This window comes from Helianthus annuus, chromosome 15 (assembly GCF_002127325.2).
Source record: "Helianthus annuus cultivar XRQ/B chromosome 15, HanXRQr2.0-SUNRISE, whole genome shotgun sequence".
Taxonomy (NCBI): Eukaryota; Viridiplantae; Streptophyta; class Magnoliopsida; order Asterales; family Asteraceae; genus Helianthus; species Helianthus annuus.
This window is the reverse complement of record NC_035447.2, coordinates 29234527-29306615: the sequence shown is the minus strand read 5'-3', so window position 1 is coordinate 29306615 and position 72089 is coordinate 29234527. Positions and strand designations below refer to the sequence as shown.

The 72089-nt window shown below is 39.2% G+C and overlaps 1 protein-coding gene and 1 long non-coding RNA gene across 2 annotated transcripts; both read left to right on the top strand.

Moving 5' to 3' along the window:
- Positions 1-21605: 21605 nt before the first annotated feature.
- Positions 21606-24860, top strand: LOC110913496 (putative F-box/kelch-repeat protein At1g15680). Its single transcript, XM_022158321.1, has 2 exons — positions 21606-21752; positions 23574-24860. Exons 1-2 carry the CDS (start codon positions 21606-21608, stop codon positions 24858-24860), a joined length of 1434 nt encoding a protein of 477 aa, XP_022014013.1.
- Positions 24861-29781: 4921 nt separating this feature from the next.
- Positions 29782-30570, top strand: LOC110911166. Its single transcript, XR_002576865.2, has 2 exons — positions 29782-30160; positions 30266-30570. It is a non-coding gene; the product is annotated as an uncharacterized LOC110911166 (long non-coding RNA).
- Positions 30571-72089: the final 41519 nt, after the last annotated feature.

Below are 72089 nucleotides of genomic sequence, written 5' to 3'. Positions count from 1 at the left end.
TCTGCAAGGTGTCAGGAATAATTCCTCATGTTTTGGCACTTTATTAATTAGCTAGAAGCTAGTATATTGGTAAAAGTGCTGTGTTTCGTGCTTAAGGTTCGTTTTAGGCACATCCAAATCTCTTTATCTTATCCCTAGAGACGTAATCATACAACCCTTGTATCCCTACACACACTATGGGTGTAGTAAAATAATTCTGGCTCATTCAGGCCTTTAGAGGCAGTGTTTGCCTGATGCTGGCTATACCAGCAAGTTCACTGTGTATCCGTTTAGTGCTACTGTGCTTTTGTGCATCATGTTTGTCACTAAGGTTTAAACAAATAAGTAGTGTAGTGACAGGAATATCAAAGTATGATGCAGATATGTACAAGTACCAACAATCAAGTAGCAGTTTATCAGCAAACTCAGTAAAGCACAGTAATTAGGCAACAATTAATAATTAATTAAGTCGTACGGATACCTGGTTTTGAGAGGGTTGTCACATTCTCCCCCCGTTAAATAAATTTCGTCCCGAAATTTAGGTTCTGCTTGAAGAAGCAGGGTTCTTAGGAAACAGGTGGGGGTATTTCTCTTTCATTCGGTCTTCACGCTCCCAGGTGAATTCAGGACCATGTCTAGCATTCCAGCGAACTTTGACGAGCTTGACACTGCTCCGGCGGGTCTTGTTAACTTTCCAATCCGTGACCTCAACAGGTTCTTCAACGAAGTGGAGCGTGTCATCAATATGAATCTCGTCGGTAGGAATGGCAACGTTAACTTGAGTTGGACTCCTCTTAAGATTGGATACATGAAATGTATCGTGAACGTTATTCAGCTCGGCAGGCAGATCCAACTTGTATGCTACTGTTCCAATTTTCTTCAAAACCTTAAAAGGACCAATGTAGCGTGGATTCAACTTCCCACGCTTCCCAAAGCGTGCTACACCCTTCCAGGGTGATACCTTCAACAAAACCATATCCCCAACCTCAAACTCTTGAGGTTTCCTTTTCAGATCTGCATAGGTCTTCTGGCGATCACGAGCCGCGCTAATGCGATCTCGGATTTGCGCGATCTTATCTGTAGTTTCCTGAACTACATCGGGACCTACCAATTGTCTATCACCTGCGTCAGACCAACAGAGCGGCGACCTGCACTTGCGTCCGTATAAAGCTTCGAATGGCGCGGCACCAATACTGGTGTGGTAGCTGTTGTTGTATGAAAACTCAACCAGGGGTAAATGCTTATCCCAGCTACCGCCTAAATCCATCACACATGCTCTCAGCATGTCTTCCAATGTCTGAATCGTCCGCTCACTTTGGCCGTCGGTCTGCGGGTGAAACGCGGTGCTCATATTCAGCTTCGAACCAAAAGCTTCCTGGAAGGATTGCCATATCCTCGATACGAACCTTCCATCTCTATCAGAAATAATCGAGAGGGGTACTCCATGGCGAGTGACAATCTCTCTCATGTAAATTTCAGCCAATTTGCTTGTATGATCCTTTTCACGGATGGGCAAGAAGTGTGCTGACTTCGTCAATCGATCCACTATCACCCAGATAGTGTCATGGCCCTTAGGCGTTCTTGGCAGCTTTGTAACAAAATCCATGGATATTTCTTCCCACTTCCACTGGGGAATTTTCGGTTGCTGCAGAAGTCCCGAAGGCTTCTGGTATTCTGCCTTAACCTTAGCGCAAGTCAAACATTGGCTCACATAAATAGCAACATCGCCTTTCATCCTAGGCCACCAATAATAATCCTTAAGATCTTGGTACATCTTATCCGCTCCCGGGTGGATAGAGTACCGTGACTTGTGAGCTTCATCAAAAATAACTTCTCTTAAATCACCAAACAAAGGAACCCAAATCCTTTTCTCAAAACATAACGTTCCTTCCTTGTTTGGAACCAATATCTTCTCCATCCCACGGAGATATTCTTTCTCAAGGTTCTCCTCCTTGAGAGCTTCTTTTTGCGCTGCTCGAATGCGTGAGGAAAGATCGGTTTGGATAATCATTTCCATAGCCCTAACCCTTATGGGCTTGATTCTCTCCTTGCGACTTAGGGCATCGGCGACCACATTCGCCTTCCCTGGATGATACTTGATCTCGCAGTCGTAATCGTTCAGCAACTCAACCCATCGCCTTTGCCTCATATTCAACTCCTTCTGGTTGAATATATGCTGGAGGCTTTTGTGATCTGTAAAGATCGTACACTTCGTACCGTAAAGGTAGTGTCTCCAAATCTTCAAAGCAAAAACCACTGCGCCTAGCTCCAAATCATGCGTGGTATAGTTCTTCTCATGCACTTTTAGTTGGCGTGATGCGTAGGCGATAACCTTTTGACGTTGCATCAACACACAACCCAATCCTTGACGCGAAGCGTCGCAGTATACCACAAAATCGTCGGTACCTTCCGGTAGAGCTAAGATTGGCGCGTTGCAAAGCTTATCCTTCAACAACTGAAATGCTTCATCCTGTTTGATTCCCCAATCAAACTTTTTATCCTTTTGCGTGAGGAGCGTCAATGGCTGAGCGATCTTTGAAAAATCCTCAATAAATCTTCGATAATAACCAGCCAAACCCAAGAATTGCCGGATCTCGGTTGGCGTCTTTGGCGCTTCCCAATTCTTGATCGCCTCGATCTTGGTTGGATCCACATGAATTCCACTTTCATTTACCACGTGCCCAAGGAATTGCACGTCTCTCAGCCAAAACTCACACTTAGAGAATTTGGCATACAACTGCTCCTTCTTCAGTAGCTCTAAGATAGCTCTGAGGTGTTGCTCGTGTTCTGCCTTCGTCTTTGAGTAGATCAAGATGTCGTCGATGAACACAATCACAAACTTATCCAGGTACGGCTTACAAACTCGGTTCATCAAATCCATGAACACTGCAGGTGCGTTTGTTAAACCAAACGGCATGACAAGGAACTCGTAGTGCCCATATCGAGTTCTGAAGGCTGTCTTCGGAATACTTTCTTCCTGTATCCGAAGCTGATGATATCCAGATCGAAGATCGATCTTTGAGTAGAAACTTGAACCTTGAAGTTGGTCGAACAGATCATCAATCCTTGGCAAAGGATACCTATTCTTGATCGTCAGCTTGTTCAATTCTCTGTAGTCAATGCACATACGGAAACTACCATCCTTCTTCTTGACAAACAAAACTGGAGCTCCCCAAGGCGAGAAGCTTGGTCGAATAAAACCCTTATCTAACAACTCTTGAAGTTGTGTTGATAGCTCTTGCATCTCAGACGGGGCAAGTCTATAAGGTGCCTTAGCCACAGGCGCGGCGCCTGGAACTAAGTCGATGCGAAATTCCACTTGCCTCTGAGGCGGCAAGCCAGGCAAGTCTTCTGGAAAGACTTCCGGATACTCCCTTACGACAGGGATGTCTTCGATCTTCGGCTCAGCAGCCTTTTTATCCACGATGTGTGCTAGAAAAGCAACACATCCTTTCTTCAGACACTTACTTGCTTTCAGACAGCTGATAATTCGCAACGGCGTCTCCCGCTTCTCTCCATGAACAACAATGGTCTCACCATCGTCGGTCGGAATACGGATAATCTTCTCGCGACAAACAATCTCCGCCTTGTTACTTGCTAACCAATCCATCCCTACTACCACGTCGAAGCTTCCTAACTGGACTGGTAGTAGATCGAGAGCAAACTCACGCTCTCCTAACTCGATTACGCAACCTCTAATCACTTCATTGGCTTCTACTAACTTCCCATTAGCTAGCTCGATCGAATAAGGAATATCTAACTTACTAGCGGCTAAACCAAGCATGTTCTTAAATTCTAGCGATACGAAGCTATAATCGGCACCAGTATCAAACAAAACAGACGCATAGCGTTGGTTTACAGGGAACGTACCAGTAACGACATTGGGATCCTGGCGCGCTTCCCTGGCCTCCATGTTGAAAACTCTTCCACGAGCTTGGGTCAATTCCGGGCAGTTCCTCTTGAAGTGCCCTTGATCTCCACAATTAAAACACCCGGGCCTCTGCCCGTTTCCACCATTGTTCCCAGCCTGGTGGTTTCCCTGGTTTCGGTTCACGGTGCCTGCTTGGTTAGCACGGTTTCCATTTCCTCCTTGATTTCCTTGTGGGCGGTTCCCATTACCACCACGGGTATTTCTATTTCCATTTCCTCCCTGACCTTCCCGGCCAGCATTTGCCCAACAAGTCTCTTTCAGGTGGCCAACCTTTCCACATGCTTCACAAACTTTCAACCCACAACGACCGGAGTGATGTTTTTGACATGAGTTGCACTTGGGCTGTGCACCCATGTATCCCCTGCTCTTCTTTCCACCACCAACTGAATCTTGAACTGGTGCATTCGCTTCTCCCTTCTTGACCACCGTCCCGGTGCTTTGCTTGAAACTTGAAAACTTCCGCTTATTACCACTAGATGACTCCACATGAGTCTCCTTTTTCTTGGGTTCAATCTCATCGAACTTGTTTAACCGAATCGCTTCTTCAGTTAAAGCCACACTCAGATCGATGGCTTCTGTGATGGTTGCGGGTTTGGAAGAAGTCACCATACTGATTATCTGAGGAGCCAATCCCCAGATGAAGCGCTCAACCCTCTTAAACTCGGGTGTTACCATATAAGGAACCACGTGAGACAGATCGTGGAATCTCTGAACATATTCCGCTATCTTCGACCCTTCCATCTTTTAAGTGCCAAAACTCAGTTTCAAGCTTTTGAATCTCCGCGCGAGAGCAGTACTTCTTCCGCATAAGCTCTTTCAATTCGGCCCAAGACAGGGCGTAAGCGGCAGCTTCGCCTAGAGTTTGCACTTGAAGGTTCCACCAAGATAGGGCTCCATCTAGAAACAGCCCTGAAATGTAAGTGACCTGCTGGTCGATCGCACATTTGCTCATACGAATGGTGGAATCAGTCTTTTCTGCCCAACGAACGAAGGCAACAGCACCGCCCGTGCCGTCGAAGTTTGTGGGCTTACAGTCCAGAAACTGCTTGAAGGTGCACCCATGAGTGGGATTCTGGTTGCCATTGCCATTGGAGCTACTCCAGCTGGGTCCTCCCTGCGATGCAGCATACTGAGCAATCGCGGCAGCAATGATTCCTTGCAGTTCTTCTTGAGTCGTGGGCATCGGCTGCGGTTGACGTCTTGGTGCCATTTTCTAAAGTTGCGTACGTCGATTAGGCCATAGAAATCATACGTATATAGTAATAGTAATAGCATATAACTTCTCATGTTATCAATATATCACACACAACATCCCATGTCCAACATCCCATGTCCAAATATAAAAATAATCAATCAAGTAAATCAGATATGATGAGAATGCGGCGATTGCATATATATCAAGACCATAAGCATAGTAAGTGTGTTAGTACATCCATCAATCACATAGGGGTTACATCACCCCTGTACAAAATACATCATATCAGTGTTACATACAAACAATACATCACATGTATCAACAAAAATCTGTGTGGTCAAATGGTCTTCAAAAGCTGTGCATAACAATCGCGGCTGTCTCACCGGTGTCTACCCTGGTAATGTCGATGATCTCTAGAATGGTGGTGGTGGTGGAGGATAATGTAGGCGGCGAAAGAGAAGCCAATCCTCCTCCAAGGCCTGCTGGGTGCGGATCACGGATGCAATCTGCTGCTCTAGGATCGAAAGTCGAGCAACAATGTCAGGAGGAAAAGACCGAAATGGCTGAGCAGATGAGGATGACGGACCAAGATATGGACCAAAAGACAACTGAGCTCTCTCGAGCTCCTGCAAACGCTGAGAATGGGAATCATGCTGGTGTACAAATGACATCAATAGGTCCTCTAGGGTATGCCCCATATGAGGTGGATCAATGGGTGGCATAACGGGTAGCGAAGACCAGAAAGAAGGCTCGCTGGCAGTGCCAAAAGGCATAACAGGAAAAGATGAAGTGGATGCTGAAACAGGAGATATCTGAGGCATGACAGGCATGGGCATCGATACATGGCCAAATGGATGGGCGGAAGAGCCCTCTCCAGGCCCCGCTGGAGGTATGACAGAAGGAATCTGAAACGAGAACTCAGGATGGTGAGCATCAGTGCGGTGAGGAGGAAGCGGCGGAACATCCTCGTCAGCCGGTATCCAACCGTGCTGAGCCTCCTCGTCAGGGGGATCCATGTGCTCTGCAAACAGAGCATGCTCGGGCTCAATAGGCAAGGGATCAACAGGAGCTAAAACAGGATCAACGTGAGCAACAACAGGATCAACGTGAGCAACAACAGGATCAACGTGAGCAACAACAGGATCAATATGATCGACATGAGGGTCAACTGGAACGTCAGCGATCGGAGGGTCAACAAGAGGATCAACAACATGGTCAGCATCTAACAAAGGAATATCATCAACAGGAACATCGCCAAGTGGCTGACCCGCCATAATAGGATCATCAGGAACATCAGCATGTGCCAAACCATGCTCATGTGCGGGATCGAAAGCAGCGGCCTGCTCTGGAGCTACTGCAGGCTCGGGATCGTCAAACGCCATATCGAAGTCAAAGTCCGGATCGATAGGATCAAAAGGGTCGGCAGGGTCAACGGGGTCCTCTACAGGCTGGTCCATATGAACGAACTCAATATCACGGTCTGGATCGAATCCAGGAGGAAATACAGGGTCAGAATCCTCGATATCGTCATGCTCAAAAACAAAGCTCGGCATAGGGGCGGCAGATGACGCCTGGTCAGGATCCGAGTCATGAACGAAAAGCTGCGTGCTCGCCACATGTGATGGAGCAGATGCCACAGACTCAAAGGAGTCTGGAGCTGGAGAATGAACAGGCGAGTCTCCGGCAGGAGCACCGGCGATCATCAAAAGACCGCCAGCGGGCAAAAGAGCTGGGTCAGGATCCTCGTCCTCGTATAGCTCATCATCGAAAAGATCAATATCGTCACCAGCCTCGGCATCAAGCATAAGCTCATAAGCTGGGTAGGATGCAAGAGGAATCGGGGCGGGAATCACAGCGAGAGGAAGATCCGCAGCAGGACCACCAACGATGGGCTCATCGACGCCGTCAGGTAGTGCGAACGGCTGGAAGTCGTCGTCGTCTGTACTGGTATAATCCGAGGTGTGCACCTCGTGCTCTGATGACATACTCTCGTCTGACTCCATGGGTCGGGGTCCAGTAGTGTCCGAATCTCCTGTATCTGAGGTATCCATGAGTCTGTAATACAATCACAAGTATGTACAAATATCAGCAAATCAGGTAATCACACAAGTTACCACATAATAATCTCATATTCCTCCTAGTCCCACTAGCCTCCCAGCCTCCCAGACTGTCCTTCCTAGTCCCACTAGCCAATTTCTCCCAGCCTCCCAGACTGACTCCCTAGTCCCACTAGCAAACATTTCCCAGCCTCCCAGACTGACTCCCTAGTCCCACTAGACATCTACCTCGATCGATTGGATCGAGCCTCGACCTCCCAGACCGAGCCTCAGCCTCCCAGACTGAGCCTAATATAAAAATATGCTCAACATTTGTTTATAAAAAGTTTTGGATCTGGACTTAAGTGGTATGCAGAAAAACATTTTCGTGAGAGCCCTAGTGATCATAGTCTAGACTCAAAATGAACCCTAGTTCGCTATGATCAGAGCTCTGATACCAAGCTGTCACACCCTGGCTTTGCGGAAGCGTGGTTAATTTGGTGTGACTTCTTAATACCATAGCTTAACCATAACAAGCTATATGAATTTAAAATCATGCAAAGTCATCCATTGAAAATAAAATTGTCAAACATTGTCTAAATGGGTAAACCCCCAACAACCATTACTTGTCTTAAACAGTACAACTACTACCATAATGCAAACAAAATAAACACGGTTCAGGGGCCATGGCTTGTCCAGGAAAGAGCCATGAGCCTTGAACCCCGGATGACTCTGAATCTAAATGCAGCGGGAAATCCTGCTAAACCGTGCCAGATCCTTAATTCCCTGAAATACATGTAAGTTGAAAAATCAACAATAATGTTGAGCGAGTTCATGCGAAAATGAGTAAATAAACCTTTATCTTTATCAAAAACCCTGGTATGTAGCAAATAAGGAAAAAGAGATCACCAATGGTTTGCAAGGCCATTGATATGTGTAAATGCAAGTAGGAAGGCTCAAACCTAGCAAATTTATGCGTCGGGAACAAAGTCATCCCAAGGTCCGTTCTGCTGGACCTGGGACTGGGCTCGCTACACCCAAATAGATCTACCGCTCCTGCCCCTCGGTCCCCACCCTGAGGATTAATGACCTCAAGTTTCCGCCTACCCATTCACATGATCTAAAAGTAACTCTCCTTACGCTAATCATACCATGTATAACATATCCATAATCATTGTAACATGTATTTCACCCCCGCAGTTTATAAAACTGAAAACAGTTAAGAGAAAAGGGGGACATGAACTCACAGTGAAGGCGTCACTAAATCAGTAATCCGAATATCCGTGTGCTGCGCAACGACCTACATGTACTAATTCTATTAGACGGATGGCCGTGCTTTAGCTTCATAGTTGATATTTTTGGGAAACGGTTAGACAACCGCTTCGTGTGTATACTTGGTATTTTACTTTCCTTCCCAAGGATGGGGGATTTAAATACATGTGTATTCATATTATCTCATTAAGTCCCACTTAATAAATTTTATTTCTTATTCCAAAATATAATTATTTTTCTCAAAAATAATATATTTTCTTTACATAATTCTTTTCCAAAATAATACGTTGACAACATACGTGTCGATGAATATTTCTGCGTAAAGCGTAAGTTACGTTTTAATGATTAGGTGGTAATAGAAATTACCGTTGTAACTTTTATGCTTGTCGTATAAGCGTTTGTATTATTTTGAGTTCGACAAAGTTGTAAATATTATTTTTACTCTAAAAATAATATTTATACATTTTCACAAAATAATCATAAACAGTGTTGTGAAAAATATATTTATTGATTAAATATTTATCACGTTTATTTTTGTGAAAATCCCACCTCCGAATATTTAATAAAGTCATGGCGAAATATATTTTGTAAATACTTCAAAAATAATTCCAACACTTGTAAATATTCTAAGTGTTAGATTTTTAGAAAATTTCGCCAGAGTTTCCCCTGTAACTGGAGGTGGCCACGCTTTCAAGCGTATCATTTTCTTTTACAAAAACATCTCAACAATTTATCAAATCAACCGAAACAATTTTCCAACATGCTAAACAAGTTTTAACACTTCAAATTGTAGATTATTTTGCGAGGTCGTATTACCACATGAACTTGTAATTTTTCCAAGAGTCGTTTTGTAGATCACTTTATATTAGTGGATCTATTCATATAATAACTTAGTCTTGTAAAAACCCCGTTTTTAGAAACAATCACTCTTCACAACTTCCCGACAACTTTTGTAAAAACTCAATATTTTGTCGGATCTTTTATGTACAAGTGTTTCTACACTTGTAGTTTATAGAAAATCATACTTATTCATATCTTACCCATTTTTATAAAAACGTGATTTTCTCGACACCCGGTCCTACGAATATACCACTTGTACATCCGTAGATCGGCTTGTTTTAGATACTATTTTTCATGTCAAAACATTTTTACACAAGTTCATGTTTCCCGTGTGGTGGAGTTTCACCTTTTAACCCTTGTACACAAGAAACAAGTGTATGTCAAGATACGCGATCCGGACAAAGTCGGGTTAAACGATGATGAGAGCCACCACATCGTAGATCGGGCCATATTAATCAACATATTCAAGTACTACGACTTTTACACGCGTTATGTGCTTTTATCCAACGAAATACACGTTTTTGAAGACTTTAAAGTTTCATTTAGCGGGTTACCGACATTCAACCATCAAAAATCCTTTTAACCACTTTAGACACGATTAATAATGAGTTTTAAACGTTATACCTCTAGCTCGGGGCTAGGGAAGATCTATGGCGAAAACTGAGTGGATAATAGCAAACGGTAGAGGTCCTTCGCGTTCCGTTTGTTCCGAGCTCCGTTGTACGTAACCACCGACACTTGTATACCCTTGGAATGTCAAGACTTGAACCGAAAAACGGATGTGGGGGTGGTGGTGATCTCGGCCGAGAGGAGGGAGAGGGAGAGGGAGAGAGAGTTTCTTGATTAGTGTGTGTAAATGTGAGAGAGAGTGGGGCTTTTTATAGAGATTTCGTCCTCGATCAACGTGCAATCTAATTAAATATTCAAATGTGTACCCTCCCCGGTCCCACTAGTTGGCCGATTTCCTTAGGATGTAATGACATCCGGTTCGTTTTCAATCGTTCAGTTACGGCTCAGTTACGTTAAGTGCATTAAGTGTGAGGTCTAACCCCGTTAGTTGTTTAATGCATTAGGAAGCGGGTGTTAGGGTAATCAGGGACCCTAACTGGCTCAGAAAAATACCAATATTAATTTTGGCAATATTTTTATGTTCCGGGTATTGTCCGGTTGTTCGGTTGGATAGTAATCCGTTAAAGTGCTTAAGTTATCCGTTAAGCGTCACAAATAATATTTTTAGCGACACAATTTATTCTGCAAGGTGTCAGGAATAATTCCTCATGTTTTGGCACTTTATTAATTAGCTAGAAGCTAGTATATTGGTAAAAGTGCTGTGTTTCGTGCTTAAGGTTCGTTTTAGGCACATCCAAATCTCTTTATCTTATCCCTAGAGACGTAATCATACAACCCTTGTATCCCTACACACACTATGGGTGTAGTAAAATAATTCTGGCTCATTCAGGCCTTTAGAGGCAGTGTTTGCCTGATGCTGGCTATACCAGCAAGTTCACTGTGTATCCGTTTAGTGCTACTGTGCTTTTGTGCATCATGTTTGTCACTAAGGTTTAAACAAATAAGTAGTGTAGTGACAGGAATATCAAAGTATGATGCAGATATGTACAAGTACCAACAATCAAGTAGCAGTTTATCAGCAAACTCAGTAAAGCACAGTAATTAGGCAACAATTAATAATTAATTAAGTCGTACGGATACCTGGTTTTGAGAGGGTTGTCACATCTCGAGCTTGAGTTGGCAACACAAAAGATAGAAACTGAGAAAGTTAAGAAATTATTAGACAGTTACTCATGTTCTACTTTTGTTGTTGACAGGATTTATCTGGTGGTGAAAGATTTGAAGACGTTCAAAGAAGAGCAGACATCGGATGAAGAAAAGTGTGTGACAAATGAAGAAGAAAAATTGAAAGCTTCTGGTAAGAAACCGAGTGTATCCTACAATAGATGTCCGCCCCCGGTCGAAAATGGATATTCACCTCGAAATCCAAATTCAGAAAGAGTCAATAAAGCGATCAATTTGAAATGGGAGTCTGGGTCGTCGGATAACTTACCAGAAAGTATTGATGTCACATATACGTCATCAGACACTGATCATGAGTCAAATTTGATAAAAAGTATGGTCGATCAGGTGTTAGACAGCGATGACAATGAGAAGTCAAAACCGGAGTCCAAACCCAAGTCAAAGTCTGGGTCAAATACGTCAAAGCCGACAAATAAAAAGGACAAACGGGTTTTTGATAAAGAGTTTTTACTTTCGAAATCTAATTTGAATGATGAATCAGTCAAAGTAGCATATACTTTGAAAGGTTCTGACAAGTTATATTCTGACGAGAGTTTTCCAATAAGAAGTGTCAAACTTGAAATGATTCAAAAGGTTTTCAAAATAACAGAAATTAATATTTCTGAAATAAAAGATTTCAATCTTAATGGAAAACCTAAACAATACACTTCAAGAGATCAACAGAGAATCAACAAGAAAATGGGTTACAATTGTGGTTATAGTTTCCGACAGAAACCAAACCATAATCGTAATTTCAAAAAGAAAGGTCTTGGTTTTACTCCACAGAAAAACTATAAAAATGAAAAAGTTTATAAACCAAAAACAATGTTTGTTGCAGGAAAAACTACAGAAGCTGAAAAAGAAAAATTTTCCAGAAATCAAACGAATCAAGAATTCCTTGCTAAGAAGCAAGAGGACATGAAGAAGAAGGAAGATCCGAAGAAGGTTGAAAAGAGATCTTGTTTTCAGTGTAAAGCTGTGGGTCATGTTGCGAAAGATTGTCCAAAGACATTTCGACCAAAACAAGAAGTCTCAAGAAAAATGAAAGAAAAAGTTGTTGAAAATACTGAACTGTCAACCCGGAAGTTTACTGGCTTTGAAAATTCAACTTTCGAAAAAGGAGAAATGTTCAAAGAGTGCTTCAAAAAGGAAAGAAAATGTGCCAAATCAGAAATGGGTTGTGAAAGGTTCAGGTAATTGTTCTGGTGATGAATCTGATTCCATAAAATCAGAGGAGCCACGTGTTGAGAAAAAGATTGAAAAGAAAGTTCCGAAAGTGGACGATGTGAATTTTCCGCCACTAAATGCTAAAAATTACAAATCTAAAATCGGAAAAGTTGAAATTTCAAATCAATTTTATTCTGATAAGAAGAAAATTGGTGTTGAAAAAAACTTTTAACGGAAATGTAAAACGCATCTTTGGAAAAATGGTCAGTGGTAAGGCCCAGAGCATTAAAGATTTTTATGTTTCCAAAGGATGGGTTTACAGGTCGGTTGAAAGAAACAATGAAAACGATGAGGTTACACCCAAGGAAGGTCAGGCTTGGGTGGATATATTTTTTCAAGAATAAAATCCTGACTTGCCGGAGATCCCAAGATGGTATTGTGGATCATGAATCGGCATCTTTCTAAATTTGTGTTTGAGAAGTTGCAGGACTTGCCGGAACTCCCAGGTTTGTAAGCGAGGAGTAGGAATCGGCACCTTGAGAATTCAACCAAAAGATGGTAATTGGTTGAAAAACAGGTTTGATAAGCTTAATTGCTAAATCTACAAGTGGTTGTATGGTAGTGATTGGTGTAAATCTTACAAGTGGTTAAATCAAGGTCATTAAATTGAACTTGACTTAACTATCATTCATGAAATTGGTAAACAATGTGATAATTTTGCCCCAATTTTACAAAAGATAAAAACAACTAAACTTATTTTCCGGAAAAAACCATTCTGATTAATACAAACTTGAGTGTTTTGAAATCATTATGGGAAAATAGTTTGTTGTGAAGGGGAGTTCTGATTGTTTAAGCCAAACGGATGGAGAATTGAAGTATTTCGATATTAGTTGTCATGTTCTGTACAGTTTGTTTTTAATTTTCTTTAGATGTATTTGAATTTTAGGGGGAGTAAGAATTTTTAGAAAATCCAAAAACATCAGAAAATTTGAAAAAGACAAAAACATGATAAAATTGAAATATGAGTTTTTGTTGCATAAAAGAGGAAATGATAGTACATCAGTGGACTATCACAGCACGCTAAAGAATTGTAAAGTCAAAATGTGATAAACAATCTTACTGTGGGTGTGTCAGTAGATTTTCGCACATTTAGTAAATTGAAACGAGATATAAACCTAAATCAAACTTACTTAATTAGTGGGTAACTATTCTTGGATATATGGGTAACCCCCGAAATCTTGTTTGAAAGGTACCGTATTCTGAGATACTAGGTCTTTATGCTCAGTGATATCTGGGGTATTATTTCGGGACTTCTGCTGTATGGAAATACTGACCTAGTCCCCGAATAATACTTTCTGCAAAAAGCTTTGAAACATAAGCGCCGCCCTCAGCAAATTGGTTAAACAATAAAATTGGTAATCTTTGTTGTTGTAAAAAAGATCCTCTAAAGGGGACCCACCAAAAGTCGAGCCGTCATCTCTCTGCTGAACGGAAGTTCTGACCTGAGCTCTCACGGTTTCGCATCTACCCCTTTACAGATATCATCTGTGGTATACTCACCTGTAAGACTGAATATTTGGGATCTGGATACGGGAGTATATTCAAGTGGAGTGATACACAATTAAGTTTAAGTCTCTAAAACATTAATATCGTATCTCGAATCAATTGAAATCTGTGTGAAAATTTAAGTGGACAAACATACTGACAATCTAAGTAAATTGTTTAGAACTTAATATGTAATCAAGCTTAACGGTGTTTGTGATATGTTTTATAACTGATATGATCCTCTTGCACAAACTCACAAAAATATTGTTTGTAAATATTTCATTTCTGCATTTATTTTCATTCAGAAATTTCAAAAAGATTTTTGGTATGTTTTAGCATAAATTTTGAAAAATCAAAAAGATTTTCGACAACTGGTGTTGAGATGCTGATTTTCGAAATTCAAAGAGCTAAACTTGAAGAACTGGTTTGGGGAATGTTTGTGTGTAGATGGTAAAGTTGTTTTGATAAGAACCAGTAATAATTCCTTGAATGCAAAATCATTATTATTTTGGTTCAACATAGTTTCTAAATTGTTGAAAAGTTTTAATCTTTATAGAAACTTATGGTTCGGTAGAGATTGTGCAGGACTTGAGCCAGATATTGATCCTGAGAGAGAATGGAGCCAGGTATTGATCTGGAACCTGATGGGAGCCTGTTAACGATCTTAGAACCAGTGAAAGTTTGAATTCCAGACTACGATCCCAGCTGTGTGAGAGGGGGAGTCTGAAGACACCGTGTCAACATTTAAGAGAGAAGAGTTTGTTGATAATGAAGATAGAGCACGAGGATTCTTGGAATGATAGATATTTCAGAGGCAGATTGTCGACTGATGAAGATTGTAGATAGTCATGTGCGAAGACTCTATGAAGACTCCGTCAACATCCGAGGGGGAGTCTGTTAGTGCACCTACGTCTGCTGACTACGTCTTCCATCAAGTCTTGAAGATTGAACAGATCGGAAATGACACGGATACCTAGAAATGCAAGTTGTATATGGATCGCTTATTAGTCACTAGTCTAGGACCGCTTATGTGTCAGTAATGGTTTGGATCGCTCTTAGGGTCATGTAGTTGGACCGCTTTTATGTCACAATGTAGGACCGCTCATACGTACATGTACGTATGAGCGGACCAGCTTATCTATAAATAGGGGAGCGATCCTAGCACATAGTTAACGGTGTAATCTTCTGGTTGAGCCACAAGTGCTGCCGAAGTGCTGTCAGATCGTGTAATCTTGCAAGATATCAATAAAACAACAATATTAAAGTGAATATAGCTTCAATAGCACCAAATTATTAGTTTCCGCCTCTTAATTCGGATACGAACTACTCTAAACGACTCAAACAGGTCGGAGAACGATCCTACATAAACTGATCAAAGATACCGGTCCCTCTGTTGCCAAGGAAATCTGTCTGCTAAAAAACCAAGTAAATGACACAAACTTTCTGAGAGAAAAGATTAAGGATCAGCGAAAGAAAAATAAAGAGATGAAGGCCTACATGGCTAAGCAATCCAAGTTTATCAGATTTCAGCAGATAGGGTTAGAGAAAATTACAGAATGATGAAAAATGTGTGCGAGCAGTTGAAAATAAAGCCCATGTTCTCCTTTGATGAAATCTTCGACTTTGAAGCCTTTATACAGGAAGAAACTGCCAGAAAAGAGAAAGAAGCTGAGGGTAAGAAAAGACGCCTGGAATCAGTTGAAAAGGCAACTGAGGGAGATGAAAGTGATGAAGAGGAAGTGAACCGAGATGATATGCCGGCTAGATTCATCGAATGGGGTCTGGAAGAGGAAGTCTTTATGAGCAAGAAAATGGAAAAACTTTCTCTCTTCAGCATCCAGAATGGTTCAAGAAAGAAAGAGAAAGACTCCCTGATTTTTATCAGGTGATAACTGTCGAAAAGAGTGAAGCTACTAACAGAATCATTAGCTGGATGTACGACAACCTGAGAGGAATGTTTGTGGTTAAAAGACGTGGTGGCGTGATTCAGTACTTTCAGACCGGATTTGATCTCTTTACACTTCCCAGGTGGGATTTGCGTGAGCTTGGTCGCCTGGACATTCTAAATCCAGAAGAAAGAGGCATCGGCAGAGACTTTGAGCGGATAATCGCTAAAGAAAGCAACAAGGGTTTCCCTAATCATACTCCACAGCGTCCAAGACGTAGAGTGTCGAAAACAACCATTGATCCAGTAATAGGGAAGGGAAAGGTGACGTGGGTGATCAACCCTGCCAAAGTGGTCACGAGAATCAAACTCCCTGAAGAAATTCCTGTTGCCCTCAACAACTTCAAAAAATGGTTCTATGATAGCAAAATAGGTGAAGCTGTGATCAGATCCAACGAAAATGTGGATATTCATATCTTGGATCCTATGGATGTTTTTATGTTTGGGCTCTCAGATCTAACATTGTTGAATGCTAGCCGCATAAACGTGGGAGCTGGTAATGCAAATCTAGAGGAGGCTGCACTATTTCAGAGAGCGGTAGAGAGAGCTTGGAAGTTAAAGAGGGAAATGCTGGATCTGGTAGACAAGATTGAGAAATGAAAATAAACCGAAGAAAAGAAAAAGGAAGCGAGCAAGAAAAAGAAACATGAACATAAGAAAGAAAGAACCTCTGCTTCAACAACTGAACCCACCACAACATCACCACCTCCGGCCTCATCCACATATGAGGCCACTATGGAGGATCAACCAAATAGTGAAGCTGCAACTGCTCAAGAAACTCAGACTGCGTCAATCGAGACCGAGGCACCACCCGAAATGACAACGGACGAAGAAAATCCCACAGAGCCTGAAAAGCCAGCTACAGAGAATCCAGCGGAAACAACTGAAGAATGAAAAGACAAGTATGCAACGATCTAGGGGGGATATTGTTGGAACTTTTGAGATCGTTGATACATGTGCTGGATTAGTTTTAATTATAGTTTGTAGCTATTTTGATAGTATAAGAGCTTATTTTGTACTTGTCTAGAATTAGGCTTCCTGACCTAGTGTAGATAAGATTCCAGCAAATTTATAAATTTGCTGGCTAGTCAGGAACACTATATATACCCCTTGTATTGTAACCAACTCAAGCTTTTGGCTCTTGAATGAATATTGGTGTTGTTTACATTCTATCATTGATCTTGTGCTCAAATCCGATATTCAAGGTTCTCTATTGATTTATTTCATTGTTTGGATTCAATACAACACTTGTTGTATTCATTAATCCATTAGCTTCACCTTCATCTTTGATCATTCTTGACTTTTCATAGCTCAAACACTTAATCAATAGGTGTTTTGGGTTAAAACAACCAACCACTGTGATCCGGATTGATTTTGGGATCTATAGTTATATCTTATCTTTTATGAAACTTATGTTTTGGGTAGAGAATTTGCAGGTGAGCCAGGTTGCGTTGCTTGAATCTGTAAATTGCCAGACTACGATCCTGAAGCAGATGATGCTGATGAACTTAAGGAATGCCAGCACATTGTTAGGGGGAGTCTGTTGATGTTGATTAGAAAGAAAAGCCCAAAGACTGATAAAGACTGAAGATGAAAACACTCGACACTGAAGACTCGTCAACATCTGAGGGGGAGTCTGTTAGTGCATACATCTGTCGGCTTCGTCTTGTATCGAGTCTCACACTAGATATGTTAGATCGAGTCACATAGTTCAGGATAATAGAATTTTAATGTTGATTTCCCACGAAATGACGAAATGTTGATTTCCCACGAAATGAACATTGCACTTTCGTGGGGAATCAGAAACTCTATAAATAGGCTAGTGGTCATGTCATTTGGTGGGGAATCAGGAACTTGTACCGAAGTGCTGCCGGTATTTCTTATGACTGTAATCGTTGTTAATTCAATATACAAGAAGGTTAAAGTGATATTCAAGCTGTTTCGAGTCTATATGTCTGTTTCCGCCTTTCGTATAGTCTAAGAACTCTTCCAAACGACTCATTCAGGTCGCGATTCGATCCTACAAGAGAATATCTAGTGTAAGACTCACATTTAGGGGTATAATATCGAGCAACGTTTAACTATTATAGGGACTGAGAGAGAAGAAATGAATTTAGCGACTGAAACTAAAGCTCTCGACCCCTTTGTATAGGTCTGATCGATGGTCGGCTCGCGGCCCGTGACGGCCGCTTTTATATCTCTCGCGGCCCGCGAGAGAACTAGGGTAGGCCCTAGCTTCGTCGACTCAATCCCTTAGACCCAACACATATCAGACACGTGGCGTCACGAGTGCTCGCCCGGTGCCACCTTGTCGCGGCCCGCGACATACCCAAAGATATGGGTCGCGCCCCGCGAGGAACCCATATTTTTGATTTTAATTGATTTTTATAAAAATAAAGTATTTTAGGCATATTTTTCATATACGGGGTGTATTTTAGGACGTATAGGAGTATTTTATGGGTTTCGGGAGAGTTGTTATACAATGACTGGACTCGGAACAACAAATGCAACTCGAAACACGTTTGATTGGACGATGATTGTGACTGAGCAGTGATGATGTTTTAGAAGTTGCAGGTTGGACAATTACAATGGTGATGCTCGGTGACCAAGACGATAATGATGATCATGAAGCGTCAATCTCTCCAAGATGAACCAAGATGATGTCTGTGAATTGTGAAGAATAGTTGAAATGGGGTGTGAGTTGTTGCAGGTTATTGAAGAGAAATTAGGGTTTTGAAATAGGATTGATTTGGGGAAGAAGAGGGCTTTTGTTATGATATATAATATTTTTTTCTTTTATATGTATTTTTAAAGAATAGGGTGAAAAGACAATTTTACCCTCATGTGCATTGCACATGATTAGATTTGACAGAAAAATCTAACTGGGTTATGATTTGAAAACATAAAGTATAAAACTCGTCAATTTTAAACATAAAGGACAACGCCTGAAAATGGGTATAAGGATAAAGGACAATCATTCAAATTCTAATCTCTCCAATCCTTGTTGATACTTAACCTGCTTTATGACTTACTAACATCTCGTACAACACTCTTTGACCAGACACGTTGATCTCGAATATCACCTCACACGTGATCTTTTCAATATGAAACTCGTCAATGCTGTTTTGGTCCACACCGATTACCGACATGCCAATTGATCTTTCCAAAATTCGACAAATCATTTTTTATTAAATTAATTTTGGTAAATGGCATCGAGGTAAAGCATGAGTTAATCCACAATGGGAAATCGTTTTTGTGAATATTTTTCTTGGGAAAATTCAAAAAGATGATTTTAAAAGTTTAAATTTATTTTTTGAATTTTAGGGGGAGTAAATCCAAATCAGAAAAATACAAAAACAATAGAAAAACAAAAATGAGTTCCCTGGCGAGAAAAAGAAAAAATGATAGTACATCAGTGGTCTGTCGAAACCTCTTTGAACTTAGAATGAAAAACGAAAAGCAGCTCAATGTTAGATGTATCGGTTGGCTCACAATCATTTTAAAGTGTGCAGGGTTATATAAACGTAAATCGACTAAAGACTGCGTGGGAACCGCTCATTGGCATATGGTCGTGGTACCGAAATTTCGTTTGATAGATTGCCAAGGTTCTGAGATACGTGGTCTTTATGCTGTTTATCATCTAGGTATCCCGGTTGAATCTTTTACTGAAAAATATTGGGGACGCAAGTCAAGATCTTCCATGATACCATACATACGTGTACATATCATACAAACATGTATATAATACATGATGCATACGACCATCAATAAGTGATAAATATCACATTCCCCCTGAATAAGTGATTTTAAATCACATTTATCATCCGAGAGTCAAGTTCATCTCTTTGTCGGTACGATGGTACTAACCCGTTCACGGACTTGCTCTTGTGCCCGCATGCATTGAATATCAAGTTCCTCATTAATAAGTGATTTTATCACAAAGGGCTTGTATTCATCCTCGAATAAGTGAGCATCTCACATCATATATGTTGAAAACAGATGATAAATGGTATACTCATCAGTAAGTAAGATGAACTCTCGTGCATACCTTGATACGGAAATGTGTCGTGTGTGGATGAACACCGGTCGGTAAGTATAAATCATACCTTAACGTATCCCCTAACCGCGAGTACATCTGATAAGTTGAGTTTATGCGGACAACAATACCGATAATCATTATAGGATGCTTATCTAAATGTTAACTAACTAAACAACAAGAGTGTTTTGGCGTGACCGTACACTGATATGATTCTCTTACCCTCGAAACTCGCAAAAAGAATGTCTGTAAATATTTATTTACTGCTTTCTGTCTTTACATTTGAAATATTCAAAAATCCCAAAAAGATTTTAAGTGTGTTTTAAATCGCAAAAAGATTTTATTTCTATTTTATTTTTGATTGATCGATGTTGGAACTTGAGTCTGTCCTACCTAAAATCCTGATTGTAAGCCGGAAAACAATTGCATCTTCATAAACGGTCAAAGTTAACAAGTTTTTGAAAGTTAAAGACTAAAATTGATAAATTTTTAAGTTTTCAAACTGTTGTCGGTCGGTGTTTGATTAAGAGTTGGTCTCATGTGTGTCATGTGTCGTTTGACTATATTCCATGCGGTTGTTCTCATTACGCGTTTAGCTCTGTTGTGTGTCCAGATGTGACATTCAAATTAGCTAAAGGCAAAGAGAACGTATTAGATGACAAGCTGTGGAATGAAGACACGACATTGATGCAATCAGAGGATCAAGATGATCGAGTTGCAGCTGACCACTCATCAACACCAAAAGGATCTGAAGTACTAAAGATCAAAAGATTCATGAGTATCATTCAAGGGGGAGTTTGTTGATACACTCCCTATTTGTGACACCTGAAGACTTTGAAGATCCTACAACATGAAGAGCGAACCTTCACCAACAACATCCAAGGGGGAGTTTATTGATACAGTTTTGTGTGGATGTGGCTCGGTTCGGTTCGGCTCAAGACCGACGTCGCAACATTCCTCCGTCGTGCGCCCCAGAGACCGACACACGAAGCACGAAGAGCCGTGAACCGCATCACCATGACATCACCATGATGATGTCATGTGATTATTTTAACTTTCCATGTGTTATAAAAACTCACGAAGAACCATATTGAAGAATTACATAGTTCTTCTTGGGTTAGTTTTTCGTAGGGAGGTTCTCAAGAAGAACCCAGGTTCTTTTTGGTTTTGGTTCTTCTTGGGCTTATATCTGGGCCCAGAACATCTATCGTTGGTGTACTGGGTCTTGGCTATAAAAAGGGAACTTGCAGAACAAATAGGTTTAGAGAGCACACAGTTGAGTTTTGGAGAGAACTTTCATGTATTATCTTTGTATCTAAACTCTACTGAATATACAAGTGAGCTTTAAAGTTTGAATCTTTGTCTTGTATTTTTGTGTTCTTTGGTTTGGTTGCATACCCACTTGGATTCCGCACTTGCGGGTGTGTTTCGACAACAAGGAAGTAGATGAACTTGATCCTCCGAGTGGACCTACATTTAGTGAATTGGACAAAAATGGAAAGATTTAGAAACCACAAGCACGTAGAAAGATGTTGAAAAAACCTTATGGACGAAACTCGTAAAAACGACCGAACCACAATAAAAGTTTGCTCTTTTCGAAAAGTTCACAAATATTGTTCAAATTTTACAAGTTAAGAGGACTTCAATATGGAAATATTTGGTATAGGAACTTTATAAAGAATATAACGAAAATATATTGGTGTTTTTTTGGGATTACTGCTATTTGCCAAAATAAAAGAAAAAGAAAAAGACAATTATAATAAATATGTCCTGAAAAAGCAGTATAAGTATGACTACAGAACCTTCTTTCGCTGCATATGAACTTACACCAACAACTCAGCTTGGTTCCAACTTCCAACCAAACACTAATGGAAGGCCACGCTAATTCAACCGACAACGATGCCGATCAGATTCAAATTCCGATTCAGAATTGTGTTATCACCGATTCAACCAATCAACACAACAACGATGGCGATCAGAACCAAATTCCGACTCAAAATCACCTTGAATTTCAGGTAATTGCACCACCATATTCGAACGAAGGAAGCCCTAGTTCGGATTCATCATTTCTTGGGCTTGATGATACATTTGTTGGATTATTCGGGTTTGTTTACGAGTCACATGGGTCGGCACGTTATCGGGTCGTATGGGTCGAGTACGGGTCAAATAACTAAATGGGTCAGCTGGGTTTTATATTAGTCACATGGTAATGAAGTGGTCAAATATTGAGCAAGAATATGGGATTTGAACGTGTGATTTGAAGACCGAGCAATCAGGAGATAATGCATGAGTAATGGAATAAGTCATGAAGATTTGCACGTGCTATATTTGTTTGGTATATAGGATTTTTAGGTTAAATTAGAATATTCTTTATTTGGTTTCTAATGTATGTGTAAGGCTATAAATAGCCAACTTGTTTTATTGAATGAAGTACCCTTTTTTCTTTGATCGAATACAATAACCTTCTTTCAATTACAAATACAACTTTCCTCCTGTTATCATATTTTCATATACACATATATACGTAAAGTGTGTGTTGTGAGTGTGTAGAGTTTGGGACCTGAACCAACATTTGGTATCAGAGCCTAGGGCTCGAGAAGATCGGAGGAAGCCTCCGCCGCCGGCGGGTGTGTCGGTCGGTGGAGGGCAGTCGTAAAAGAAGGTGTTGTTTCGGGGTTGTTTAACAGCGGAAGACGGAGACGTGGTGTTCGTGTCAATCGTTGTCGTGCGGGGAGTACCGGTTGGATGACGGGGGTGACGGGTGAACATCGGTGTGTCTCGTGGTTGTTAGCTGTGATTAAAGTGGAAGAAAAGGCTGTAGCGATCAGAGGTTACCGGTGTGCAGTGATCCGAGGTGATAGATCAGCAGTGATCGGAGAGAACAACTAGGTGATCGTGGGTCGGTGGTTTCGAGGGTTACCGTTCTAGCGGGTCAAGAGGGTAGAGGAGACGAGTCATGATTAGGCCAAATCAGCGGGCTTGTCAACCCAGTTTGTTGATCGAAGAACGAAGAAGAGATCGTGTATTTTAGTTGTCGGATACTCTTTCTAGCCTAGGAGAAGAATTGCAAGGGGTGCAGAATTCTTTGGGTAGAAAAACCAACGGGTGTAGCGCGGTAGAAACGAAACAGCAGGTGGCTGAGATATTCGTTTAGCGACTCGAAGACGGTACAGGTGGTAGGCGTCTAGTTGGTGGTTGATACGCAAGGTGTGCTTATCAAGGAAGAGCTTGACAGAATAGTGAGATCACGATCAGGGGGTGAACGGCTTTGGACGAGGTCGAGGTCGGGTGTCCGGTAAAAGTCGTAATGGTTCGGAACCAAGGTGGTTCGGTGCTGCGGTGAAGGCGTAAACAAACACCGATTAAGGGGGTGATTGTTGGATTATTCGGGTTTGTTTACGAGTCACATGGGTCGGCACGTTATCGGGTCGTATGGGTCGAGTACGGGTCAAATAACTAAATGGGTCAGCTGGGTTTTATATTAGTCACATGGTAATGAAGTGGTCAAATATTGAGCAAGAATATGGGATTTGAACGTGTGATTTGAAGACCGAGCAATCAGGAGATAATGCATGAGTAATGGAATAAGTCATGAAGATTTGCACGTGCTATATTTGTTTGGTATATAGGATTTTTAGGTTAAATTAGAATATTCTTTATTTGGTTTCTAATGTATGTGTAAGGCTATAAATAGCCAACTTGTTTTATTGAATGAAGTACCCTTTTTTCTTTGATCGAATACAATAACCTTCTTTCAATTACAAATACAACTTTCCTCCTGTTATCATATTTTCATATACACATATATACGTAAAGTGTGTGTTGTGAGTGTGTAGAGTTTGGGACCTGAACCAACAACATTCACATATGATATTCATAACGCTCCTGACTCCGATTCACTGCTATATGAAATACTTTCTAGATTGCCTCTTAAATCACTTTTCAGGTTGAAATGTGTTTGCAAACACTGGCAAACCCTCATTTCTCAACGTTCGTTTTCGCGGTTTTATATCTCGCGTATGATAACCTCCAACACAGCATCATCGTCACTGCCTTTCAGAATCTTGTATAGGTACATTTGTGAGTCAGAACCTGAAGATGTTCTTAACCGATTCCGTTCCGAAAGTTACAGTTCATCTGGACTTTATTTGTCTAGGGAGGAACATAAAGCCATCAAGTTTAAAGTGTTAGGTGTGAGTAATGGCTTGATTCTAGGTTGTTCGTTGGGACCTTTGGTTTACCATGTTTGTAATCCGGTTACCAGGCAGTGGGTTACTTTAGCTAAATCCACGAAAACACAAAATTTCTTCGCGGAAGGTTTTGTTAGTAGGGTTAATGAGGATAATCTTGTTACTGACTATACAGTTGTGAGGCTAGAAATGGATCACTCAGTTGTGAGACAAGAAATGCTCACCTCATTCCCAGACTATCTCCATTTAGAGATTTTTTCGTCTGAAACCGGTGAATGGGTTGGTTATAGGGTGCCTTGTCCTTTTCAAATTGCATTCCCGAAGCGTGGTGCAGGTCCTATATGCTTTAAAGGAGTTCTTCATTGGTTTGTTAATGATCATGGTATGGTTGCTTTTGATCCTTACAAGGATCCAAAGTCTTGTCGGCTTATTCAATTACCTGCTGACAGAGATGTCCAAAGTGAGGTTACGCATGACGGGCTTTATCGTTTGTGTGACGCGTGTCAAGGAAAGCTTCGTCTTTTTCAGGTGGCACCTGATGCTACTTCGTTTTACTGTTTTAGTATGTGGGATATGAAAGATTATGATAAAGGTGAATGGTGTTCTGAATTCAAGGTGACCCGTAGTGATCTCTCATCTTCTGATCCTGAACTGGAGAGCTGGTTAATGAAAGCAACTTTTCTTCCATTATCTTTCCATCCATTTGATCTGGATATTGTTTATCTGAGGTGTGTGGAGCTTGCTTGTTTGGTATCATATAATATTCAGAACAGACAGCTAGATGTTGCCTGTAAACCTACTGGTGCTATTGATGACCTGTCATGGCGGGTGGTGGTGCCATTTGTCATTCCAACGTGGCCAACACCGGTTCCTATTCCTCCTGTTAAGGTTGTTATACCAGAAATTGGTCCGCTCCGTGTTTTCAATGGGTGAGTTTCTCCTCTTCTTGGTGATGTTTTGAACCCTCATAAAAGGTTTCATCTTACATTTTTACTTAAACTTACTGTATTCTCTTTGCTTGCCAGTATTCCGTTTTCATCTTCTTTATTTATAAGTTTGCTTGCAATCTAGGATCGGAAAAATGTTGTCCCTTTCATGTCACCATCATCGCAAACATTAATTAACAAGCACAAGAATGCAATAAAAAATCCTTACCGAACACAAGAAAACATTCAAGATTCATTACCAAACACACGGATACAATAAAGATGAATTACCAAACACACTTACAATGAGCCAATGGTAACATACTTGATTGTAGAAGGAAACCAAACTCAATCTTTATGGAACAAAAGCACATCAAGAACCATATTGCACCATCTAGTTTCTGAACATATTTTGATATAAAGCTAAGTTAAATTAATCTCCACCTGATATGTTGGATTTCTTTTGTCAACTTTTCACGTACTCTTTCGGATTTTAGACGTTAAATTGAACCCGTCATATTGTCATTAAAACTAAGCTTGTATATCTTATGTAAACTTAATCGTAAATGTTGTCATTTCGCTTGTATTTCCAAGTAAGCTTATGTTTCCATTTACAAGAACCTGACTTGCTTTTATTTGACCTATCTGCGAGTGCCTAGCAACTTCTGCAACCATGTATGTTATTGAACTTTGATATGAAAATTGACTTTTGTTTTTAAACATGTATTTCAGGTGGTGGTGAAGGAACGATAATTCAGGAAGGAAAAATCAAGGTTTAGAGAATTATGTTGACATGAAGATATATTTCTACAAAACTTTCGTTTAACTTTGCATTGTACTGTCATAAGACATATCATATGTTTTACTTTTTAAGTATTGTACTCTAAGATATGACGAAATAATTTAAGTTTTTTCTGTTAAGTCTGTATCAGTAGGTCACATTAAGTATCTGGAAAAGTGGGTTGTGACAACAATAGTCCTGAACATACCAAGAATTGGTAAACTCTTCTGCATAGCAACACTTTTATTCACTAGAAGGACAACTCCAACACCATCACTCACTTGGCGTGATACGAGTAAGGGTTCACCCATCTTTCTTAAATACCAACTTCATGTTTGCAAGATCTGCTAAACTTGCCCTTGGGTGGATCGCATCTTCAATAGAATTTTTAAACCTTTTTTTTTTCTCAGTTTTCGGCCAACAATCATAGCTTTGATTGGAATGATATCGTCCTTAAATGTTACACCAGCATGTGCAACAACAATCTTCCTATGGGACCTAACTACAACTTGATATTGTTCATGCCTTGTTATTCTAAAACGTTGTGCAATATTTTATGACATAACCTCATTGGTAGAAAGACGATCTTAAGCTTGTGCCATGGTCTTCAGTTTTGGTTTAACAGCTTCTGTAGCAATAGAATTGGAGGTCAAAGATTCGAACCAGGTATCAATGTCATACATTGGTGGTCTTGGTGTCCTAAATGCCTGAAAATCCAGCTATAATAGCAACAATCCACATCAGCAATAGCATAAACACTTATCTCTCTTTTTATTTTCCTTTTCTTCACAAGCTTGAAAATCTTGAAAGCACACTTCCCATTGATGTTCACATTTGTCCATTCAAAAACTTCACTAACTTCATAGTCATCCTGACCACTCTTCATTCCCACAGCAAGCCGCACCACAATCCCAAGAATAGGTTTTCAAAGATGCAATATCAGTCTAGTTTTCGATTTCGATTTATGAGATTGGAAATAACAATTTGAATAGGTTTTCAAAGATGGGATATCAGTCTAGTTTTCGATCTGAATAAAGTCGGATATCTTATGTAGGCTTTACAAAACTAGACCATTTAAGATATCTCATTTCCCTTTTTTGTTATTGCATAGTATTTAGCAGAATCTTGTATTGCAAATTTTAATGATGATGAGATTTGCCTTTAAATGATCATATATTTGATAAATTGGAAATACATTTAGAAATCTGTCGGGCTTACAACAAAGTTATTTTAAATTGCATAGGACATGATCTTCAAGAATTTTTATGTAACCTTTGCTTCTTGGGGAGACATCAGGTTTGAATTCCTCGCATAGTGTAAATTTGGTGTAATTTAGAAGTAGGGATTATGTAACCTCAGCCGTTTTCTTGGGGAGACACCAAGTTTCAATTCCTCGCATAGGGTAAATTTGGTGTAATTTAGAAGTAGGGATTATGTAACCCTAGCCGTTAAAAAAACATAATAAGGTTTAAATCGTTTTTAATGATTACATTAGTCTAGGTAATTAAGTATTACCTTCTCTATAACTTGATATGATTTAACACAAGTACAATTGCTCGCATTATATCATGTAACCTCTTACTTCAACAAGTAATATGAGTCTTGTTATGTTGTATCATTTAATTTCAAGTTTGGATAAATAATTATTTTACAAAACTTAACTACAAAGTGAATTCAAAAGAAAATTAATTTTGGAACCTTTTATACAAGTTTTCCTAAACTACCCTTACGATTCTACCTTGTGACCATCACGCATCTCCATCTCACAACTGAGAAAAAGTAATCATTGTCCATCTCCTTCTCGCATCCAGATTCCAACAGCCATAGCCGACAGTTAACTTGCAGTTAAATTAAATTACGATAGGAACATGGAGACTCGACGGAAGAGGGTTTGTTGTGGCGATTATTGTTAAATAAACTCAACCATTTTTGGTGGTGGCTGCGATGGGAAAAAGGTAGACTTAAATGAGGTAGTGATTTTTGGGGAACTAGCGGGTGGTGCAGCCGGATAGGAAACCAGGGAGAGGCACGACTGAAGTCTCTGGTAAGCAGGTTTATGCCGTTGGATTATCATTTCCGGTGCAAAACCAGTGAGTGTTAAGTTTTCCTCAATCTTTTATTTATTATCCAATTTTGATGTAGTTCTTGCAATTGATTGTGTCACCATACTTTTGTTTTCTACCCTTTTTTGAACCAGGATAATGGCCTCTAACCAGCTATATCTCACGGCCAAAAAATGGTAAGTAGAGGTGAAAAGGACTCCAGAGAACCCAAGATTAACACCACACGCACACTACTAGAAAAGTGGTCATTTTGCTACGGAAATTTCCTACGCAAAAAAATGCGTCACAAATTCTAACACATTTACTACGCATTTCCTACGGAAAAAAGACCATGATTTTTTTGGGCAATTTGTGACACAATAGTGACAAATATACTAATTCTAAGTATTGTGTCAGAAATGCGTAGCAACTTGTTACGCATTTCCGACGGAAACAATATTTATTTGTTGGAATTAGATTTATATGTTAAATTCATTTAAATATTAATTGTTGTGTCAGAAATGCGTAGCAACTTGCTACGCATTTGTGACGAATTATTTATTATTATACTTAGATTATATTTTAATGTTTAATCAACAATATTATTAATTATTGCGTAGGAAATGTGTAGCAACTTGTTACGCATTTGTGATGGAAAATTTATTGTGTAGGAAATGTGTAGCAACTTGCTAGGCATTTGTGATGGAAAATTTTTACCATATTGTGTAGGAAATGTGTAGCAACTATCTACGCATTTGTGATGGAAAATTTATTGTGTAAGAAATGTGTAGCAACTTGCTACGCATTTGTGATGGAAAATTTATTGTGTAGGAAATGTGTAGGGCTTAGATGTGCAATGGACCGTTGGATTGAATATTAGGTGAGCAATGGACCGTAGGATGGTGATCCGTGTGAAGTTTAACTAAACCTTTTGATTGGCTCAATTAGGTGAGCATGGAATCTATTACTTGTATTATTATTAACTAGTTAGTTAATGAAAAAATATTATTATTATTAATATGGTGGCACATAAATTATATCCAGTTTTTTATAAACTTGTTATATCAATTTGTTTTTATAAATCACATTAAAAGTGTAATTATATCAATTTGTTTTTATAAATCGTATTAAAAGTGTAATTATATCAATTTTTTTTTGAAAATCTCCCTAAGTATAGAGTACAACTACTCAATGCATCAACATGTAGATAATTTATAATGTATAAATATGTTTCATATTTTATTATTACCATATAAACACGTGATTTACGGCTCTTAATTTCTCGCAAAATAAGCATTAGAACGATAATAAATAGTGTTTAAGGCGAACGTTACCTCTGTTCATGTTCTTTTATAAACTATTCGCCGAACGTTTGGTTCGTATGCAGCCCTAATTATTACATAACTATAATACATTTAATTTTTGTAAGTATGTTTTGGAATTAATAATTAAATCTTATTTGATAGTTGTAAATAAAAAGAATAACGAAACATATTTATACATTATAAATTATCAACATGTTGATGCATTGAGTAGTTGTACTCTATACTTAGACCGTGGGGTATGGAGCGGGGGTTTGGGCGTGGGTTGGGGGAAAACGCCCACGCCACCACCTCGGGTGGGCTTGGGTTTGGGCGTGGCCCCTTGGGGCCTGGCTTTCAAGCCGGGCGTGGGGCGCAATGATTAGATATGACTACTCACGAACGAAGAACGCCGAAACAGTTACGCACCGACAATCAACGATGAAACAGAAGCATCAGAGACGCGTATTACCTTTAAAACTATAATTTTACTATATATTTAGCATCGTAATTAAATTCTAATATCCGTAGTCGAAACCAGATCGAAAAACGGTTTAAAACGACGAACTACGCAGTTTACGCGATTTAACGCACCGACAACCTACGCGGTTAATATCGACTACCGACATCCCTTTTACGAAGTTTTGACCCTAAAACAATATTCTACGACAATTTACGATAATTGGCTTTGGAAAACGGGCTTCGGGGATGTGTTGGGCCGCTCAAAACATGTTAACGGGCCCTAGGCCCAACCCACTTCATAAAACCTAGGTATAAATATAACCTTAACTCCATTACCTCATTTGAAACCCTAAAATCAAAAAAATACGCACACCAGATCCAAAGTGCCAAAGTGCCTCATTACCTCATTTGAAACCCTAAACCCTTTAACTCCTTTGTCTCTCTCGTTTGTTCAACAGGTGACCGGAGCCAAAGTGTCGGCCGGTGCCGACTCCGACGAACCCGCACACCCACCTACCACACATCTTCATCACATCCTCCTCTCTCAGCTCTAGAGATCCTCCGGCGAAGCACAACAACCTGCAACCCCTCGACCTCCGACCACCTCGCTACGGCAGCGCGACGACGAACCGACGCATCAGCGGATGCGAGATGAGGACGAAGTGATCACCTTGTGGTCGTATTTCAGGCAACGGCTTGCCGGCGGTGACATATTTTTTCGGTAACCCCCCCCATCTCCTTCCTTTCTTTTTTCTTAAGTTATTTCAAGAAAAGGTTTTCAGCAATGGTTCGGTTACTTATTTTTATTTATTTTTTTCGGTCTCAGTCCGCTCAGGGTCGAACGCAGGTGTTTGTTTCGAGCTCGGGTCTACATTGGGTGAGCACGAGAAACAAGTTCAGTTTAGATGACGGTTCGGGGTCGCGATTGATGACGTTAGTGGAGGTGTTTAAGGTGTGGCTCGAGTTGGGGCAATCTCGGTTCAGGTTCAGTTCAGTCAAAACGAGTTGGGGCAATCTCGGTTCAAGCTTCGGATGAATATGGAATTTTATTTTCTTTATATTTGTAGATTTTATACATTTTTTGTTTGTAAATTTGTATAAATTTATGAATAATGTTATTGAATTTTTATAGTTTTTAGTTTTATTTGCTTTTGTATAGAATAAAACTAGAAAAAAAAACATTTTCTTTAAACAAAGCATATTTTTACTGATGGGTTTGTGACACAAAATCCATTGTAGAAATCTTTTTTTTTTTATTTTATTTATTACAAATTCGTCAGAAATGCGTAGTAAAAAGGTAGTATGAAATTTGTCATAAACTATGAAAAAATATAAAAATTAAATTTCGTGACAATTGTGTAGCAAAAAAAAAATTAACTTCTGTTAAATGGGTAGGAAAATGCGTAGAAAATGTGTAGCAATTTGTGACAGCCTTTTTCTGTAAGAAATGGGTAGGAAAATGCGTAGAAAATGCGTAAGAAACCAGTTTCCTACGAGTGGTTTTCCTACATATGCATTTTGTCACAAATTCGTAGAAAATCACGAGTTGTGACGCATTTCCTACGGAAAATGGTGTCAGAAATTTTAATTTTTCTAGTAGTGGCATGGCTTGTAAGTGTTCATTTTCTTATCAATCTTTGAGTCTTTTAATCACCTTTTTCTGCCAAATCTATCACCAAATGACGCGTCACTAATTTCTACTTTTTTTTTTTGCATGGCAGAATGGTGTTCCAACCAAAAGGTCTTAAATATGATCTAACAAAACATGGCCTTTTAATAAACAATATACATCCATAACCTTAAACAACCACATGAAGATTCTGAAGGTGCAGTGGAGTTAACAAATGGATATTCTAAGGAATGTAAGGATGTTAATGGTGATGCTCCCGGAGAATAACCCATTATATATGCATATCAACATTGCCAAATTTTCTCTAGAAGTCACCCAACTTGAGCTCCATCGCCCTTTTCATGCCCCTGGTGCTGGAATAATTGAAGAGGTCCATACTCAACCCGATAATGAGTTAGGTTTTCTGAGATACAAAAATCATGTAAATGTCGCTCTAGGAAACACCCAGTGCTCTTAGGGCAGTTGGCCGACTATTACGTTGCAGGTGATAAAGAGTGGTCTGGATGAACTACTAAGTTAGTGAAGCTTTTGAATAGATGAATGTGAAAATCAAATGAGGTGTGCATATGGAACAAGATTCTTATGAAGATAAAGAAAACCAAGTCTGTAGGAATTTGCTGATGTGGATTCTGCTATTACAACTTAATTTAAGGCATTTATGCGTCAAGACCACCAATGTATGACACTAATTCTAGGTTGGAATCTGATGCGGGAATATCAAGTGTCGACTCAATTATGTAATGAAATAAATCCACATTTAGTGTTCATTAAATTTTGTTTTAATTTATGTCCATTGAGTTGATCATAAAAACTCTATATAAGTTCTCATGTAATTTGTATTGGGGGATAGTTTTTGAGTTTTATAAAATAATTGTTTTTTTTTCATTTCAAATTCCGTGCCTTTTGGGTGGAATCTTGGGGGTTGGGGAAGAACTACACGGGTATTCGTAGAATCAACGTGTTTGATCTTCGTTTCCGTGTAGTTCTTCCCCAACCCCCAAGATTCCACCCAAAAGGCACGGAATTTGAAATGAAAAAAAAACAATTATTTTATAAAACTCAAAAACTATCCCCCAATACAAATTACATGAGAACTTATATAGAGTTTTTATGATCAACTCAATGGACATAAATTAAAACAAAATTTAATGAACACTAAATGTGGATTTATTTCATTACATAATTGAGTCGACACTTGATATTCCCGCATCATTGAATGATGCGGGAATATCAAGTGTCGACTCAATTATGTAATGAAATAAATCCACATTTAGTGTTCATTAAATTTTGTTTTAATTTATGTCCATTGAGTTGATCATAAAAACTCTATATAAGTTCTCATGTAATTTGTATTGGGGGATAGTTTTTGAGTTTTATAAAATAATTGTTTTTTTTTCATTTCAAATTCCGTGCCTTTTGGGTGGAATCTTGGGGGTTGGGGAAGAACTACACGGGTATTCGTAGAATCAACGTGTTTGATCTTCGTTTCCGTGTCACGCGCTACATCAGTTGGTATCAGAGCTAAATTCCTGGCTCAAAATGGCTTGTGAGAGGGATTATCGCTTGTACCACACTCTACCATGTTTTGATGAATACGAGGATGAGCAATGGTATTCTTGGGCATGCGACGGTGATTCGGGTGGTACCAGTAGTGTGCTCACCATTAGACATGACCACAAAAAAGAGTCGACGATCATGGGAGCCGGTGATGACAAATCAAGTTTCAAAAGTCATAGCGTTAAGGGTGATGGTCCTACTATGGTAACGGGTGGTCCAGCGGCTACATTTGGAACTCAACCTGTTAGCATGGGGGGCTTGCAAAAAAATTTCATGAGCAAAGCAATGAAGTCGAAGGCATTAAGAAACACAATAGATTTTGGTGCTTCTCAAATTTACTTTTGTACAATTTTAAAAGGTAATTTTCCAACAAATAGTTTTGAGGAAATTATTTTGGATGATGAAAACCATGGTATAGAAAATTCTCATGCTGTAAAAATCTGGTACGAGGTTCTATTTGAAAATTTGATTGATGGCCAGATTGTGGAGGTTAGAGAAGCTATGTCGTCAAAAGATGCCCCTCATATTGATCAAAATGAAGAAAAAGTTGTTAAACTTGATGGGTATGTTGTAAAAAAATACAATGAGGTCCATGGTTTACGACTATATGGTTATTTAGTTGGAACTATAATAATTGAGAGGGTCAAGACAATAGTGAACAAGAAATGGTCTTATGCTCCGTTTGACCCAGGTGGTATAGGTTTAGAGTCAAATGAGATAACCCGTGAAGTAGAACTACTTGGGCGGGCCTTGATAATAATCGAAAAGAATCGGATTGATGTTCCTTTCGATCCAGGTGGCTTTAGCCTGGGACAAAACTCGAGGTCGAGTTTTTCCAAAGGTGGAGAGAATGATGCGGGAATATCAAGTGTCGACTCAATTATGTAATGAAATAAATCCACATTTAGTGTTCATTAAATTTTGTTTTAATTTATGTCCATTGAGTTGATCATAAAAACTCTATATAAGTTCTCATGTAATTTGTATTGGGGGATAGTTTTTGAGTTTTATAAAATAATTGTTTTTTTTTCATTTCAAATTCCGTGCCTTTTGGGTGGAATCTTGGGGGTTGGGGAAGAACTACACGGGTATTCGTAGAATCAACGTGTTTGATCTTCGTTTCCGTGTCACGCGCTACATCAGAATCTTTGATCTCCAATCCTATGGCTTGGGAAGGATTTGTTAAACGAAAAGTGGAGACCATGGCACAAGCTTAAGATCGTCTTCTTCCAATAAGGTTTATCAAATATTGCATATCATTTTGGCAAAATGAGGCACAAGCAAAATCAAGTTACACTTGACTACCATAGGAAGGTTGTTGCACTTGCAACTCGAAAATTTAAGGGCGAGATCATTCCAATCAAAACTAAGATGTTGACCTGAAAAATAAGACGAAAAAAATTCTTACAACTTCTATTGATGATGGGATCCGCCCATGAACAAGTTTAGTAGATCCTGCAAACTTAAAGATGGTATTTAAGAAACATGGGTCAATCATTATTGGTACTTCCAGCAGGTGAGTGATGGTGTTGGACATGTCTTCCTGATGAATAAAGTGTTGCCATCCAGAAGGGATTACCATTCGTGGTGTATATCAGGATTATTCCTATCACACCCCACTTTTCGAGGGGATTAATGTTACTGATAAATATAATCTTAAGAGAGGAAAAAACTTCTATCATTTCATCATATGTATTAGAGTACGATACTTAAAAAGTAAAACATATCACAGTACAATACAAAGTTTAACGGAAATTTTATAGAAATAAATCTTTACGTCAACATAAGTCTTTAAACCTTGATCTTTCTTTCCCGGCATCTTCCTTCAACGACCATCTGAGATGCATGTTTAGAAAACATGTCAATTTTCATTGGTGTGTCCAGTAACATATAATTTCATCAAATCATTTCAAAACATATCTAAACTTTCTGGTTTAAGAAGAAAATAATTATTTCAAAGTTTATGGTATATGTGAAACCAACTAGTAATTCTTCTCTTACATTCTATATCATAACTGAATCGCATTTTCGCATGTGATAGTTACAGAAATTGATGGCTAATAAATATTAATAGCTACATAAGTTCATTAACTTTTTAAGTAATAATGTGGGTGCAGTTTTTGTGTCTGTCGCTTGTTCTTTTTACGTATGTAATGTACGGTCTTTTGTTTAGCGATAGCAAGTATAAAAGTAATTAATTGTCGTCGATCATAATAACTGAACGAACATAGAATAACCAATTAAAAATCCACTGACATTCCAAGTGAAGTGATATAACAATAAATGAGTTAATCTAGTTACATTCCGAAAAAAAAACATGCTATAACTGAATGTAAATAAATATATATTGTCTTAAGATTGATCAATACGTCTCTGTAAAATAAAAATGTAATTGTAGGTCCCTTTTCGCGGAGGATTACGAACCTAAACCTTGTTATACAAACCTACTAGCGAGTGCGGAATCCAAGCTAGCAAGCAAACCGAGTTAGTAGCAAGTAGAGAAACAAACACACAAGTTCACCGATTAACACAACTTGTATTAATGCAATGAGGGTTCGGTTACAAGCTCAATGTTTACAGAAGTGTTCTATAAACTCTCAAGTGTGTGTGTGAGTTTTGGACAGAATGCTCTCAGCCCGTGTGGGTGTATTCTCTCTGTCTTGTGTCTGTCTACTGAAACTCAACACATGCATGGGTATTTATACCCAGCCCAAGATGCTATGTCCGAAGGATTCGACAGATGGTCCGAAGGATCATCTGTCGAAGATTAAGTGTTCGAAGGATAAGCATGTACCTCGAAGGATCACCTTTCGAGGTCAAGTCATTCGAAGCATATCTTTCGATGAGATCGAAGGATCCACATCATCCTTCGATCTCTTATCCTTCGGGACAGTGCATCTTTCAACATCTCTTTCAACTGTTGACTGAGTCAAACCAGGAGGACGGTTGACTTGGTCAACTTACAGGACTGACAAGGACATCGTTTACATACAGACCGAATACAGACAAAGTACAGACACAAGTGCACCAACAAACTCCCCCTTGGCTGTAGCTTTGTCTTTGATCTCTAAGCTTTGTCTTGTTCTTCTAAAGGTGTAGACTCGTCTTGAACTTCGACGGTCTTTGGTCTTCAGGTCTTCAAGACTCTGATGTCCTATCATGTCTTCAATGTCGGAGGATCTTCAGAGTCTTCACGTCTTGAAAGTAGAAAGTGTATCAACAAACTACCCGTATCATGTAGGAAGTGTGTTGACAAACTCCCCCTTAACATAAGCTCCCCCTTGAGTTATGCTCGTGAAAAGACTTTATCTTTATGAAGTGAGATCCTTGTGGTGTTGATGATGGCCAGCAGCAACTCGATCATCTTCATCTTTTGAGCGCCTTCTCGTCGTGTCTTCATTCCAAGGCTTGTCATCGACCATGTTCTCCTAGCCTTTAGAATCTGCACATGCAAGAAATCTAAACGCGTAATGAGAACAACTGCTTGGAATATAGTATAAACAAATGACACACGAATGACCATGTCATAATCAAACACCGTCCGACAGTTTGAAAGTTTAATAAAATTTGTCAATTTTAGTCTTTAACTTTCAAAACATGCAAATTTCGACCGTTTATGAAGATTTAGTCAGTTCGGTTTTCAGTCAGGTTTCAGGTAACGAAAACTTGAGCTCCAACATCGTACGATCGAAAATAAAGCAGAAATAAAATCTTTTTGGCTTTTATAAAGTTTATATTAAAACACACCTAAAATCTTTTTGGTATTTTTGAAAGTAAAAGACAACAATTTAAAATCCTTTGAGTGTTATCAAACGACATCACCGCTAATGTCGTGCTGATATGCACCAAACGACGAAACTGTTTAAAAGAAAACAATAAAAGTTAAGCAGTAAATAAATATATACAGACATTCTTTTTGCGAGTTTCGAGGGTAAGAGAATCATATCAGTGTACGGTCATGCCAAAACGCTCTTGTTGTTCAGTTAGTTAACATTAAGATAAGCATCCTATAACAATTATCGGTATTGTTGTCCACTTAAGCTCAACTTATCAGATGTAATCATGTTTAGAGGATACGTTAATGTATGATTTATACTTACCGACCGGTGTTCATCCACATCACGACACATTCCCGTATCAAGGTATGCACGAGAGTTCATCTTACCGGTGAGTATACCGATTATCATCTGTTTGACCGTATAAATTGTGAGATACTCACTTATTTTGATTCGAAAACAAGCCCTTTGTGATATAATCACTTATTGATGAGGAACTTGATTTTCGTATGCATGAGGGCACAGGTGCAAGTCCGTGAACAGGTCAGTACTTCCGTACAGCAGAGAGACGAACTTGACACCCGGATAAATGTGATATTTTATCACTTATTTGATATGGACATGTGATTGTTTATCACTTATTGAGGTCGAATGCAGTATGCAGTATGTAATATGTACACGTATGTATAGTATCATGGAAGATCTAGACTTGTGTCCCCGTTATTTTCTGGTAAAAGATACAACCATGATACCCAGATGATAAGCAGCATAAAGACCGAATATCTCAGAGCCTCGGCAATCTATCAAACGAAATTTCGGTACTAAGACCATATGCCAATGAATGGTTCCCACCTGGTCTTCAGTCGATTAAGATTTATATCGCCCTGCACACTTTAAAATGATTGTGAGCCTACCGATACATCTTATATAGAGCTGCTTATCGTTTTTCATTTAAGATTTAAAGAGGTTTGGATAGACCACTGATGTACTATCATTTTCTCTTTTTCTCGCCAGGAAACTCATTTTTGTTTTTCTATTGTTTTTGTGTTTTTTGAAATTTTTCGATGTTTTTGTATTTTCCGATTTTTGGATTTACTCCCCCTAAAATCAATAAACTAAGATAAATTTAAAAACACACAAAGATATTTACAAAAATGATTTTCCGATGCTGGTTTTACTCTTGCTTGACCTTAATGCCGTTTACCAATAATAAAAAGTCAAATCTTGATTTGTCAAATGCTTTGGTAAATAAGTCGGCACGTTGGTCATCGGTGTGGACCTTAACAACATCGATTAGCCTTTTCTCAAAGCAATCACGTATGAAGTGATATTTGATTTCGATGTGTTAGGTCTTTGAATGCTGCACAGGATTTCTAGTGATATCTAAAGCAGCAGAATTATCAACGTAAATAGGAGTAGTTAGGAATTCAAAACCGTAGTCCCGCATCTGTTGTTGGATCCAAAGAACTTGGGAGCAACAACTTGAGGCAGCAATGTATTCAGCTTCGCATGTTGATGTAGCTACACACGTCTGCTTCTTGCACTGCCATGTGACTAGGCGATTTCCTAAGAACTGACATCCAGCCGTTGTCGACTTGCCGTCGATTTTGCATCCGCCAAAATCAGAATCACTGAAAGCTACCAATTCAAAGTTATTATCCCTAGGGTACCACAGACCGGTGTCAGGGTATGCCTTCAAATAACGAAAAATCCTTTTAACAGCAGCAAGATGTGAGGCCTTCGGGTTAACTTGATATCTAGCAAGCAGGCACGTTGGGTACATTATGTCTGGCCTTGATGCTGTGAGGTACATGAGAGATCCGATCATGGCGCGATAGATAGAAGGGCTAACAGCTTCTCCCTTCAAGTCTGGAGTAATTCCGTGATTAGTTGGCAATGGGGTACCAATGGGCGTTGCATCAGACATCTGGAACCGGCTCAAGATGTCACCAACATATTTAGTCTGATGAATGAATATCCCAGACTCCGTTTGTTGTACTTGTAGGCCCAAGAAGAAGGTCATTTCCCCCATAGCACTCATCTCGAATTTATCCTGCATAATGCGCTCGAATTCCCTACACAAGACATCATTAGTAGAACCAAAAATAATGTCATCAACGTATACCTGTACCAGAAGAAGATCTCCATCTTGTTCTTTGATGAAGAGAGTACAGTCGATAAGACCTCTACGAAAACCGTTCTCCAGCAGATAGTGAGATAAGGTTGCATACCAAGCTCGTGGTGCTTGATGAAGACCATAAAGAGCTTTGTTGAGCAACCAAACCCGATCGGGATGGATAGGATCTTCAAAACCTGGAGGTTGTTCAACGTACACCTCTTCTTCAACCACACCATGTAAAAATGCACTTTTCACGTCCATCTGATAAACCTTGAATCCTTTGAAGGACGCATAGGCTAGAAAGATTCGAATTGCTTCGAGACGTGCCACTGGTGCATAGACTTCGTTGTAGTCGATCCCTTCAATCTGACGAAAACCTTGAACGACTAAACGAGCTTTGTTTCGGATAACAACTCCGCGGTCATCCTTTTTGCATTTGAAAACCCAACGGGTACCAATCTTCTTGTATCCAGCAGGTTTCTCTACGAGTTTCCAGACACCCAGCTTCTGGAATTGTTGCAGTTCTTCCTGCATTGCTTCAACCCAAGCATTATCTTTCAAGGCTTCTTTCCACGTTCTTGGTTCTTCTTGTGAGACATAACACGCGAAGGACCAGTCGTTTTGTTGCCCGGATTCCCGAATAGCTGCATACAAGCCTGCATTGTTGTTGTTTCGCAACATGTTTCTTGTTTGAACGCCACTTTGCACATTTCCAATGATGTTTTGTTGAGGATGGGTATTATGAATCCTTGTTTCTGGATTATCTGGAACTGGAACATTTATACCCAGATTGTTGAGGTTAAGATCAACAACCAATTCAAGACCCGGAATTGACGAAGAAGATGATGCAGTAGTCTCAGCTGTTCGATGTGTATCCACTGGAGGAGTACCCTCTGAAGTACCATGAACTGCTGTTGTAGGAGCTTCTTGATCTGCATCTAGAAATTCATCATCCTCTGAAGATTCGTTCAATTCGTTTGCATCATGAAAATCCTCATTGTTGAGAGTATTATTGTTCACCGAAGAAGATGGTTCTTGATTAACAAGAATCGGACGAACCACCGGTGAAACTGTTGCATTGTCACTCTCGAAAAACATCCTAGCCGCAGCATTTTCTTCAACGGCTTCAACATTGATCGAATTGAAGAAGTCATCATACTCAAACATCCAAGGTTGACCCGGATTTTTGACTGGCAAGGTGTGCCTTTGTACTCTGACCTCAGACCATTCCTCGACCCTTTTAGTCTCTAGATTCCAGACTCGTAAGTTAGGGGTGGCATACCCAAGAAAGTATCCGTCAATTGCTCTTGCCCCAAACTTTCCATTAGGATCGATGATTGTGCATGGAGCTCCAAACGGTTCTAGATAAGACAAATCTGGTTTCCGTTTTTGAAGAAGCTCGAAGCAGGTCTTGTTGTGTCTTTTGACTGTAAGGACTCTGTTCAATGTGTAACATGCAGAGGCCACAGCTTCAGTCCAGAATGGAATGGGTAACTGTGACTCTACCAACATTGTCCTAGCAGTCTCGATCAATGTGCGGTTCTTACGTTCAGCGACACCATTCTGTTGAGGAGTATAAGCTGCACTAAACTCATGAAGAATACCCTTTGAAGTGCAGAACTCCGCCATGGAATGATTTTTAAATTCAGTACCATTGTCGCTACGTATCCGCCTAACCTTCAACTTATACAAATTCTCAATCTGAATGATCAAGTTTTTGATGATGCCAAAGGTTTCACTCTTGTGTGCCATGAACGCAACCCAAGAAAATCTTGAATAATCATCAGTAACCACGAGGCAGTATTGATCACCCCGAATACTCTTGTGCTTGACAGGACCGAACAAATCCATGTGCAAACGTTCAAGAGGAACTGCCACTGTGTTGATCTTCTTTGTAGGGTGCTTCTTCTTTGTTTGTTTTCCTTTCTGGCACGAAACACAGATGTCTTGAAGATGGAAATTTTTGAGGGGAACACCATTCACCAATTCATTTGAAACCAAATGATTCATTTTGCGTAAGTGAATGTGACCCATTCGTCTGTGCCAAGAGATAGTGTCTTTTTCTGTGGCTTTGGAAACGAAACAAGTTGCTTGTGCAGACGTAGTAATAGCTTGGCTCATGTCAAGGACGTACAAATCATTTATCCTTGGAGCCGACAAGAGAATCCATTCTTTTGGAATTTTGAAGCCGGGCTTCAGCACATAACATCCATTAGCATCAAAGTGTACTGAAAATTTCTTGTCACAGATTTGAGAAACACTAAGAAGATTGTGATCAAGTTGTTGCACAAAATTGATCTTGTCAAAGCTGACAATCCCGTTAGATATCATTCCTTCTCCCGTAATGTATCCACCTTTATCTCCAGCAAAAGCAACATAACCTCCTCTAATAGATTTAACGTCGTAGAGAAGCTTCATGTCGCCCGTCATGTGCCTGGATGCCCCACTATCAACAATCCAATGACTACTGATAGTTCCTCCTGAAGCACCCTGCACATGAACTCAAATGAATTAGTTGGAGATGGGGACCCAAGCCATTGTGGTCTTGGGTCTTCCATTTTCATCAATGACAATAACTTCTTGTCTTTGATGGTTGGTGAATTGTGATGGTCCCCCTGATTCAGTAACCGTTTTTGGTTTCCAAGTCTGTTTGGTTTCACCAGTGTTTTTCTTTAAAAGTTTAACTTCTTGAGAATTTGAAGTTTTAGAATTGTCTGGTTTTACAACAACAGATTGTTTTTGAACCGCATCGGTTTTAATCGCTTTTTCTATTCTTTTGACCTGTTGGCGTTTCTGTTTCTTTTCCCTTTCTTTTACAAGGCGGGGATCTTGTTTTGTGGAAACAGTTGGCTTACGGTCAGTTTTGCCACGGGGATCATCAACCTTTCCTTTCTGCTTATGAAGATATGGGCAGTTTCTAATAATGTGCCCAATGGTTCCACACTCAAAACATGATCTTCGTTCTACAAACCCCGAAGAATCATGTGATCGTCTACCCGAAGATGTTGAACTTTGTGAACCCGAGGTACTAGGTTTTGAACTGCTTGGTTCATTTCTTTTCTCGACAAAAGCTTTCTTGACAAAATCTAAGTTAGATTGGTTTTCAAACTTTTCAATTTTGTCTGTTCCCGTCGATTTCACAAAGTTAACATTTTTCTTCTTCTTTTGGTTCGGCTTCTTGTTAGCTTGAGCCGGTGTTTTACCTTTGGGTTTGGTGTGATTTTGCTGTGTTGGTACTGTTGGCAGTTTCTTGTTACCAAACTGCTTTCGAATTTCAGCTTTTGGAATAGGAGGACACTGTGTAACTGTAACTTTAGGTCCTGCCTTTCCCAAGAACTTACTCGTCGAATTCTCAAAGACTTTGCAGATTAAGGATTGATTAACATTCTTAATGGGAAAATCTTTGTCTGAGTAAATTTTATCATCACCAACTAGAGTGTACAGCAAATTCACACTCTCCGACTTCTTCTCAGACGAGGACTCAGTTGCAACAGTCTTAGCGGGTTTGACAGGGGGATCACATAGAATGTGATTCTCAAGAGGTATGTCCTCATTTTTGACTACCGCATCAGACTTTGCTGGGACAGTATCATCAGATTCATCATCAGACGAATCAGCATCCTCAATCACAACTGGAGGATCTTGATTCTGTTCAGCACTCACAAATGTATCTGCTGACACATCTGAATCTGAGGATACTTCCTTTTGGTATCCGAGTCCTGCAGCAAACTCCTTAACATCCAGAGGCACAGAAGGTTCAAAGAATACCCTGTCCTCTTCATCAGGCATGGCATCATAATTATGTCTCACTGGTGGTGGACACTTCTTGTACCCTATGCATGTGACATCTCTCTTTTCCTTCTGAACGTCAATGATGTGATCTAACACATAGCTAGAACTCAAATAACTGTCTAGCTTGAGCTGGATCGCATCACTTTCGGTTTTCACACAAGCCATCTCTTTTTGCATATTCTCAAGGCGAGATATATACAGATTAATATCAGTTTGTTTTCTTGAAACCATTTTAGTCAGTTCAGTTTTATCCTTCTTTAATGTTTCAATTACTGACTTAAATTCTTTTTCATGGTTTTCATAAAACATGTTGGCTTCTGTGCATTTAGAGAGGTCCACAGTCAACTTCTGATTGTGGATGAATGTCACATCATATTTCTCTTGCAAAGCGTCATGCTTACTTTGCAAATCACTCAAATTCTCATTCACAGTAGTATGTTTGTCTTGCAAGTCAAACAAACTAGCTTGTAAAGCATCATGTTTGCCTTGCAACTCAGACATACTTTTCTCAAGATCGGCACATCTAGCATGCAACCTAGCACATTCATCACAATTAACAGCAGTGGGTTCATCGACACATACCTGACTTGATGAACCGTCGACATTAGCCATAAAGGCTGAATGGAGAGAAGACGAAGAGTAAGCAGCTTGATCCACCAGAATAGATCTTCTTTGAGTTTCTGCTACAGCTTCCCCCAAGAGTTCATCAATGTCAATATCATCCGAAACATTAGATGTCTCACCCACATGATCATCACCAGAATTGGATGATTCTTCATCAACGCTCCTACTGTATCCAGAGGAGTCTTCATCTTCAGACGATTCATCACCACTGGCAGAAGATTCTCCACCATTGGTGTGAACTAGCTCCTTCACAATCTGAGCAAAACATGCTGTTCCATCAGGAGCATCACCACCCAACTGGATTGACCAGTCACAACCTTCATCCACCTGAACTGCAAGTGCTCGGTTGGTTTGGTTGTTGACAGGCACCAATGTACGATCATTGTTTCTGTTCTGCTGGTTGCCTTGGTTTCTGAAGGGGTTTTGATTCCCGTGCTGGGCTGGCTTTGTGCACTCCCTTTTGAAGTGACCCCGTTCACCACAGTTGAAGCACTTTACAGCTTGTTTATCGAACCCATACTTGGTGTCTCGCTTGCTTTCCAAGCTGGTTCTGCCGGTACTTTCCATCCAATCCTTTGCTCTTCTCACTGCACTCGCAAAGGCCCACTTGATGTCCATCAAGTCCATCTCCTCTTTATCAATCTGCCTGTAATCTTCTTGTGTCAGATTAATGTTGCCAATCTGACCTTCTATCAACCCACAGTACGCGCTTACTACAGTGTTAAGTAGCTCCATGTGTTCCTTAGCTACTTCTACACTGACTTTAGAGAAGCTTGAAGTGTCAAGCTGTACTGTATTTGGCTTTGATTGTTGGCCTGCAGATGATGTTCCTCCATAACACGCATATTGTGGTTGTTGAGCAGGAGGAGGAGGAGGTGGTTGTATTGGATTTCCATACAGATCTGTGGTTAGAGGCGGCTTTATAGGAACTTGCACTGGATTGCCATACATATCCGTGCTTGTGACAAACGCTGTTTGAAGTGGAGCATGTGAACCGGCTTTTGCAGATGAAGAAGTGGAGGTGCCATAATACATCTCTGGATTCTGTGGCACTGCAACTCTCTTTGCCTTCAACGTTTCTTCCTGATCCTTGTTCTCCAGAAGCTGCACGAAATCGTTGATATTTGTAGTTCTCAACGTTCCGTTGTACTTCAAGATTTCCAGGAAGTTATTCCATTGAGGAGGCAATGCATCGGCAAACTTCTTTACCACCTCTGTTGGAGTCGTTGTGACTTCAAAGTTTGTCAGCTCAGTAAGTAGATGATAGAAACGGCTTGTCATATCTCCCAAGGACTCCTTATCCATACATGTGAAGCCATCGAATTCTTTCTTCAGTAGATCTCGTCGTAGTTGACGTGTGGCCTCATTACCTACTCCTCTCGTCTTCAATGCATCCCACAGCTTCTTCGTAGTCTTGAAACTGACGAACTGATGATAAATATCCTTGCTCAGTGCTTGAGTGAGGATAGCGTATGCTTTCTTTTCTAAGTCATACGTCTTCTTTTGATCCTCAGGAAGATCGGCAAATGTAGCTGTCGAAGAAGCAGCAACCTCGATAGTTTGATCGAATTCCGTAGTGAACCGCAACCACAACTCTGTATTTTGACCAAGAATGTATGTATGGAAACGATCAACCCATCCTGGATATTCATGAAGATGCATCAACTTTGGAGGCCTGTTCAAACTTCCGGTTTCACTTTCGCTTAGTAGAAGACTTTGAATACTCGGAGTTTGATTTGAAACAAACGCCCATTGACCAGCTGGAGTGGCATTTGTTTGTGAGGATGTAGATACCGGAGATTCGGCCCATGATGGAGATTGACTGGTATTCATGTATTTTCCACTGTCTGGAGCCGGACTTCCCCACCAACTCGGATTCATGATAGATGAGCAAAATAAATGCTAAGTAAGAATGATTCGAAAGATACACAGCCGAAGGATCCTGGTCGAAGGATCTGAAATCACAGAAACTTGTTAACAACAAACTGACCACAATCGAAAGATTAACTATTGTTCGAAGGATCAACAGTACTCGAAAGATTACTGTTGAGTCTCGAACAATGATTTCGAAAGATTCAAGAGCTCGAAGGATTCTCCTTTGAAAGATCCTTATCTTTCGAGCTAAATCCCTATCTTTCGGACAACAAATCTCGAAAGATTCACCAATACGAAGGATCCTAATCTTTCGGACACTAGTCTTTCGAAAAGATTCCTTTCTCGAAGGATATGATTCAGACTTCGAAGGATGGGTCGAAAGATAGTAATCTTTCGAGCCTTCCTTGATCGACAGATGTCGACAGATGTCGAAGGATAATCTTTCGATGTCGAAAGATATCTTTCGAGAGCTCTGACACAATCTGATCTGATGTGAAAGGTTGGTGAAAAAGGTGATGGGGTTGGTGAAGTTGCTTTCGGCAGAAGGGATGTTTCTGCACAACTTTCCACCAACCTTTTGACTTTCAAAAATAATACCCAAAAAGGCAAAACCTTATCCTCAAGTCCAGTCACCGGAAACACACCGGAATACCACCGGAAAACACAAAGTTTTCTAAAAACCAATTTTTATGTTACCCAACCCAACCTTGAACACTCCCGGTTAGTTTAGACACGTTTTTACTCAAAGAAAAAGCAAGAAAACAAGTAAAAACAGGTGCAAAACCAAGTGTTTCAACACACCACAACTTGTAAAAACCCGGTTTTAAACAAGGTTAAGAGCCTTAGCTCTGATACCACTTGTAGGTCCCTTTTCGCGGAGGATTACGAACCTAAACCTTGTTATACAAACCTACTAGCGAGTGCGGAATCCAAGCTAGCAAGCAAACCGAGTTAGTAGCAAGTAGAGAAACAAACACACAAGTTCACCGATTAACACAACTTGTATTAATGCAATGAGGGTTCGGTTACAAGCTCAATGTTTACAGAAGTGTTCTATAAACTCTCAAGTGTGTGTGTGAGTTTTGGACAGAATGCTCTCAGCCCGTGTGGGTGTATTCTCTCTGTCTTGTGTCTGTCTACTGTCTACTGAAACTCAACACATGCATGGGTATTTATACCCAGCCCAAGATGCTATGTCCGAAGGATTCGACAGATGGTCCGAAGGATCATCTGTCGAAGATTAAGTGTTCGAAGGATAAGCATGTACCTCGAAGGATCACCTTTCGAGGTCAAGTCATTCGAAGCATATCTTTCGATGAGATCGAAGGATCCACATCATCCTTCGATCTCTTATCCTTCGGGACAGTGCATCTTTCAACATCTCTTTCAACTGTTGACTGAGTCAAACCAGGAGGACGGTTGACTTGGTCAACTTACAGGACTGACAAGGACATCGTTTACATACAGACCGAATACAGACAAAGTACAGACACAAGTGCACCAACAGTAATGACTGGCTTAGAGTCGGACCTTACCGCCATGATCGATAACATAACTAACACATTCAAAAAGAGAAACTCACCCATTAACAAATTCATAAATTAGGAATAACTTCTGGCATAACCATCTTCTATGGAACTGGAGAAATAGGAACTGGTGTTGGCCATCTTGGAATCATAAATGGCACCACCACACGCCATGACAATGCATCAACACCAGTAGGTTTACAAGCAACCTCTAGATTTCTATTATGCATACTATATGATACCACGCAAGCAAGCTCCACACACCTCATATAAACAATGTCCAGATCAAATGGATGGAAAGATAAGGGGAGAAATGTAGCTTTCATTAACCAACTCTTCAATTCAGGATCAGAAGATGAGAGATCACTACGGGTCACCTTAAACTCAGAACACCATTCTCCTTTATCATAATCTTTCAAATCCCACATATTAAAACAGTAAAATGAATCCGTATCAGGCGCCACTTGAAAAAAACGAAGCTTGCCTTGACACCCATCACATAATCGATAAAGCCCATCATGCGTAACCTCACTTTGAGCATCCCTGTCAGCTGGAAACGGGATAAGTCGACAAGATTTGGGATCCTTATAAGGATCAAATGCAACCATACCATGATCATAAATAAACCAGTGAAGAATCCCATTAAAGCTTATAGGACCTGCACCGTGCTTCGGGAATGCAATTGGATTAGGACAAGGCAACCTATAATCAACCCATTCCCCGGTTTCAGACGAATACATATCAAAGCTGAGATAATTTGAGGGTGAGTTGAGTTTTTCTACTCTCACAATTCTATAGCTAGTAACTACATTATCTTCATTAACCCTACTCACAAAACCTTCCCAATTGAAACTTGGGGATGGTCCGTATTTATAAACTTTTTTTCTACCTAAGGTAACCCACTGCCTAGTCACCGGATCACAAACATGGTAAACCCGATTTGAGAAGGACCAACATAGCATCAAACCATTACTCACAGCTAAAACTTTAAACTTGATATCCAAATGCTGGTCCCTTGACAGATAGAGGACAGATGAACTGTAACTTTCGGGACGAAATCGGTCTAGAATATCTTCAATTTTCCTGTCATACATGTACCTATACAAGATTCTGAAAGGCAGTGACGATGATGCTGTGTTCGAGGTTAGCATACGCGAGATATAAAACTGCGAAAATGAACGTTGAGAAATTAGGGTCTGCCAGTGTTTGGAGACACATTTGAACTTAAAAAGTGATTTGAGAGGCAATCTAGAAAGTATTTCGTATAGCAGTGAATCAGAGTCAGGGGCGTTATGAATATCATATGTGAATGTATCGACAAGACCCAGAAATGAAGAATTGGAGCAAAGGTTTTGTTTTATGGAAGATGGTGGTGTGATCACCCGAGATTGAAAGCGAAAATGGATGATAACACGATTTTGAGTCGGAATTTGGTGGTGATCGCCATCGTTGTGGATTTGATTGCTTGAATTGTGGTTCGACATTGGTGCTTGTTGGAGGTTAGAGCGCCTCCAAGCTCAGTTCATGGTGAAATCAGATACTATTTTTATATCTTCCTGTTCGGTTTTAACGTTTAAATTTTGAATATTAGTAGACCAGCGTTCCTTTTTTCTTTTACGTTAATTCTGTACATTGCATCTGTACGAGGATCCGAAAATAATTTACTTCTTTTACATTAAAGTTTTATTATGTTTGAGAAAAACGTTTTTCATGATCATACTTGTTTTAACATTAATTATATTAAATTATACATATATATATCCTTTTATTTTTATCGGATACAAAATATATAATACAATTTTATCATATAATATGTGCATATATATAATACAATTTTAGGAAAATTGGTTTTTAATAAACCAACCTTTGTCCCGTTGGTAAATAATAATCTTACCTACGTAATTGGTATACAATAATCCTACCTATCAACATGTTGGTACTCAATGAACTTCCGTTAATTTTTGTTGGTGCACTTGTGTCTGTACTTTGTCTGTATTCGGTCTGTATGTAAACGATGTCCTTGGTAGTCTGTAAGTTGACCAAGTCAACTATCCTCCTAGTTTGACTTGGCCAATAAGTTGAAAGATGTCTGTATCGAAGGATAGCCTCGAAGGATACTGTTGATCCTTCGAGGTGCTCGAAAGATATGCTTCGAATGATTAGACCTCGAAAGATGATCTTTCGAGGTCCCTGCTTATCCTTCGAAAGCATTGTATCCGAAAGATGATCCTTCGGACCATCTATCGAATCCTTCGAGAAGACCTGCTGTATATGGGTATATATACCCATGCAGTGTTGAGGACAGAAGAGAGATGCACACAGATAGTCACACCGAGAGATAGAGAGTTGAGAGCATCCTGTCCGAAACACTCACACACTTAGAGAGTTTATAGAACATTTCTGTAAACATTGAGCTTGTAACCGAACCCTCATTGCATTAATACAAGTTGTGTTAATCGGTGAACTTGTGTGTTTGTTTCTCTACTTGCTACTAACTCGGTTTGCTTGCTAGCTTGGATTCCGCACTCGCTAGTAGGTTTGTATAACAAGGTTTAGGTTCGTAATCCTCCGCGAAAAGGGACCTACAAGTGGTATCAGAGCTTGGCTCTTTACCTTGTTTAAAACCGGGTTTTTCAAGTTCTTGGTGTGTTTGAACACTAGGTTTAGCACCCGTTTTGGTGGTTTTTCTTGCTTTTCTAAACTGGAAAACGGTTTCTAAACCTTCGGGAGTGTTTAAAGTTGGGTTGGGTAACTTGGAAATTGGTTTTTAAGTGACTTTGTAATTTCCGGTCATATCTCCGGTTGTTATTCCGGTGACTGGTTTTAAGGATAAGGTTTCCTTTTTGGGCAAATTATCTTTCAAAATCTTGGTTGGTGGGAAAGTTGTCAGCCTGCCATACTCTTTGCCGAAAGTTGACCTTACCTACCCATCACCTTTTCACCAACCCGTCACATCTGTGTCAGTGTGTCAGTGCACATTCGAAAGATATCCTTCGACTTCGAAAGATATCCTTCGACATCGAAAGACCATCTTTCGATCAAGGAAGGCTCGAAAGATCACCATCCTTCGACCCATCCTTCGAAGTCTGAAACATATCCTTCGATTAAGGAATGTAGGTCCGTGTTTCGGGATCCAACCCGTGATTTTCGTGTTCATGTTCATAGATGGAAGAGATAAGAGAGGATAAACATAACAAACTTTGTATTAATCCGGTAGTAAACATTACAAGTCGGCCCGGTTACATGACAACCGAACTAATACCAAAGAAGTATACATCCGGGGAGAAACCAAGTGGTGATTTCTCCCGGTGAGGTCTCAGACCTCCATTCTCTCTCTAGCACACACTTGTGCTCTCACTCTTATGTTTTACAAGACAAGGTGTTGGTATTTATACCAAACACAGGCTGCACAGTCGAAGGATCAAGCTGACTGGTCGAAACATCATCCTTCGATCAGACAGTCTTCGAAAGATACACACATGCCTCGAAGGATCACATATCCTTCGAGGTCCATCCTTCGATGGATATCTTTCGAGCTCATCGAAGGATATCAACAATCCTTCGATGCCTTATCCTTCGATACCAACATTAACAACCATAACTTGTCTTGCAACAACACACGGTCAACCGAATAACCCTCTCGTTTGACCACTTCAAACGAGCGAGTCTATACATGTTCGATAGACCGTTTCACTAACTATTACAAATTCAGCGTAAAATAATAACTAATCTATTCGACAAGCATCGGACACAAAATCTGCATCAACAAATTCCCCCTTGTCCGTAGCTTTGTCTTTGATCTCTAAGCTTTGTCTTGTTCTTCTAAAAGTGTAGACTTGTCTTGAACTTCGACGGTCTTTGGTCTTCAGGTCTTCAAGACTTTGATGTCCTATCATGTCTTCAATGTCGGAGGATCTTCAAAGTCTTCACGTCTTGAAAGTAGAAAGTGTATCAACAAACTACCCGTATCATGTAGGAAGTGTGTTGACAAACTCCCCCTTAACATAAGCTCCCCCTTGAGTTATGCTCGTGAAATACTTTAACTTTATGAAGTAAGATCCTTGAGGTGATGATGATGGCTAGCGGCAACTCGATCATCTTTATTCATTGAGTGCCTTCGTGTCTTCATTCCAAAGCTCGTCAACGACCATGTTCTCCTAGCCTTTAGAATCTGTACACGCAAGAAATCTAAACGCGTAATGAGAACAACTGCTTGGAATATAGTTAGCATAAACAAATGACACACGAATGACCATGTCACAAACAAACACCGTCCGACAGTTTGAAAGTTTTAATAAATTTATCAATTTAAATTCTAACTTTCAAAACATGCAAATTTCGACCGTTTATGAAGATTTAGTCAGTTCGGTTTTCAGTCAGGTTTCAGGTAACGAAGACTTGAGCTCCAACATCGTACGATCGAAAATAAAGCAGAAATAAAATCTTTTTGGCTTTTATAAAGTTTAAGGCAACAATTTAAAATCCTTTGAGTGTTATCAAACGACATCACCGCTAATGTCGTGCTGATATGCACCAAACGACGAAACTGTTTAAAAGAAATAATAAAAGTTAAGCAGTAAATAAATAAATATATACAAACATTCTTTTTGCGAGTTTCGAGGGTAAGAGAATCATATCAGTGTACGGTCATGCCAAAACACTCTTGTTGTTCAGTTAGTTAACATTAAGATAAGCATCCTATAACAATTATCGGTATTGTTGTCCACTTAAGCTCAACTTATCAGATGTAATCATGTTTAGAGGATACGTTAACGTATGATTTATACTTACCGACCGGTGTTCATCCACATCACGACACATTCCCGTATCAAGGTATGCACGAGAGTTCATCTTACCGGTGAGTATACCGATTATCATCTGTTTGACCGTATAAATTGTGAGATACTCACTTATTTTGATTTGAAAACAAGTCCTATGTGATATAATCACTTATTGATGAGGAACTTGATTTTCGTATGCATGAGGGCACAGGTGCAAGTCCGTGAACAGGTCAGTACTTCCGTACAGCAGAGAGACGAACTTGACACCCGGAAAAATGTGATATTTTATCACTTATTTGATTTGGACATGTGATTGTTTATCACTTATTGAGGTTGAATGCAATATGCAATATGTACACGTATGTATAGTATCATGGAAGATCTTAGACTTAGTCTATTTATAGAAGCAACCATGATACCCAGATGATAAGCAGCATAAAGACCGAATATCTCAGAACCTCGGCAATCTATCAAACGAAATTTCGGTACTAAGACCATATGCCAATGAATGGTTCCCACCTGGTCTTCAGTCGATTAAGATTTATATCACCCTGCACACTTTAAAATGATTATGAGCCTACCGATACATCTTATATAGAGCTGCTTATCGTTTTGCATTTAAGGTTTAAAGAGGTTTGGATAGACCACTGATGTACTATCATTTTCTCTTTTGCTCGCCAGGAAACTCATTTTTGTTTTTCTATTGTTTTTGTGTTTTTGAAATTTTTCGATGTTTTTGGATTTTCAGATATTTGGATTTACTCCCCCTAAAATCAATAAACTAAGATAAATTTAAAAACACACAAAGATATTTACAAAAATGATTTTCCGATGTTGGTTTTACTCTTGCTTGACCTTAATGCCGTTTACCAATAATAAAAAGTCAAATCTTGATTTGTCAAAAGCTTTGGTAAATAAGTCGGCACGTTGGTCATCGGTGTGGACCTTAACAACATCGATTAGCCTTTTCTCAAAGCAATCACGTATGAAGTGATATTTGATTTCGATGTGTTTGGTCTTTGAATGCTGCACAGGATTTCTAGTGATATCTAAAGCAGCAGAATTATCAACGTAAATAGGAGTAGTTAGGAATTCAAAACCGTAGTCCCGCATCTGTTGTTGGATCCAAAGAACTTGGGAGCAACAACTTGAGGCAGCAATGTATTCAGCTTCGCATGTTGATGTAGCTACACACGTCTGCTTCTTGCACTGCCATGTGACTAGGCGATTTCCTAAAAACTGACATCCAGCCGTTGTGGATTTGCCGTCGATTTTGCATCCGCCAAAATCAGAATCACTGAATGCTACCAATTCAAAGTTATTATCCCTAGGATACCACAGACCGGTGTCCGGGTAAGCCTTCAAATAACGAAAAATCCTTTTAACAGCAGCAAGATGTGAGGCCTTCGGGTTAACTTGATATCTGGCAAGCAGGCACGTCGGGTACATTATGTCTGGCCTTGATGCTGTGAGGTACATGAGAGATCCGATCATGGCGCGATAGATAGAAGGGCTAACAGCTTCTCCCTTCAAGTCTGGAGTAATTCCGTGATTAGTTGGCAATGGGGTACCAATGGGCGTTGCATCAGACATCTGGAACCGGCTCAAGATGTCACCAACATATTTAGTCTGATGGATGAATATCCCAGACTCCGTTTGTTGTACTTGTAGGCCCAAGAAGAAGGTCATTTCCCCCATAGCACTCATCTCGAATTTATCCTGCATAATGCGCTCGAATTCCCTACACAAGACATCATTAGTAGAACCAAAAATAATGTCATCAACGTATACCTGTACTAGAAGAAGATCTCCATCTTGTTCCTTGATGAAAAGAGTACAGTCGATAAGACCTCTACGAAAACCGTTCTCCAGCAGATAGTGAGATAAGGTTGCATACCAAGCTCGTGGTGCTTGATGAAGACCATAAAGAGCTTTGTTGAGCAACCAAACCCGATCGGGATGAATAGGATCTTCAAAACCTGGAGGCTGTTCGACGTACACCTCTTCTTCAACCACACCATGTAAAAATGCACTTTTCACGTCCATCTGATAAACCTTGAATCCTTTGAAGGACGCATAGGCTAGAAAGATTCGAATTGCTTCGAGACGTGCCACTGGTGCATAGACTTCGTTGTAGTCGATCCCTTCAATCTGACGAAAACCCTGAACGACTAAACGAGCTTTGTTTCGGATAACAACTCCGCGGTCATCCTTTTTGCATTTGAAAACCCAACGGGTACCAATCTTCTTGTATCCAGCAGGTTTCTCTACAAGTTTCCAGACACCCAGCTTCTGGAATTGTTGCAGTTCTTCCTGCATTGCTTCAACCCAGGCATTATCCTTCAAAGCTTCTTTCCACGTCCTTGGTTCTTCTTGTGAGACATAACACGCGAAGGACCAGTCGTTTTGTTGCCCGGATTCTCGAATAGCTGCATACAAGCCTGCATTGTTGTTGTTTCGCAACATGTTTCTTGTTTGTACGCCACTTTGCACATTTCCAATGATGTTTTGTTGAGGATGGGTATTATGAATCCTTGTTTCTGGATTGTCTGGAACTGGAACATTTATACCCAGGTTGTTAAGATTAAGATCAACAACCAATTCAAGACCCGGAATTGACGAAGAGGATTGTAGGTCCGTGTTCGGGGATCCAATCCGTGATTTTCATGATAATGTTCATAGATGGAAGAGATAAAGAGATGATAAACAAACAACTTTTGTATTAATCCAGTAGTAAACATTACAAGTCGGCCCGATTACATGATAACCGAACTAATACCAAAGAAGTATACATCCAGGGAGAAATCAAGTGGTGATTTCTCCCGGTGAGGACTCAAACCTCCATTCACTCTCTAGCACACACTTGTGCTCTCACTCTTGTGTTTTACAAGACAAGGTGTTGGTATTTATACCTAACACAGGTTGCACAGTCGAAGGATAACACTGACTGGTCGATAGATCATCTGTCGACCATCCAGCTTTCGAAAGATACACACATACCTCGAAGGATACCATATCCTTCGAGGTCCATCTTCAACCTTCGATGGATATCTTTCGAGCTCATCGAAGGATATCAACAATCCTTCGATGCCCTATCCTTCGACACCAACATAAGCAACCATAACTTGTCTAGCAAACACACACGGTCAACCGAATAACCCTCTCGTTTGACCACTTCAAACGAGCGGGTCTATACACGTTCGATAGACCGTTTCACTAACTATTACAAATTCAGCGTAAAATAATAACTAATCTATTCGACAAGCATCGGACACAAAATCTGCATCAACAAATTCCCCCTTGTCCGTTGCTGTCGAATGCTGAACATGCAACTGCAATCGATCTTCAGTCAAGTATTCATCTTCTCTGTGTTAACCAATTCCCCCTTGACCGATGATCCAGGTAAGTAGTATCCTGATGCTCATTGTATAAGATTTCCCCCTTAAAGTACGCGTATCCGTGTTGAGTGTTGTGCAATTTCCTCAAGAGGCTCAATTGACCGATCTTCCGCTGATCTTCCAATACTCCAACCGGCATTTGATAAGGGTTCCATTCTTTAAAAGCTGCATCAAGTCTTGATCTTCAAGCATACTACATTGATAGAGATTTCTGGTGAACTGTCTTCTGTAAACCGTCTTTGTGAAATCGACCAAGTAATGCACTTTAATCTTCAGCATCAACACTCAGGAAAGTCAGCTTGACCAAGTGTATCCCTTGCAAGCTCAACCAAACGGCACGCTTAGTTGAACTACATCCAGATCTCATTGTCTCGCCTTTGTGAAGTCGACCACGTAATGCACTACGAATCTTCAGCATCAGTACTCAGGAAGTCAGCTTGACCAAGTACATCGTTTGCAAACTCAACGAATTGAGTTACCCCCAGATCCCTGTAAAATCCCAAAGAAATATCAAACCCAAAACCGAATCCTGCAGGTCTTCAGCCTTGAACTATCAACTTCTATAAAGATTCCCCCAGGTCTTCAGTAAACAGCGCTTTGAAACAACTGTCGACTTTAGATACCTGTATGTTTCCGTGCAAAACCCTTCACGCTGGCTGGAGAATTAATTAAAATCCTCAAATATGTGTCTGTGCAAAACATTCCACTCCGAACCGCTTGTATCACCAGAAAAATCACAAACTCTACCACCTGTGATTGCGTTTAGAAATTTACCGAAGAAATTGAACAAATGAAAATTTTTATCCCCCCATTTCTTTGGTAAAATCTCCAAACCTTAACAGACTCTTTCCACTTCAAAGAAACTGTCGTCAAATGTTCACCAATTCCCTCCACTGAGCGGAACTGTCATCAATCTTCATTGAATGTTCTCGGTTCCGAAAATTCACGAACATGACTTTCTTCTTTGCATAATCTAGTTGAATAAGAACGTCCCCTGGTACCCCGTAGGATCTGAATTGTATCCCTCCAAAGAATTTGTGAACTCGTTAGGACCGGTATTGACATTCTAGGTTCATTCATTCGTTACCAAATGCGAGAATATGACAATAAACAAAAAGATTTCTTCGTTGCATATTCTAGTTGATAAAGAAATTTCGCCTAGTACCCCGTAGGATCCGACTTGTATCCCTCCAAAGACTTTGTGAACTCGTTAGGATCGGTATAGACGTTCCAGGTTCATACGTTCGTCTTCAAATGCGAGAATATGACAATAAACAAAATTCTTTCGAACATTTCCGAATAACCGGTAACAATCATAAATACTGATGTGCGGAAGCGAACATACCGTGTTGTTTTTGGCTCATAATAGTCGCGTTACCATTTTTGTCATTGCATCGGTAACCGTGACTACCCCACAATTTTCAAACATCAAGCTTTCATCATCTTCTGTTTTCATCGTTCCGAATCATTCCGCGCGCTCCCAAAATCCATACAAATTTTAACCTCGATATTGGAAGCGCGATTCAGATCAACTCCGCAAATACCCGACCCCACTCTGCATCAAAAACCTTTGTTCCAATGGATTTTTTTTTTTTTTTTTTTTTTTTTTTTTTTTTTTTTTTTTTGCCCAAAATTCACACCAAAAGGGGCCCAATAGAGAAATCTAGCAAAATATAACTTTAGGCGCTAGATTTTCACTTTGATACACCTTGTGTGGACGCGACTCGGCTCGGTTCGACTCGGTTTTGACACGGTTAGGTCCGGCTCAAGCCCGACGTCACGACATTCCTCCGTCGTGCGCCCCAGAGTTCGACACGCGAAGCACGGAGCGCCACAAACCCATTCCCGTTTACACCTCACCAGCCGACCTTATCTTTTCTCAAAAGTCAACACCATATTTTATTATTTTTTTTTTTAATTTCTTGGGCGGTGGCTGTGTCTTGAATCCAACAACCAATCAAATATTGGTTAAATGGGCTGCATAAATGAAACTATTTAATTTCTTGTTGGCGGCGATGCCTTGTTTGTGAATACAACAACAACCAAAGCTTATTGGGTGTCTTGGGCGGTTCCCAATCAACAAAAGGCAGTCACTAACAACACACAACAACACATGGCAATCACCAACAACACATGGCAGTCACTTGGGCGGTGGTCAAAAGTCAATGAAAATAAACAATTATTTTCTTGTGGGCGGTGGAGATGGCTGTGTTTTGAGCCGACACGTGCCCAACAAAAGAGACTGATTCGGTCACTTGGAGGTGCACATCAACCAACACAGATCTTTCGAAGTTGTTGGAGGTTTCGAGCACAGATCTTTCGGTCTCGAAAGATGATTCAGAGATCAGTCTTTCGAACAGATTTGATCCTTCGAGGTTGTGAGATAATCCTTCGAGAAAAGAATAATCTTTCGAAGGTTGTGAAGTTGACTTTTCTGGCACATGTCAGATCTGGATCTGACACACATCAGCTGCTGTCATATCAGAACTGATTTTTCAAAAGGAACTTGACCCTTCGAAACAAAGAATGATCCTTCGAATCAATGAAGGATGACCCTTCGACTAAAGGACTGATCTTTCGAAAAAGCAACCTGATCTTTCAAAGTTCTTCACATCCTTCAAACTATGAAGATGTGAAGAACATCATGAACACAGACATCTGGGTAAACTTGCAGATTCAATGAAAACGTTTGTACACGAATTTTGATGAAGAAAACTTGAAGATTTAGGAGAAAAACATAAAACCCAACACTCGTTTTATCACAGATCTGAATATTCGGGTTCAGATCTGAGTTTTTCTCATTTTCACCATTTTTACATCTTGAACAAAAACCCATAAAAATCACAGATCTAGAGCACATGTGACTTAGTAAACGGTTAGTTTTACTAAATCGGGCACCATGGCTCTGATACCAATTGTAGGTCCGTGTTCGGGGATCCAATCCGTGATTTTCATGATAATGTTCATAGATGGAAGAGATAAAGAGATGATAAACAAACAACTTTTGTATTAATCCAGTAGTAAACATTACAAGTCGGCCCGATTACATGATAACCGAACTAATACCAAAGAAGTATACATCCAGGGAGAAATCAAGTGGTGATTTCTCCCGGTGAGGACTCAAACCTCCATTCACTCTCTAGCACACACTTGTGCTCTCACTCTTGTGTTTTACAAGACAAGGTGTTGGTATTTATACCTAACACAGGTTGCACAGTCGAAGGATAACACTGACTGGTCGATAGATCATCTGTCGACCATCCAGCTTTCGAAAGATACACACATACCTCGAAGGATACCATATCCTTCGAGGTCCATCTTCAACCTTCGATGGATATCTTTCGAGCTCATCGAAGGATATCAACAATCCTTCGATGCCCTATCCTTCGACACCAACATAAGCAACCATAACTTGTCTAGCAAACACACACGGTCAACCGAATAACCCTCTCGTTTGACCACTTCAAACGAGCGGGTCTATACACGTTCGATAGACCGTTTCACTAACTATTACAAATTCAGCGTAAAATAATAACTAATCTATTCGACAAGCATCGGACACAAAATCTGCATCAACAAGGAATCTTTTCGAAAGATAAGTGTCCGAAAGATAGGGATTTATCTCGAAAGATAAGGATCTTTCAAGTGTGAATCTTTCGAGATTTTTGAATCTTTCGAAGCCAGTGCTCGAAAGTCAACAGTGATCCTTCGAACACTGTTGATCATTCGAACAAGTGTGATTTTTCGAAAGTGAGATATACGAAAGATAAGGATATTTAACTCGAAAGATAAGGATCTTTCAAAGGAGAATCCTTCGAGTTCTTGAATCTTTCGACTTCATTGTTCGAGTTTCAACAGTAATCTTTCGAGTACTGTTGATCCTTCGAACAAGTGTTGATCTTTCGATTGTGGACAGTTTATTGTTAACAAGTTTCTGTGATTTCAGATCTTTCGGAACAGGATCCTTCGGCCGTGATATCTTTCGGATTACTCACTTAGCATTTATTTTGCTTATCTATCATGAATCCGAATTGGTGGAATCCGGCCCCCGACAGCGGTAAATATACAAGTTCTGGTGTCACTCCATCATGGTGGGGTACACCGGCTCCTGATAGTGGAAAATACACGTGTACAAGTCTATCACCATCATGGGCCGAATCTCCAGTATCTACATCTTCACAAGCAAATGCTTTACCATCAAATCAATGGGCATTAGTAACGGGTCAAACTCCGAGTGTACAAAGTATCTTATTAAGCGAAAGCGAAACAGGAAGTTTGAATCGACCCCCAAAACTGATGAGTTTGAATGAATATCCAGGATGGGCTGAGAGGTTTAAAACATATGTTCTTGGTCAAAATACGGAACTGTGGATACGTTTCACCACAGATTTCGATCAAGCCATAGAGGTTGCTGCTTCAGAGACTGCGTCATTTGCTGATCTTCCCGAAGATAAAAAGAAAACGTATGATCTGGAAAAGAAAGCATACGCCATTCTCACCCAGGCTTTGAGCAAGGATATTTATCACCAGTTTGTCAGCTTCAAGACAACTAAGAAGTTGTGGGACGGGTTGAAAACAAGAGGAGTAGGGAATGAAGCAACACGTCAGCTGCGTCATGATCTACTCAAGAAAGAATTTGACAGCTTCGCTTGCATGGATAAGGAGTCTCTGGGAGACATGACAAGTCGTTTCTATCACCTGCTTACTGAGTTGAACAATTTTGGAGTTACAACAACTCAAGCAGAGGTGGTAAAGAAGTTTGCTGATGCCTTACCTCCTCAATGGAGTAGTTTCTTGGAAATCCTTAAGTATAACGGAGCGTTGAGAACTACAAGTTTTAACGACTTCGTGCAGCTTTTGGAAAACAAGGATCAGGAGGAAACCTTAAAGGCGAAGAGAGTTCCATTGCCACAGAATCCAGAAATGTATTATGGAACTTCTAGCTCTTCGTCTGCAAGAACTGGTTCACATGCTCCAATTGAAACGGCGTTTGTCACAAGCACAGATTGTTTTGGCAATCCAATACAAGTTCCTGTTAAGCCGCCTCCCACCACAGATATATTTGGAAATCCAATCCAACCACCTCCACCTCCTCCTGCTCAACAACAACGTGCATGTTATGGAGGAACATCATCTGCTGATCAACAATCAAAGCCAAATACAGTTCAGCTCAACACTTCAAGCTTTTCTAAAGTCAGTGTAGAAGTAGCCAAAGAACACATGGAACTACTTAACACTATAGTGAGCGCGTACTGTGGGTTGATAGAAGGTCAGATTGGCAACATTAATCTGACACAGGAAGACTATCGGCAGATCGATAAAGAAGAGATGGACTTGATGGATATCAAGTGGGCCTTTGCTAGTGCTGTGAGAAGAGCAAAGGATTGGATGGAAAGTACGGGAAGAACCAGCTTGGAAAGTAAGAGAGACACCAAGTATGGGTTCGATAAACAAGCAGTAAGGTGCTTCAACTGTGGTGAACGGGGTCACTTCAAGAGGGAATGTGCAAAGCCAGCACAGCATGGAAACCAGAACCCCTTCAGAAACCAGGGCAACCAGCAGAACCAGAACAGGAATAATGAACGTACATTAGTGCCTGTCAACAATCAAGCCAACCGGGCACTTGTAGTTCAGATGGATGAAGGTTGCGACTGGTCAATCCAGTTTGGTGGTGATGCTCCTAATGGTACAGCTTGCTTTGCTCAAGTTGTGAAGAATGTAGTTAACACCAGTGGTGGAGAATCTTCCGCCAGTGGTGGTGAATCTTCTGAAGATGAAGACTCTTCTGGGTACAGCAGGAGTGTTGATGAAGATTCATCTGGGTCAAGCGATGAGAATGTGGGTGAGACATCTGGTGTCTCGAATGATGTTGACTTTGATGAACTTTTGGAGGAAGCTGCAGCAGAAACTCAAAGAAGATCTGTTCTGATGGATCAAGCTGCTTGTACTTCGTCTTCTCTCCATTCAGCCTTTATGGCTAATGTCGACAGTTCTTCAAGTCAGGTATGTGTCGATGAACCCATTGCTGTAAACTGTGATAACTGTGATAGCTTGCAGACTAAATGTGCTGAGTTTGAGGCAAGCATGTCTGAGTTGCAAGCCAAACATGATGCTTTACAAGCTAGTTTGTTTGACTTGCAAGACAAACATGGTTCCTTGAATGATGAGTGGTGTGCATTGCAAAGCAAACACGAGGCTTTGCAAGAAAAATATGATGTGACATTCATCCACAATCAGAAGTTGACTGTGGATCTTTCAAAATGCACAGAAGCCAATATGTTTTATGAAAACCATGAAAAGGAATTTAAGTCAATGATTGAGACATTAAAGAAAGATAAAACTGAATTGACTAAAATGGTTTCCAGAAAACAAACGGACATTAATTTGTATATATCTCGCCTTGAGATGATGCAAAAGGAAATGGCTTGTGTCAAAACTGAAAGTGATGCGATCCAGCTTAAGCTAGACAGTTATTTGAGATCTAGCTATGTGTTGGATCACATCATTGACGTTCAGAAAGAAAAACGGGATGTCACATGCATAGGTTACAAAAAATGTCCACCACCAGTCAGACACAATTATGATGCCATGCCTGATGAGGAGGATAGAGTGTTCTTCGAACCATCTGTTCCTCTTGATGTGAAGGAGTTTGCAGCAGGACTCGGATACCAGAAAGAAGTGTCTTCAGATTCAAATGTGTCAGCAGATACATCTGTAACTGCTGAACAGAAACAGGATCCTCCAGTTGAGGTTGAGGATGCTGATTCTTCCGATGATGAATCTGATGATGCTGCTCCAGCAAAGTCTGATGCGGTAGTCAAAAATGAGGACATACCTCTTGAGAATCACATTCTATGTGATCCCCCTGCCACACCCGCTAAGACTGTTGCAACTGAGTCCTCGTCTGAGAAGGAGTCGGAGAGTGTGACCTTGCTGTACACCTTGATTGGTGATGATAAAATCTACTCAGACAAAGATTTTCCTATTAAGAACGTTAATCAATCCTTAATCGATAAAGTCTTTGAAAATTCGACAAGTAAGTTTTTGGGGAAGAAAGGACCACATGTTACAGTTACACAGTGTCCTCCAATCCCAAGGGCTGAAGTGCGAAAACAATTTGGCAATAAGAAATTACTAGCAATGCCAAAACAGCAAAATCACACCAAGCCCAAAGGAAAGGCACCGGCTCAAGTCCAGAAGAAGCCGAATCAAAAGAAGAAGAAAAGTGTTAACTTTGTGAAATCGACGGGAACGGACAAAATTGAAACGTTTGAAAATAAATCTAACTTAGATTTTGTCAAGAAAGCTACTGTTTTGAAAAGAAATGAACAAAACAGTTCACAGCCTAGTACCTCGGGTTCACAAAGTTCAACATCATCGGCTAAGAGAACACATGATTCTTCGAGGTATGTTGAACGAAGATCATGTTTTGAGTGTGGAACCATTGGGCATATAATTCGAAATTGCCCTTATCTTCATAAGCAAAAAGGAAAGGTTGATGATCCCCGTGGCAAGACTGACCGTAAGCCATCTGTTTCCACAAAACAAGATCCCCGACTTGTAAAAGAAAGGGAGAAGAAGCAGAAACGCCAACAGGTCAAAAGGATTGAAAAAGCAATTAAAACCGATGTGGTTCAAAAACAATCTGTTTCTGTAAAATCAACAAATTCAAAAACTTCAAATTGTAATGAAGTTAAAATTTTAAAGAATGACACTGATAAAACAAAACAGACATGGAAACCTAAATCGGTTACTGAATCAGGGGGACCATCACAATTTACAAACCATCAAAGACAAGAAGTTATTGTCATTGATGAAAATGGAAGACCCAAGACCACAATGGCTTGGGTCCCTCTCTCCAACTAATCTCTGAGTGAGTGTGCAGGAAGTTCCAGGAGGAACTATTGATAGTCTTAGAATTGTTGATAGTGGAATGTCCTTGCACAAGATAGGCGACAGAAGAAATTGTTGCCTTTGATGGAGAGAGAGGAAAGAAAAAGAAAATTTGGATGAATGAAGTTGCAAAATTCGACCAAATGAAGAACGTGTCAAAATTTGGTCATTATGGTTTTTGATCGGGTCCACAGGAACGAATGAAGTGAAATGTGTGCCGATGCCTTGGCATGGATTGAACATCCGCACACCATTTCTGAAAGAGAAAGTCAAGACCTTTGCTGGTACAATGTGGAAGACCAGCCGGACCCGGAGGTTTATGATTTTATTGCTGTCAAGAGACTTTTCAGTAGTTGCAAATTCGACCTTGAAGTCCACACCGGGTGGATATCCAGTTGGGAGAGTGCTTAGATTCCTTGCAATGCACGGAACAGTTGCAGGATACGCCTTTAAATTCTTAATCTCTCCTATACTTGTCGATATTTAAGCTACTTTGTGAATTATTATTATCTCGAACAGCACTCTTTGACCTGACACGTTGATCTCGGATATCACCTCACACGTGATTGTTTCAATATGAAACTCATCAATGTTGTCATGGTCCGCACCGCTTACTGATATGCCAACTCACTTTTCAAAATCTGTTAAATCTTTTCTGATAAAACTTAAGTTTGGTAAACGGCATTAAGGTCAAGCACAAGAGTAAACCAACATCGGAAAATCATTTTTGTAAATACCTTTGTGTTTTAAATTTGTCTTAGTTTATTGATTTTAGGGGGAGTAAGTTCAAAAATCTGAAAATCCAAAAACATCGAAAAATTTCAAAAACACAAAAACAATAGAAAAACAAAAATGAGTTTCCTGGCGAGCAAAAGAGAAAATGATAGTACATCAGTGGTCTATCCAAACCTCTTTAAACCTTAAATGCAAAACGATAAGCAGCTCTATATAAGATGTATCGGTAGGCTCACAATCATTTTAACGTGTGCAGGGTGATATAAATCTTAATCGACTGAAGACCAGGTGGGAACCATTCATTGGCATATGGTCTTAGTACCGAAATTTCGTTTGATAGATTGCCGAGGTTCTGAGATATTCGGTCTTTATGCTGCTTATCATCTGGGTATCATGGTTGTATCTTTTACCGAAAAATAACGGGGACGCAAGTCTAGATCTTCCATGATACTATACATACGTGTACATATTACATACTGCATTCGACCTCAATAAGTGATAAACAATCACATGTCCAAATCAAATAAGTGATAAAATATCACATTTATCCGGGTGTCAAGTTCGTCTCTCTGCTGTACGAAAGTACTGACCTGTTCACGGACTTGCACCTGTGCCCTCATGCATATGAAAATCAAGTTCCTCTTCAATAAGTGATTATATCACATAGGACTTGTTTTCAAATCAAAATAAGTGAGTATCTCACAATTTTATACGGTCAAACAGATGATAATCGGTATACTCATCGGTAAGATGAACTCTCGTGCATACCTTGATACGGGAATGTGTCGTGATGTGGATGAACACCGGTCGGTAAGTATAAATCATACCTTAACGTATCCCCTCGCCATGATTACATCTGATAAGTTGAGCTTAAGTGGACAACAATACCGATAATTGTTATAGGATGCTTATCTTAATGTTAAATAACTGAACAACAAGAGTGTTTTGGCATGACCGTACACTGATATGATTCTCTTACCCTCGAAACTCGCAAAAAGAATGTTTGTATATATTTATTTATTTACTGCTTAACTTTTATTGTTTTTCTTTTAAACAGTTTCGTCGTTTGGTGCATATCAGCACGACATTAGCGGTGATGTCGTTTGATAACACTCAAAGGATTTTAACTTGTTGTCTTTTAATTTCAAAAATACCAAAAAGATTTTAGGCTTGTTTTAATATAAACTTTATAAAAGCCAAAAAGATTTTCTTTCTATTTTATTTTCGATCGTACGATGTTGGAACTCGAGTCTTCGTTACCTGAAACCTGAACGAAAACCGAATTGACTAAATCTTCATAAACGGTCGAAATTTGCAAGTTTTGAAAGTTAAACTAAAATTGACAAATTTATTAAACTTTCAAACTGTTGGACGGTGTTTGATTGTGACATGGTCATTCGTGTGTCATTTGTTTATACTATATTCCAAGCAGTTGTTCTCATTACGCGTTTAGATTTCTTGCATGTGCAGATTTCAAAGGCAAGGAGAGCATGGTCGATGACAAGCGTTGGAATGAAGACACGACGAGAAGGCGCTCAAAAGATGAAGATGATCGAGTTGCCGTTGGCCATCATCAACACCACAGGGATCTCACTTCATAAAGATAAAGTCTTTTCACGAGCATAACTCAAGGGGGAGCTTATGTTAAGGGGGAGTTTGTCAACACACTTCCTACATGATACGGGTAGTTTGTTGATACACTCTCTGCTTTCAAGACGTGAAGACTTTGAAGATCCTCCGACATTGAAGACTTGAAAGGACATCAGAGTTTTGGTAACTCGAAGACCAAAGACCGTCGAAGTTCGAGACGAGTCTACAACTATAGAAGATAAAGACAAAGCTACAGCCAAGGGGGAGTTTGTTGGTGCACTTGTGTCTGTACTTTGTCTGTATTCGGTCTGTATGTAAACGATGTCCTTGGTAGTCTGTAAGTTGACCAAGTCAACTATCCTCCTAGTTTGACTTGGCCAATAAGTTGAAAGATGTCTGTATCGAAGGATAGCCTCGAAGGATACTGTTGATCCTTCGAGGTGCTCGAAAGATATGCTTCGAATGATTAGACCTCGAAAGATGATCTTTCGAGGTCCCTGCTTATCCTTCGAAAGCATTGTATCCGAAAGATGATCCTTCGGACCATCTATCGAATCCTTCGAGAAGACCTGCTGTATATGGGTATATATACCCATGCAGTGTTGAGGACAGAAGAGAGATGCACACAGATAGTCACACCGAGAGATAGAGAGTTTAGAGCATCCTGTCCGAAACACTCACACACTTAGAGAGTTTATAGAACATTTCTGTAAACATTGAGCTTGTAACCGAACCCTCATTGCATTAATACAAGTTGTGTTAATCGGTGAACTTGTGTGTTTGTTTCTCTACTTGCTACTAACTCGGTTTGCTTGCTAGCTTGGATTCCGCACTCGCTAGTAGGTTTGTATAACAAGGTTTAGGTTCGTAATCCTCCGCGAAAAGGGACCTACAATTTTTTTTAACTGAAGTTAGTTTTTAAGTTTTATTTATTACACAAACAGTCCCTGTAGTTGTAATTTAATAGTTTTAACTATTTTAAAACTAGTAAACTACAGTCCCTTGAGGTTTTTTTGTTTTATAAAATAGTTAAAACTAATAAATTATAACTACAGGGACTTTTTGTGTAATAACTAAAACTTAAAAATTAACTTCAGTTAAAAAAAATTAACGGAAGTTCATTGAGTACCAACATGTTGATAGGTAGGATTATTGTATACCAATTACGTAGGTAAGATTATTATTTACCAACGGGACAAAGGTTGGTTTATTAAAAACCAATTTTCCTACAATTTTATCATATAACTAGTGATTAAGACCCGCGTGTTGCGGCGAGGTTGTTAAATCGAACAAAAAATAGACGTAAAAATATTGACCCACACACGCACACTACAACGTGTTAACTCGCCAAATCTAGACTCAAACGTAAGCCATTAGCGAAAGAAATAACTAAGTCAAAACTTTACAAAACCCACGTAAAAAAAGGGAAATAGAAAAACCTTAATTACATATTCGTCGCTCAGATGGCTTATATATATTATCACACACAACTCTGTCTTAAACGAAACTTACATTGGAAAACGCAAGTAAAAATAACTATTACTTAAAAATGAATGGTGAAAATTGAACTAATAAAAAACAACTATTATTAGTGTGGATTTGAATTAATATAGTATATAATTAATAATATTCACAATTCAATAAATTTTAAGTATATAGTTTATTAAAATTCAAACTAGATCATAACGTCGTTATACTACGGAGAGAATTTGGTTGGTATTACTTAAAAATGAATGGTGAAAATTGAACTAATCAAAAACAACGTTTAACATCTAATACTAATAAAAGATTACATTTAATGCCACATGGCATTTTCTCCTTTAACCTATTTTCAATTAATGTCACATGGCATTTTCATCTTTAATTCATGAATAATATATAATAATTAATATTTAATTCTAATTTATGATTAAAAAAATATACATAAATGATCTATAATTTAAAAAACTATGATTTTAGTACTTCTTAAAATAAAATAGTTTAAATTACAAAAAAAAGGTGTCATCCATATATGAGATTATATATAGAATGGATATATGAGTTTTTCTAACATAAGCTAAAAAAGAGCAACTAACCAATAAACCAAATGACTATCTCGCAAAAAGATTAAAAGTTTTATTGAACTCTCTTTTAAAATTATAGACGAAGAGAACTTAAAGTTTTGAAGTTTTATAGAGAAGATAATATTAAGGTTTGTCGCTACACAGATTTATGATTAATAAATGTGTTTTCAATTTAATAGAGCTAAGAAATATATAAATTTCAATTTATACTCATTTGTCACATAATCAATTGACCTTTAATAATGAAAAGATTTTATTTATCATATACAAATCTTAACTTATATCATATCTTTACAATAATTATTTGTTAATTAAATCCGCATAACAATTATTAATTAGAATGACAAATCTACTTTATGTCATACCAATAAAATTGGCTTTTTTATCAATAAAGAGAAAAAAGAACAACTTTAATAATGAATTAGAGATTTATTTTAATTAAAAGTTATATTTAAAAACTACATAATGATAAAAAAATTATTATTATTTTTATACAGTGTTATATGTAACGTAATACGTAATTTCATTCATAATAATAATATATATAAATTTGTGTATTACATGTTTTTCAATATTCAACCTTTGAAATACACGCCTATTATGGTATTTTTAGTGTTACTAATGAGCCGGTTTTTTTGTGACAAATTCAAGTTAGTTATGTGAACTATCATATGATAATAAAAATTCGTTTATATAAAGTTTGGTTACTAATTAACATCGGCCGTTAGTTATATAAAGTTTTTTAAAGATTATATAATTATATCGTTTATATTTCACAAACTCATGTAATACGCGGGTCTATAAACTAGTTAATTATATATTAAATTATACATACATATCCTTTTATTTTTATCGGATACAAAATATATAATACAATTTTGTCATATAATATGTGCATATATATAATACAATTTTATCATACAATATGTGCTATAGCAATTGAAATCACCGAACACATACCGGTATCTTGTTTGATCGATGGCGAGATGATCAAGTTAAGGTTTGCCATTACTGTTTGTTGGAGGTTGGAGAACCACCAAGCTCGGTGTTTGGTGAAATCAGATTCCGTTTTTATATTTTCCTTTTAAGTTTTAACATTTTAAATTTTGAAATTGAGTAGAGTAGCGTTTTTAGTACATGTTCTTGCTTTCTTTTACATTAATTCCTGTGTTTATATACTCTAAAAGAATTTGAACATAATTTATTCTTTTATTATGATACAAATATATCTTTTTCTATTTATATAAATAGAAAAAGATCATGCTTGTGTTAACATTAACTATATTAAAATATAAATATATCTTTTTCTATTTATAGGATACAAGGTATAATACTTTTATCTTATAATATGCGCTATAGCGGTTGAAACCACAAATCACATGCTAGTCTCTTGTTTGACAGCGAGATCAATTTAGTGGTTGAAACACTAGATATTGGGATCCTTATCCACTAGTTAGGAGGATTTAAATATATATTTATTTACTATACATACATTTACCAAATGGGGGAATAGTACCAGGCAGGCAGCTGCATGACACTCTCCCATTGGACCAACAACTTTATTATTTTATATCCATACATTTACCAAATGGGGAATAGTGTTAGGCAGCTGCCTGGCACTCCCCCATTGGACCAACAACTTTATTATCTTATATCCATTTTAAAATCACGGTTTCAAAATAAAATTATGCTTCTGTCCCAATCTCAAAATTACGATTTTGCCCTCAATTCAAAATTACGATTTTGCCTGGCACACTCCCCCATTGGACCAATCAGTTTATTATTTTATATCCATTCTAAAATTACGTTTTTGCCCCTCTTTAAAATTACGGTTTTGCCCCCCGCTCAAAATAAAATTACGATTTTGTCCCCAGCTCAACTTACGATTTTTCCCTCAATTCAAAATAAAATTGTGGTTTTGCCCTCAGCTAATCGCCCCCAGCTAAAAATTACGATTTTGCCCTCTGTTCAAAAATGTGATTTTTCGCCGTTTAAACAATTATGATTTCGCCCTCGGTTCAAATTTACGTTTTTTCCCCAGTTAAAAAAAAATTATGCTTTTGCTCAACTCAAAATTACGATTTTGCCCTCGGTTCAAAATAAAACTGTGGTTTTGCCTCCAACTTAAAATTACGATTGTGCCCTTAGTTCAAATTTATATTACGCTGTTACCCCAGGTTCAAAATTACGAATTTGCCCCTGTGAAAATTTACAATTTTGCCGCTGGTTCAAATTTACAGTACCGCCATCACTTTAGCTTTTGGTAAATTACGATTTTACCCGAGTAAAAAAATACAACTTTCCCTCAGTTAAAAATTACAATATTGCCATTGTTTTAGTTTTTTTTTATCAAAACTACAAAAGTGTTTTGTTTTAATTGGTTGACTCGATTTAATTGTTTTCCGTGTCAATGAGCTGCCTAACACTTGCTCATTATTCGGCCATCGCTCCGCAACGCGGGAGGGGCATCAACTAGTTTACTAACAGTAATAAAGTTGGGATTTTTGGTTTTAAAGTATTATATATATATATATATATATATATATGTAAAGAGTATGGTACAAATATGGTAATCCTACATTATATACGCTATATTCTGAGCCGTACACGTGTCCTGATTCATTTCGGTTTAAGAAGGTTAAATCAGACAATTAACCTAATCATCAGAGGGCAAATTCGTCTCTTCATTCATTCAGCGAGAAGTTCTTTACACTGATATCCCGGTAATTATTATTCAAATCAGTTTCAAATTTTCCATAATTCACAATTTGCAGTTTTCGTTCGTACGTGATAGGGTTTCATTCAATTTTGTCTATTTTTGATGGATCCATAGAGTAGCACTGGACGAACAGAAGTTGATTTTGAAGAAAATCGCCCGATCGGTGATCATGCTCAATTATCTGCTTATCAGAGAGTTTCGATTGGGGATGTTTTAAATCCGCGACCTGCAAATCCAATTCCAATTCCAATTTCAAGTTCAAGTGCTGCAAACGAGTTTTCTATTGGTAATTATGTTAATTCAGATATCTAAATTGTTCGTATAACTGTTTTTTGTTTAATCGTAGCATTGTTGTAGCTGTTTTTGTAGTTTGAATGTTTGATTACACTTTTGTATTTTTTGAGAAGCAACATGTATAACTTCGCATGTTATTATTCTTTACAATTCGCATTTGATTTTTTTTTTTTTTTTTTGCAATTTCGCATGTTACTATGTAATAAATCGCATATGTAATTCAGATTAATCAATATCATCATTTCGCATGTTTTGATCAGACGATTTCGCATGTGGTTTATATGACGTTTTATGTTTTTTATTTTGATTCATGTAGATGAAAGGGTTTACACTCCGGAGGTTCAGGCATCAGCTACACCAGCTACACCTGTTGTTGGAATGCAATTTATCTCCATTGAACAAGCATATGCGTTTTATCAATCATATGCTAAGTTAGTTGGTTTTTCTATTCGGAAAGGTGGTGAAGTATACACTGGTGGTATAAACAAAACTAAGTATTTTGTTTGTTCTAAAGAGGGACATAAGCCTTTGTGTATTGATGATCATTCGAAGTCAAAAAAGCAATTCAAAACAAGGAACAGGGGGACTATTAGGACCGGATGCAAAGCTCAACTTATGATTTGCACTGTGGATGGTAGATTATATACTGTAAAGAGATTTGTTGATGGTCATAATCATAAGTTTGTTTGTCAAAATGACATTCACATGCTCCCAGCTTACAGACATTTGTCAGATGTCTAAGAGGAGATGGTATGGGAACTAGGCACTTTAAACCTTGGTCCTGTCAAAGCTTTCCATATAATGAGGAAACGTTATGGTGGTTTCGAGAACGTTGGTGCCACGGTTGATGATTGCAAAAATATTAGGAAGCGAATAAACATCTATATAGGAGAGTATGACGCTGACATGGTTATAAATAGGATGACTGACAAAAAAAAATATTTAGCTGATTATTCGTTTGAATACTCTATTGATGATGGCAAACGGTTAACTGGTTTGTTCTGGGCTGATGGTTTATGCAAGCTTAACTATATGGAATTTGGCGATGTGATATCGTTCGATGCAACCTTTAAGACAAACAGGTAAGTGTTTCAAAGACAAACAGGTAACTGTTTCAAAGACAAACATGTTTTGTTACTGATTTTTCGCATGTTTGTTGGCTAATGAGTGTTCAATATCGCATGTGTAGACACAGAGTGGTGTTGAATATATCGCATGCGTTTTTCCTCTGGTTTCGCATTTGATTTTTATTAATTCGCATATAATAAACGTGATTTCGCATTTGTTGTTCAGGTACAAGATGGTGTTTGTTCCTTTTACAGGCATTGACAACCACTGTCAGAATGTAACACTCTCAGCTGGGTTGTTGGCATCAGAGAGTATTGAATCATATAAATGGCTTCTAAATTCATTTTTAAAGTCATTTGGTCGGCAACCTAATGTTGTAGTGACGGATCAAGACCCTGCTATGAAACAGGCTATTGAGGAGGTTTTCCCTATTAGCATACACAGATTGTGTATGTGGCACATAATGAAAAAAGTGGCAGACAAGGTAGAGCATGCAATATTTTTGTGTTTTGTGGGGTGTTATTTTTTATTATTATAGTTTTTTGTAATAGACTGATATAAAATGCATTTATTGTTAAAGGTTGGACACGAGTTGTGCAATAATGATGAGTTTAAAAGGAGGATGTGCGACATTGTTTGGACTGATTCGATTGAGCCCGAAGAATTCGAGAGACAGTGGAAGTTGGTGATGATTGAGTTTGGTCTTACTGAAAACAAATGGATTGATGATATGTTTGGGATGAGATCCATGTGGATTCCGGCTTTTTACCGGCATGAGCCAATGTCAGGTCTTAGGTCTTATGAGAACAACTTCAAGATCAGAGAGTGAGAACCATTTCTTTTTGTCAGGTTGCTAATTCACAACTCACACTCGTAGAGTTTATGAATCATTTTGATGGGGCAATGGATGTACAAATGTTCAATCATAGAAAAAATGATCATATTTCAAGACACTACAACAAAAATGGCTTTTTAGGACCTTTTCTGTGGGACGCTTGTAAAAGAGGGTCCTAAAAAACTATTTAATAGGACTAATGAACTTTTGGGGTCCTTTTATAATATACTATACTAAATTGGTGTCCTAAAAAACTATTTAATAGGATGGATGATTTTTTGGGTCCTGTTATCATATAATTTAATAGGACACTTAAAATGTAGATCCTAATAAAGTACTTTATAAGACATTTAATTGTTAGTGTCCCATTATGTG

Bases quoted from the DNA above. Each gene is read 5' to 3' on its own strand.
- LOC110913496 (XM_022158321.1), top strand. From the start codon at position 21,606: ATGGAAGGCCACGCTAATTCAACCGACAACGATGCCGATCAGATTCAA. The intron at 21,753-23,573 runs GTAATTGCACCA...GTGAGTGTGTAG, and splicing joins AAAATCACCTTGAATTTCAG to AGTTTGGGACCTGAACCAAC.